Raw genomic sequence first — 69,135 nt, forward strand, 5'->3', positions numbered from 1 at the left:
ACACATTCCATGAGGATTTAGCACAATGCGAATCGAAAAACTTCAAGCAATTCAAGTGCATAAATCCTGTGAAACGTATTAAATTACCCTATCTTTAAATATGTCTCTACAACTTTCAGTCTTTTTTAGACCAAATACAATTCTAATAACCTTTTTTAAAATAATACTATTTTACGTTTTTTACTATTTTACGAGTTCTAGCGTGTAACTTGCAATATTTTGTTTTAAGCAAATCTCAAATCGATTAAACATATTATTCTTTTTTTTTTTTTAATTTGATTTATATTAACTCTTAATAAGATTAATGAGCTCTATCGTGTAACTTGCGTTATTAGGTTCGTTTTAAGCAAATCTATAATCTATTAAACATATTTTTCATAAATATTTTTTAGGAATTAAAATTACTATAAATTGATAAGAAGCGCACACCATAAATTAAAAAAAAGCACATGATTAATGTTAATTTAAGACTTTATATTTTATAACGAATTTTAAAAATTTATTTATTTTAATTTTTTATTAATTCAGTCGACAAATAGACATAATAGATAATGAAAATTTACAAATTTCAAAATGTTATGAAATATTTATTGATATATAAATTTTTTCAAAAAATTTTCTTCAACGAAAAAGAAAAATAATTTTTTTATAGCCTCCATAAATCTGATTAATAAGTTTTTCATTTATATTAAAATTCATCGTTGCCAGTTGGAATAATTTTTAAATTGTAATTGATAGTTTTTTCAAGTATTTTAAATCAATCTGTAATAACACAATATTGATAAAAATGTCTGTGTATTTATAAATTAAAAAGGTTACCAATTATTTTATCTAGAAAGTCAATGATGTAAATAATTACTTTTATGAAAACAAATACAAATTTTATTTTTATTTCGTATATTAATTTATTTGCATATAAAAAAATCTATGTACACTATATTCTACTACTTAACGTCAAGAAATTCTATTTTATGTCAGCCATATATGTTTGTTGAATTATACGTTTATCGAGACAACATACATACGTTTACTGGAAAGCCCTTATGGAAAATGTTATAAGGCCCGAAATTAATCGTTTTCCATACAAATAAATTGTTTAGTTTTTTTAATTCATCCAGTTCCTTGGACAGCTAAAACCGGTTTTATTGCTTCCTCTTTCAGCATTCCGCCTTTTGGGGTAAAGCTACGATGGGGAAAGCTGATCGAATCCTGATAGTTAAAGAGCTAGTTGGTAGGTTGATAGATGATTGGGTATTAAATATATGGTTGGTAGGTCGATGATAAGACAGGACGTAGCCACGTCCGACCATATACGGTCAATGCCCGTACTAGCTTCTTGTTAGTTCGTACAAGAAAAAACTTATGTTTTGTTTGCTTGTCTAAGAAAAAACTTATGTTATGAAAAATATCAGACAACGAGCTTACTCAAAATGTCTCGAGCGACATGATCGGTGTTGATGATATTGGTTGCGTTGGCATACTTGTATTTATCGATACTTTTCTGAGTTCGAGTTATTCTAGTATTTGATCGTAGTGTATGACAGTTATTCTAGCATATGGCTGATCTAGTATACTTGGTTTTTGAAATATATCACACAAATGCAGTGAGTATGAATATGGTTATCCGAAAATTTAATGAGCGATATTTTCTGTATCTTTTTTTAAAATATAATTTCCAAAAATACCTAACATATACATTTTTCACATATCATTCTTTAAATTATTTGTTGTTGGAAATTTATAATCCTGTCCCTCCTTTATTACTTTATGCCCGACCTAATAGTTAGATCTGGGTACGGGCCTGATGGTAGAAAATATTGCTGGGAAGTTCTTAAGAAAAAATTTTTTTCTTAACTTTTAACATCTTAGAAATCTCTACCATTTTAGGAATCATATTGCTAGTTGGCTGATTCGTGTAACCTAGATCAAAATGATCTTTCATCCTATTATAGCGAAGTTTTACTGTGCTTACAAATTGTTCTGTTCACGGACCACTTATAAATCTTAATTTGCCGTAATAATAATAACATATTTTTATTTTTCATATAATTGTTATTGTTTAAGATTAAATTGTGATATTTTATAAATATTTATTAAAATCAAATGAAATGTTTAATTAGTAGTATTTTTTTCTCTTCAAATATTCCCTTGATGGATATTTACAGTTTTTTGTTGACTTTTTTCTAATAATATTTTTTTTAACTTTTTGCTCTTATCTCCAAAAAAAAAAAAATTTTATATTAACATTTTTCAATGAAATTACATCAAACTATTGATCGGCCAACTATGCGCGGATATAGTAAAATCGTGGAATAAAATCAAGATAAAACTGGTTTTGGTTTTTTTGTTAAAAGAATTTGTAAAGGTACCTGTATAATACTATGAAATAATATATTAAGGTATAGGTACTCGGAAGATATGAGATACTGTTCGATTCTCATTTCTGACTAATATTTTTAGAGAATAAATTTTATTCGTTTGAAAATAAACTTCAAATCCGCCAATTTGGTACTGATGTACTTCTTGAAAATTAAGGAAGTCAATAATTTCATAACTTTTAATATTTTCACATGTTGAATTCTAATTTAATAAACAAGTCCCGATTTAAAATTTGGGTCGAAAAAAGGTCGAGAATTTGATATCCTGACGGCATCTACCAGTTTTGTTTAATTTCTGCATTTTTGTGAGAATCCTGGCCTATTTTTTCGAGGTATGGACTGGTATATTACTGACAATCAATCTGATGAAATAGATTTTCAAATTAAGAGACTGTATTGAAATTGGTCAATCCGCTTAGGGGCTACAGATAATATAATCGTCTCAAACTCATAACTTTTTTTGTTTTATTCTATGGCTCAAAAGACAGGTGCTTAAATTAGGAAATATTGAACAAATTTTTTGTATTTTATTGCCATAAAATATTTGAGATAAATAAACTCGGGCGACTAAAAGCAATTAATTTTCAGCAGTGGCGTAGCAACTGTTAATTTATATGTCGATTTATGTGTCTGATATATAAGCTGTGTTCCATTGAGGAAAACGGTCCTCTTCCCTCTATAGACCCCTCTTTACTTTTAATTTTGCAACAAAGAATAATGAACGACGAATATTTTTTGCTCTGAAATTTATTTATACACTGCATACATATTTTTATCGATTTTTGTACATTGAAAATGAGTTATAGATTGCTAGAATCCTTCTTGAGAAGTTTCATGGCATATACATTTAGGGTTGGCCCCTCCAAAGTCGGAAGAAAGTAAAATTAATCCAATTATAATAGTGTTCGATATTTTTTATGTTTTGTATACGCAGTTTTTCCATAATTAAATATTTAAATAAAACATATTTATTTTGTAATTTAAAATAAAAGTTGCTCAGAGAGTTGAGAGAGACTGCACGATTTCGAGAGTCTCACGATCAAATCTGGAGAAGTGTCAACCCGATATATATTGATAAGATTGGACATGAGTAAATTTCTTAATTCTTTGTTTTCAGTAGAAATAATAGCCAAAAAAAAAAAAAACTTTCCTTGTCCCATGATATTTCGCAAACAATTTTTGATCACTCTCAATTTCAAAAAAGATCCTCCTACGTTTGGTACTATGTCAAGAAATGAGAGAAATAAATAACAAGCAGTTATTATTTTCGTAAACATACTACAAGAAAAATTTAGGATCAGCATTCAAACATTTCGCTTCGGCTTGTTTTCGTATTTATTAAATCATCTTTGAGGCAAGTTCTGAGGGATATTAGTTTATTGTGTCGTAATTGATCTGAAACGTCTTTTGAATATTCGGCATAAAGATTTTCTCCGGCGCTGAATATTTCATCGTCAACCAATTAGGACAGATGATGATATGAAAGTATTTTGAAAGCTAAGTCTGAGTATTTTGTAAGCTAAGCATTTATGAAATTAGATCATATAAACACCCCCTCCCCCCTTCAGAAATGAGTTGATGATAATTTATAATATCATTTTATACATGATTAATGAAACCAGTCAACAATTTGGCAATCTACTTTTTTCAATAAAAAAAATTCAAAAGTATATTTTCGCATATTCAAAGGGCTTCTTTACAACAACGGGGTTCGTGTTCCGTGGAAGACATTGAACACTGGTAGTTACGGCACTGTTTTCCAGTCTCTTTTTTTTATACGCATATTAAACCTTTGAACTTGATTAGCTTTTTTTTGTGTTATTTGGTTTTTGGAACTCGATTAAATTTCATAAATGACCTCATTTCCGTTTGATAAATAATTTTTACTATATTTCATTCATGGTTCAAAGATGTTAGGAGGAAAACAAACCTTTAAATGAAAATTTTGCGCAACAATTTGACTAATGATAGACATTATTTTTTATATCAATGGTCTGTGAAAAGCCTATCCGAATTTCATTCCTCCACAAGGTAGTGTTTTGCCCAAGATCAACGTTATTGGAAATTTGTTAGTTACCCAATTTCAACAGTTAAAATTCACTTGCCTTGAATTTCGTTTTAAATGGCTTAAGCCATCATTCTTAGTTTACGAAGTATAAAAATTCTCATTATGTACTTACTCTAAGCAAACCACCAAATAAACCGGTACACACCAAAAGTGGTGAAACTCCTCTTAAAATATGACATTTTAGCTCGGATATCGAAATAATCACATTTTCTAATCGCAGCTCCCCGGAAGTGACAAAAACTACCTAGAAAAATCCCTGTATTTCTATGCATGGTAGAAGAATGTGGTGTTCATTTAGCTCATTTAAATTCCAAATTAATTGAAAATCGAAAAAAAGTATAAAGCTCTCAAAATGAAATGTGTCGAAGTTGGAAGGATTTCTGGGAGGAAATTTAAGTTTTTAGATATATTTTCAAAAATGTTGATCTAGAAATTTTAGATATCTTGGATCGAACACAAAAAATTTGCATCTTTCTAGCATACACACCAATAAAGAGTTTATTTTTAGGAATGGTTAAAGATTGGAAAAATATTGGTCTTGTTGATTTGATTAGCGAAGAACGACTGCGGAACTGAAGCATATCCATAATCTTATTAAAAACAAAAGAAACTGAAATAGACAAATTTTATAAATATAGAAATAATTTTTATTAATATCGAAGATGATTGACGTATTTTGATTGCTAATTATAGAAATTTCCCTTTTAATAACTTTGGAAATTATTTTTTCTATTTCGGTTGAATTATAAAGAAGATATGATTAGGAAATAATAATCAAAGTTGACTGAATTATCAAACGTGCTACGCCAATTAACTCCAATTAATAAATGCTCTTTTAATCTTTTGACAAACGCCATTTGTTTAAATAGTGATTATTAAAGTTTATCCGGTCACTACTGTCATTATTCACATTTTTTCTGAAAATATAGACTAATGCATTGTATTGAAGATCAAAGAAGACACCACACATGGAATAAATTTAAAATTCTATTTACCCCCTCCTAGAACATAATTTTTTGATTTGTGGAACAGCTAAAATATCTATATATTTGGATTCACATATCGGTAATTTGAAGGATATTCTCAGGGAGTAAACCGTTTTCTTTAACGTTTTTAAGGCCTTGCACACCTATGCAACCTCTCCAAATTGTGGTGCAGGGTTTAAATTCATATGTTTATTGAGTTAGAGTCAAAACGAATGCCTTTTGGGGGTGTACGTTTTTCAATGTCTTTCCTATTTTTAACACACATTTATTAGATTAGTATGCATTTATGTAAAGGAATCTTGCAACGTGATTTTTCATCTATTTCAAAACGTCGGATGGAATTGATACTTTGCGCACTTACCAAGGACCGATAACAATAATTTTGGTGGCGGGTTGGTGGAAGCGCAGATAACATTCCAAAATACTAATCATCACTACATACTATAAAAAAAAGTTGAATTTTTTCTTAATCACTCTATTTTTTTGTTGTTGTTGAACTTATAGAAATTATTTTCTACTATTTAATTCATATAGTTACAAAAGCTTGTAGCTTTTTAGTTTTTTTATTAATTATTTCTATCTAAATTCCATGTTTTTGGGGTTATGTTAAAGGGATAAAAATTTATATGTGAACTGAGTCAATGTTAAAAATGTATCTTTTATGATAGTGCCAAATTTCATCACCTCCTTTTCTGGCACTTTTATTGTAAATATTTAGTGTTTTAACAAATCATGAAAAGACAATAATCTCATCTATATAAAAAGCATTTATTGAAGGAAAAATGACCCTAGTGATAGAGCTCTACTGCTCACGATTTTTTTTCTTCATAAAAACGTTTGTCAGTCAAATTAAAAGATATCTAAATGATTCTTACACAATTTTTTTTAGTTTTATTAATATCCACTTAAAAAATTTTAGAATGAAGGTTCCAGGTTCTAGAATTCTAGAAAAACATATAATATTTATGCATATTATATGACCGATACCTTAAAAATTGCAATTTCGAAGGTTTCAGTTAACACACACCTCCTTTTTTTGAATGTTAGGCCAAATAATTTTTCCTAATTCCATGAGGGTCAAATTAATCCTTGATCTTCCAGTTACAAAAAACGAATATCAAACTATTTAAAGATTAAAAATTTTCCGGGATGTATGAAAGAGAGCAAGACTGCTTTATGTTATTAAACAAATTTATTTGGGAAAAGTTCGTCTTTTTAAAGAAATTTTTGAATATTTTGAAAATTGAAAAGTTTTTCAAATATTGATTGATATTCTTTTGTAATCGACACGCGAGATGTGAAATAATGTTACCGAGTGTGATAAAAAAGCAAGATAAAACTTATATTAATATTATATAAATTGTAATTAATATTCAGAGATTACGCACAAAATTTTAAAAGGTTCCCTAGTAGAGAAATTTCAAAAAATTTCAATAAATTATCTCATATGATCTACGGATTTTAATAAATATTTATGTTGTTAATTTTCATATATCAATGTTAATCATAAGACTAAAGATGTTATAGGCTGGGGACCCATCAGCAGTAATTGTCATTGATAAATATACCTTTAAAAAATGCTATGTGGTTTAATTATGCTTAGACTAACAAGTTTTTAATCTAATTTTCGTAGGTGGAACGTTCTGATCGTCCCTACAGACTTTAATTAGGTGAATGTATCACCAGGTGTCCCACGCCACTTCTTGCTGTTTTGTTAATCCATTTTTAAGGCAATTGAGAAATTAAAGAATCTGAAACACTGAATTAAATCACAGATATGTATCCAATAACTTGAAGATTGCGATTTTTTTTAATTTCCATGTAGTCGGGCAACGGACGTTCTATTTTATTCAGCGTCAGGCAAAACTACTTTTGGATTTTTTGTTCAAGTATCTTCCTAAAAAAATAACCCAAAATCAAATATCTGTCAAATTGAAGATTGTTGGGGTATAGGTACTTTTCAATACGCGTAAAAGAAAACCCTTACAAGAAAAATTAACCCACACACGAATTTCTAAAAGTGTATTAATCAACGATAATTTTATGCAGATGGGCACCGTAATTATTATTAATAAAAAAATCAATAAAAATTAACCTTCGTATTTAATTTAACAAATTATCGTTACCGGCTATTTTTATAATTTTCACTCTTTTATCGATTTTAATGAGATTTTAGTAGGTTTATAGACGTTGTTTCTTTAATTTATGAAAAAGTGAAATACTTTCCTGAAAGCATTTTTTTTTTCTTTGCTGACATGGAGATTTTCAGGGAAGTTCAAGAATTTTATTTATGGGTATTACACCAAAAAAATGAATTATTGGCAAACTAGCAAAATTGCAAATTTGCTATTAGTTGTCTTGGGATCGAATAGTCAGTACAGTTTCCAAACTGTGAGGATACTTTTTTAATGTCAAGATAAACACTATGTAAATTTTTGAGACAAAGAAAAAAGCATCGATATCCTAGTCTCTGCATAGATAAAGCTCAATATATTCATACTGCTTGAAGCCATGTATAAAGTTTAACATAACATATCCATAAATTTAACTTTTTTATATTCAATAATATGATGGATTAATGAAAATGAAAATCATTGAACCGACCAAATTGAAATTTATAGAAAATATTCCAACGCTTATTCAATTTTCCAACGCTTCCACCGATTTGTTTTTTTCGTGTCCATAACGGCAAAATATAATGATAGGTAACATATTAGGGCTTGTATTAAGGCTTTAAGCAGGAAGTGAAACATGATCCTCTAATACTTTAAGGGAATAGTATATTAAGCAAAAGTTGTCAAAGGTGGTTACATATAGGAATACTTGATGGTTAAATGAGATGTAAGGTTAAAAAAGTTTCCCTTAAGGTGAAATTTAAAAAAATAATTTACTCCCTTAAGGTGAACCCCACGCTTTTTCTTCCTTTTACTTTAATTAATTACACAGGTGTGTTTTTAGTTTGTTAAAGTATTATTTATTTATAAAAAATTCAGTATAAATATGGTGGGATGTATATATTTTCAGATATTGTAATCGGTAATTCTGAAAATCCTGATCAGGATAATCAAATAAACTTGTTAAATTGTTACATTGTCAACGGTCCTTGATAAGTATGCCCAATTTCGACGTTTTGAAGGGGGTCTAAATCATGTTCAAAGTTTCCGTTACACACTAACATACAAACATGCGTATGACGCTAATAAAAGTAATAAACGCTAATAAATCTTCTTGATTGAAGAGCATGGTATAATTTTAACTTAATATAAATGATTATTTATTGAAAATCTATTTTAAACGAAGGATAAAAAATACAAAAGGATACAAAATTATACACTAATTAATGAAAATAGTATTTAATAAAATAAAAATACATAATTATAATTATAATTATTGTGTTTGATATTCTGACATTTTGAGATAACTTTTTAAGCAAATTAATATGTTACAAAAGATAAAATAAATAAAATTTAAATCCTTATAATACCATATAGTATATGACGGGTCCGATCATAAATAGTTCTACTTAGTATTATTAATATTTCACTGTCGTGTTGACTAGACAACTTAGTACATCACGCTTAGTTCAAATTAGTAGCTAAGTGAAAATTTTTAATTTGTCAGTGTACGATTTTATTGTATCTAAGTGTTTTGTATTGTTTTAAAGTGGATAAAAATTAATTATTATGGCAAGTGGTAGCCGTAATTGGCAATATTTAGCATGTGTTTCAGGTGAGTGATTTATTTAAATAAGTTTAGATAATTGTTTTCATTAAAAATGCGATGTGATCTTATCTGTGTTATCGATTTCAAGTGACCTAAAATAGACGTCTTTTTTTTTTTTTTTTTATTTAAGGACGTACATTCATGAGAGACTTTTATTAAAATATATAACAGAATTGATTTAAAATATTTAACACCAACAATACTATTATCGATTTAATTTCGTTATTAATTTTAAGTTTAAAAAGTGACAAAAAGCCAGGTTTAACATGGAACTAAATGGAAAATATATTCGATATTTCTTAAAAATCATATCGATAACTATACTTAAAACTTTTGCCAGTTAAAAATTATTTAAACTTTTAACAGAATTTAAATTTTTTTTCAATTTGCTATTAATTCAAAATTTATATACTGTTTCCCCCAGAGAAGGTACATAGCAAAACAGATTGGTGAATGAACCTCCTTAATGATATCAAAAGTGGAAAGTGTTTGTGACTTTCATATTAAAAAGCGATAATTTGTACCGAATTGTAATTTTCTTTCGAAATTGAGGGGCAGATTTTCTTAAAGTTTTATTGGTCAGTTTGTTCGTGATATCTAATATAAAATTTCTTCATTGCATTAAAAATTTTACTTCACTTTTCATAACAAAAATTTACGAAAAGGGTATCGTAAATGTGAGCACTGGCCGTTTAAGTTTTGCAGTGAAAAATCAGCTTATTACTATTAATTAGCAAAATAAAACATAAAAATTAAAAAAAAAAATTTTAGCCACTTTCATACTTACCATAAACATAAATTTACCATTTCCCAAATATCTAACAACTCAAAGCCGTAGAAATTTTTTGTTTGTTTAATAAGATAGTTTTATTGGGTTTGTTCTATCAAATTGGAAATGGTTCTTTTGAATTACTTAAAGGTAGAAAATCGTAACTTTCAGAATTATTTTAAGCACTTTATTTATATTTTAAGATCCAAAACGCTTAGGTGTAAAATTAGTTAAATTAAGGTGTTCATGGAAATGAATTAATGAATTTTAAAACTATCAATTTATCAGAAAGTAATATAATTTTAAAATTTTGATTTTTCATAAAAAAAACACGTCTTTATACAATTATACTGATATTTTTATTTTTATACCATTTATATTTTATGAAAATAGATGTTGGAATTAAATTTAGTTTTCCCATGCAACGAACATTTTTTATCACTCTTTGCCATCATGTAATTATAACAGTGATTAAAATAAAAACAAATTTGTGAATAAAAAATAATGTATGAGATTAAAGCTGTATTTTCCTTAAACTCATAAGAAACGACGGAAAACCTAAAATCTTTTTCATACACAGTACAAAAAGTGTATGACTTAATACCACAACGTAAAAAAAGGACATATTTTCTCGAAACTTAAACACATTCGAGGGACATGCTCCTGAAATTCTAAAACTTCTGAAAATTTCTTAAAAAATAATATCGAATTTAAAACTGATTTTTATTGACCTTTTCATTTAAATTATTTTTTGTTTCGGACTGATAGTTATAAATTGAACTAAGATCAATTTTTGTTATTTATTTCATCATTAAGTCCGAAACTAAATATGGAAAATGTTTTTTTTTTATTTGCTTTTATTTATTATTTATTAGAAGCATATTTGATCCTATATTAATTGGAATTTTGTTGCCCAGAATTGATTATCTATATAGATTCAGGCGCGTCTACTAAAGAAAGAGACGCCATCCTTCTTAATACAAAAGCCTCTTATTTTACTTAAGTTACTGAAGACGTCAGAAGTATTTACTTATGAGGCGTCAGTGTCAAATAAATACATTATCAATATTAGATCATTTTGTGTCTCGCAGCTTTTAGATTAGAAATTTTTTTGGGGTATTCAGTATTATTTTAAAATCCGTTCTACAATTTAGCGTGTATACCGTTATCGTAAAAACAACAGAATGTATATACAGTTTACTTATAGACAGTAAAAATCAGAGGGTATACATTATAGTTCAAAACACAGGGTATACGTTGTATAGCGCCGTATATAATTCATGGGAAACTTTTTTTTGTTATTATTGGCCAAAATAGTACCATATGCACTGAGCTACGTTTGACAATGAGAGAAAAAACAGTAAAACAGTATATTTCACAGTTTCTGTTGTATTTAACGCAAAAACCCCAAAGTATTTACTTAAGTGGTACACTTTTCGTATTATTGGTACGTCTTTGGTAGTGAATCTATTATATGTCAGTTGCCCGATAATCTTGAAGATGAGAGCTAGATCGTAGAGTTTGATACAGGAATAAGGAAGATATCGCATGGACAGGAAAAAACAGGCTGGATAAATAATATATAATACTGTTACTCAATAGAGTCCCGATTTTCGAAACTCAACTGTAGTATTCTAAATAAATAAACTCTCGTGGAAGATTAGCCAAATCAGTTCTATTCCACTGCTGGAAGATTAAATTTAAATTCCTTTCTTGAAAGGAAGGAAACAGAAAAAGGTTATTTTTAACACTATTAAGAACTTACACACTAATGCAGCTTTTGATTTCAAACCGGTTTTTGCAACAACTTGATTTGTCAATAAAAAAAAACAACTAATTTCAATCGTGTGTGTACGGCCTTAGGAAATTTATCTCAAAAAACAGACTTACGTATTTTTTTTATTTTAGTGTCAAATTTATGGGATATTTTAGTATTAGTAGATTAAAATCATTAAAAAAATCACACATACGCACTCACAACATGTGGCAAATTAAAATTATAAGCGCAATCAGACCTTAATCATTCTAAAAAAACTGGCAAATTTTGATAACCTTACTTGCATGTGAAAATTTATTTCCGCGAACTAAAATTATAATCTTTAACAGTCAAAAGGTTTTCAAATTTTAATTCATGCAGAACAATTGACACTAATTTTAGTATGCCCAATAATTGATCCGGAAATGCGATAATCACAGCATTATTACAATATATTAATTATTTACACTGTTGTTCAATAAAATTGAACCAATCTGAGACATATATTATCAACAAAGAACTACTATTTTTAATTTGATAATTTTGATACATATACTTCCAATCAAATTGGACTATATGTAAACACGAGGAAAGCGACTTGCAAATATATGTAAACAAAATAAATATAGTGGAGTCCTTGGGAAATTAAATTAAATTTGTCTTAAATAATTATAGTCAAACTGTTGTTTGTTATATTTATAGTCAAATGATACCAAATTTGGCACATTACCCATAAAAATGTAAAAGTGGACTTGATATCATAACAAAATTTTGAAGTTAGATTAAAATGGATTAAAAACGAAGAGGTTATTAGCACTCAAGGATTGTTGCCCGTCTCTTTCTTGCAAAACAGAGTTTTATATGTAATCTCTATAGCGATATCGTGCAATGACGTCAGTAGTCTATATCTTCCACTTTGCTCAATTAAAAGTATTAAACGTTCATATTTTGTATACTTCTAAAGATTTTTAAAAACTTAAATTTTCTGTCCGAGCAGTAACAATTCTTCACCTGAATTGACAAAAAATTTTGCAATGATTTAGGATTGACAAAGACCCAGCGTACGAAATTGTAAACAAACAAAAAGATTTTGCATGCATATTGTGCAAATAAAATTTAGCTATTTATAAGTTTATCATTAATAAATTTTTATGAGTTTTTGATATGCATAATTATGTAATTAATTATAAATTTATAAATATTGATAAATATTATAAATTATTAATGTCGATTGATTTTGATGGTTTTTACGAGTCATTACGCGCCTGCTTCGCTAGACATTCCTACTTTCCAAAATTATCATGCATTTTGACCTCAATCTGATTTTATATATTCTAAGAAACGAGATAAAATCTTATGTAATAAAAGGGAAGGGCTTTCCAGAAACTTTATGCACCCTTACATGGGAGGCAAGATGGAAGGTCAGAAATTGTCAAAATTATCCTTACGTAATTAATGAATGGTTCCTTAGATAGACAAATACGGTTAATTTCGCTTTTATATTATTAGTAAGGATTATTTATATTTTTTAAATGATGTTCGAAGTTTATTGTAATATCCGTCTGATAACAGTCAAATCGGATAATAGTCTTACGTCAGTCTGATTGTTTTCATTGATGCACTTATTCATAAATAATTTTTTTTAATTAATTTTTTAAATACAGTGTGAGCCTCAAAATTGAGAAAAGATTATCTTTGTTTATTGACCAAAACCAACAAAAATTTTTATATTATTGATTGAAAGAGATGTAAAATTCAATTTGGCAAATTGTTTTCTGTCATTTTTTAGTAATTAATTTTTGATCGTTATAATCTCATTCTCATGTAAAGATCATTCAAACTAAAATGAGTTCGAATAAGTGAAATTACTTGTGCTAAATACACAGGGGTGACAAAGACAACCCGTGATGGGCAGCATAATGGCTTGTATTTAGGAACAGAATTAATAAGTAATCATGCAAGTACTATCTTCTCGAATTAATATTCCGCATGTAACCTTTCTGTATCGCATCCAAGGTTCCAATAGCACGCTACTTCAATACATCAAGGTAACTTCCTCAAACTGCTTCTGAGTCAAACATTTCCTAATCGAAAATACATTTCTTTTATCTACTCAAAAACAAATGAATTTTACAAGGGAAATCTTAATTTAAAATTTGTTTTCTGATTTTTTACAGGAAATCTAGCAACAACATGTATTGGACAAGTGTTTACATGGTCATCCTCAGCTTTACAAAAATTAAAAGGTGATAATTGGGAAGAAACAAGTCCTTTATCACATCCAGTCACAGTCGAACAAGAATCATGGATTGGTTCATTAGTACAAGTTGGTGCAATATTTGGTCCAATATTATCATTCATTTTAGTGGATAAAATTGGACGCAAGAAAACTTTAATTGCCACAGCTATTCCATATATTTTAAGTTGGATTCTTTTAGCAACAACCAAATCAGTTATTCAAATATATTGCGCACGGATCATTGCGGGTTTAAGTGTTGGTGCAGTTTTCGCTACGTTACCCGCATACATTGGGGAAATTTCGGATAAGGAAATTCGTGGGGCAATGGGATCTTTCTTACAATTATTTTTAACATTAGGTTTTATGGTTTCATTTACCGTCGGACCATATGTATCGTTTATAAATTTCGCAATAATTTCAACAGTTGTACCAGTATTATTCTTAATAATCTTTCCATTTATGCCAGAATCACCATACTATTTTCTAAAGCATAATGATGAGAAAAAAGCAGGAGAATCATTAATAAAATTACGGGGGAAACCCGATTCGGATATTCAGACAGAGCTTTTTGAAATGAAAGCGTATGTTGAAGCTTCGAAACAACGTAAAGGCCAGTTTACGGATTTGATTAAAGAAAAAGCGATACGAAAATCAATGATTATTGCAATTGGATTATTGGCTTTCCAACAATTATGTGGAATGAACGCTGTTTTGGCTTATACCGAAGATATTTTTAAGGCTGCAAATGGAGATTTACCATCGGAAATTAATACAATAATTATTGGTGCTGTGCAAGTTGTAAGCAGTTGTTTTGTTCCATTAATTGTAGATCGTCTAGGACGTAAATTATTGTTACAAATATCTGGTGTTGCAATGGCTATTGGTTTATTATTTTTGGGATTGTTTTTCTTATTTATGGATCGGTTAAATATGGATGTTTCGGCTGTACAATTTTTACCAATAACGTCTTTGGTTTTCTACGTAATTGCATTCTGTTTCGGTAAGTTTCCCAATTATTTCAAATTAACAATTACACAGGCATGCAACAAATTTTTTGGATGTTAGCGATATTTTTGATAAATTAAATGTTTATTAAGGTACTGAATGGAAGAGTGATATCCATTTGCTTCTATCACGTAAATTTTCTTTCAAAACTCATTTGAAAAGCTAAAAATCGAAAATTTTATTAATTGATTATAGTAAGAATGATACCTCTCACGCCTTAATGACTCACAAGAAGACTTCGAGGTCTGGCAAATTGTCAGGTTACCTTTTTTGTCTTTGAAACAAGTTTACTTTTTTTGGCGTAAAATTTTCTTCTTCTTTTTGATACACTTCTGAGCGAGTTTTCGCTTTTCATGTTCTATTTCCCGCATGGGTTATCACAAACTAATAAGGTATCGTTAATTTATTGGTATAGGATCAACTGAGAATTTTTAAGATTGTGAGATTCCCTTTTGGGTCAGCAGCTTCCCCATTATCCCCCTCAATTCCTCGAATTTTCTATTTTTAGCAAGACTTCAATGGAGAAAAATCTACAGGAATCTGCAGTTCTATCCAGTTTTTTAGTTGGAATCCTGCTTTATTAGTATACCTGTAGAATGTAGAATAGCTCTTATTAGTTATTATTGAAGACCTTTAAATTATTCAAACTGCCAAATATTATAGGCCTTTGAGTTATCGCGTACGCAAATAACAGGATAGCCAAATGGATTTCTGAAAACCAAAACATTAGATCATACTTGTGCGTATATTTTGAAACTACATTCCGTATATCCAGCCAATGCAAATTGGGCTAACTAAACGATAAAATATAGATGAAAACTGTTAGTGTACGAAATTTAAGCACCCTATGTACAATTAATTTACTTTTGTGCCATAGTTTGAGAAAAAATTACTATGAATAAAATCGAAACTCAAGTGTATTACCTAATCTTCACGAATTAGTAAGGATTACGGGCACGTATTATCGGAATAAATCGCTGATTTTAGTACAAATATAATTTTTTTTGCATTGACAAATAATAATGATTAAATTAATTAATTGATTATATTACTAGAAAATTGTTGTAAAAAATAAAGGGTTTTGAGTTAAGAGTGTCCGCAATTTAAACCTTACTTATACAAGTAGATTTTTTTTCTTATCGGATATGGTATGTCATGGTATTTTGGGGATAGTTCATGCCAATCAAATGACAACCGCAGCTTCGCAAGAGAGCACTCTAGGACATAGATTGGATTCGATATGCGATGTTTGTGCTTATTAAGAAAACTAGGTCGTATCTCACATTATTATTAAAATGTGAGATACGACCTCGTATTGTCTGTATAATCGAATTAAGGATAGGTATAAGTCAATTAAAATCACGTATTACATAATAAGCAGCTGAAACTGAACCCTCAGTTTTGTAAAAAAAAGTTTAAAGATAATTTGCGGCCATTGTTTAACATTACTTGAGACGTTGTACGATGATTTTCTCATTATGTATTATAATCATTTCGCACTGTCCAGCGAAACTGCGAAAATGCTGCTAATAACTCACAAAACGTCACGAAATAGCTTACCAATAAATATTATACAAATTATTTAATTTAAATCTCCAGTTTGGACACTCTTAATGGAAAATCCTTTATAAAAATTTCATTTAGCCGAAAACAAAAGAAAAAGTTTAATCTATAAATATGAATTGTAATATCCTATTATTAGACGTATTTAAAAAGAAATTAGTATGGATTATCAGATAAGCAAATTTATAGGAAGATAAAATTATTTTTTTTTAATTTTGGATTTTCAGTACAAATTCCGATTATCTTCCTGTGTTAATTTACTTATACTATTGCTAAATATGGCAAATGATTTATTATCCCATAATATAAAGTTACACAACGAATTTTTTGTTTTAAAATTATAGAAAAATAAAGGCTTAATAAAGATTACTATCCAAAAGCCGTTATTATTTTCAAGGCTTTTAGAGTAATAAACATAATTTGGCTACAAATTTATGAATATGTTTTTTAAATTAATGGCTGAGAAATAACAAATTTTTAAATTAAAATAAGTATTAAAAGAAAATTTTTCATTTTGCTAATCCTTTCTAACTGAACGGTTTAATGTTTGGTAGTCTAACCTGATCAACTCGAGATCGAATCTTGGTGACAAATGGCGATATCTTTTCCCGTGCACAGATTTTTCCCATGCATTTCTCCGATCAAAGTATTGATAAAATTTTTTAATTTGTCACAAAAAATTCAATGCCAGAAATTTTTTGTTAATTAAAGGTATTAGTTTATTACAGGTACTTAACTGTTTTAATTAGTTTTTGATATAATGCAAAAAAAAAAAAAATTCAATGCGTAATTATTCAATTTTCCACCAGTCTAAACATTCTTGTAGACATTTTAAAACCGATAACATTTTTGATTAATCACCGATGATAAACGAATGTTTAAAAAATTGTTGATTAATTAATAATGAAGGTACCTAATTAAACTAGTTTTAATTAATTTTATAGAATTATTACATGGATAAAGTAGTCATTTTTTTCCCCACTTCACATCGACTAATCTATATTTGTACACGTTTTTGAAACAATGTATTTAATTTATTGTAGAGAATTTAAGATAATATGTTTATTACATTCACATTCATTAAATCCGTACAAACTAGAATATTACAAAATCTAATTTTCATAATTTAATATTAAAAACCAATAAAAACTTGTAAAAGCAAAAAATTTTCTTGGTAATTTTGAAAAATGGAATTATTTTTGTAAACAAGTAAGATTATTACTACAGATTTGATTCTCAAAATGTTCTGTAAAATAATAAAAAATAGAATACAATACTTTTATTATTCTTCGATACTTAGCTTAGGTTCGGTTAAATTGGCTGTCTTGGAGTGGGACACCCTTAGACCATAAGGGCTGTTGTGATACCGTCCACAACTCCATGAACTATTGGGAGCTGTTTAATAACAGGAGGTAGGAGTGCTTTGGCGTCAACGGACTTCAGATCGGAAAGTTCTAAAAAGAAAGCCTGATTTAAGCGAGGCCATCTCCACATGGCAAGAGCTGGACAGTAACAGAGAAGATAAAAAAAACGTTATGTCCTTCTCCCTATTGCCTCAGCTCTTGAAATAATTGGCCTGACTCCTAGCCCTAGGTATCTTGTAATAGCCGTTACGATTTTACTTATAGAGAATTGAGGCGAGATAAGATTTTCGGAATGCCTACGATTGTACTCCGACCATATTCATCTTGCAGTACCCCAAGTATATTGCTCCCTCCATCTAAGATAGACCTTTCTTAATATTTTCTCATTCAGGCTTGCAGTTCCCAAAAGGAACTGCCGGATACCTATGAAGGTTTGTGTCCACACCACTTCTTCTTCGATAGTTGGTAGTTACATACAAGATGATCGAACATATAAAAACAGAACATCATCAAATGGTAGATAACGTCAAAATAATGACAATTTCTCAATACACTTATAGCCGGGAAAGCGTCTTTTTCTAGATAGAAAGTTTGATATTTTGGCAGAAAAAGGATATTTTTGTGAATATTGGCAAAATGTTTACTTAAAAAAGTTAGATATTTGACTGAATGAGCTTAGAATTCTTTATTATTTAAAACTTACCGCGATATGTTACGCATGATATATCATCACCTTGTTTCGAGTCGAATGCTCCATACTTGGGGCATTGTGTTCCAAACTTTCAATCTTCTAAGCAGTCGTTTTGGAAATATTCACAATAATATGCTTTCTTTTCTAAAATTTCAACACTCTGGGTCTAGAAAAGCACGCTTTTCCGGCTATAAGTGTATTGAGAAACTGTCATTATTTTAGCATTACCTATACTATACAATTTAATTATACTTAATTAAAAAATTCAATTGATAATAAAAATTGTAAAAAAATTATAAAAATTTACCTTTAATAATAATTGATAAAACATTTTGCTTATAATTTTAAGGGTTCCGTAGCCAAATGACAAAATAGGAACCCTTTTAACTCACCATGGCTATTTATGTTTCAAAAATTTGAAAACCTTATTACATTGCCATATAAGAATTTTAATAAATTAGTATCGTTTAATACTGGTAAAGCGATTTCAAAGAAGAATAACAATTTTTTTCAAATGGCTTTTTTCCCAGATAAACCCCTCTTAGTTCAATGTGATTAGATATCAGTGGCGGATTTAGAGATTTGCCGCCCGTAGGCTATTCAATTTTTGCCGCCTCTAAATTTTGATATCTTAGTTCACAATCATATCAATTATCTATCAATAAAAACTTTATGATTTGTGCTCCATTATCCTCATTACATCAACTTTTCCCGTATGGTTAGTATCATCGAGAACTATGGTACCGTGTTAGATCCTTGATTATTTTTACAGCAAAGAATTATCAAAAAACAATATTTTATGCAAAAAATATCTCAAACATGTACCAATTTTAAAGTAAGTTAAGGTATGTGTTAAAACTATACAATACTTATGTAATAGGAATAAAGCTTACACAAAAAATCTAGATTTGGCGAACGTTGATAAATATTTATTATTACACTTACAGTTACAAAACAACACAATAAATATATCCTTTCTTAATTATTTGTTAGTATTATAATTCAAGTCAAATTATAAAAGCATTACAATACTATTTTGCGACACTTTGAATTCGCAAAATCATTTATTATATCGTCGTACGAAATCTTGTTTATTAGCTCTGACTCTATGCACAAGAGAGCTAAAGCGTTTAGCTTTTCTTGACTTAAAGTCGATCGGAGGTAGTTCTTTACTCTCTTCAAGCAAGAGAAGCTTCTTTCACCTGAACAATTTGTCGCTGGTGTACAAAGAGCCATACGAAGTACTATATCCAAGTTTGGATAAATGCTTCCTGATCTCGCAGGAATAAAGACAGACTTTTTAATGATCCAGAAATTGGTTTTATTGAAATTCTTTCAGATGAAAGGTAGCTTTGAAAGTGTACGCATTCCTGAACTAAGTCTGTTTCTTTTTATCGCCACGCTATATCTGTCTTACTTACTCTCGAACTCAATACCACAACGCAACGTATTTATACATCAGGACACCGCTTCGGCTGACGTAGTAACCCGATCGCGCTACACTTGTGCTATCCATTCAGCCAGACAATCTTGCTGAGTGGTCATGTCGTTTGTTTTGGCGTTACAACACAAATACGACTACGCAACTGCATGCCTTAGGCGCGAAGCGCGTAGATATGCTCGACTCTTGCCTAAAAATCTAAATCCGATGTTTTCTCACATTAAACCGTGTCTAACAAATACGATGTACATGTATATTATTTAAAAAGCAACTTATCAAAAAGAAAAATAATCGCTGAGCTCATAAAAATTATTTGTATTTTCTAAAAAAGTTGGCTTTGTGAAAAAGTTAACAAATGTAAACATTCAATTTAAATAATTCGTGTACGACATAAGCGCTTAAGGCATGATCATTTGGATTTTCCAAACTTTTTCTTACTACAAATAAAATAATTAACTGATAAAATGTATCCATTTTCTAATCCGCAAATTGTCTAACTTCATATTTAGTAGAGGGAATTTTTTTATTGTCATGTTGCAATCGTTCAAATATCAGTTATTCGATTGATTTAAACAAAAAGACTATACTTATTCTGAATCTCTATAAGATATCGAACTAGTTTTTTATTTAATAAAAATTAGTCAGTATTTTTTACGCATAAAGAAATAACTTTCTGGAATAGAATTTGACAATTTGCAAACTTGCTGCAGCAATCATGATTAGACCATCGATATTGTATCAAGATTGAATTGTGTAAGGAGATCTCATAATTATTAGGTACACGGAGAAAAAATTATAGTAATTATCAGTGAAGAAAATATGTAAAAATAACTAAATTTCGACTATAATATGGAATCGCTATTGCGATATTCTAAAAATTCATGATCATTACATTATAATCAAAAGCGTTTAGCAATTGTTTATGCAGAGATTTTGAGATATTTATTATTTAGCACTGTATATAGGACTATATTTCGGTTTTTGTTGAATATTTTAATTCCTCTATAATTTTTGAAATTCGTATTTTGTGTGTGTATTATAATTTTTTCTAAATTTTGTCAATCGAAATAAAAAATTTATGAACTAAATTTGCCGCCCCTTAAAATTTGCCGCCCTAGGCTCCAGCCTACTCAGCCTGCTGGTAAATCCGCCACTGTTAGATATTCAGAAAACCATGCCATTAGATGATATTCAGAAAATTTTTTGACAATAATTGGTACTGAATGAAGGCTTTCGGCCAAAATGATTTCTTTCACGGTTCGTTAAGTAAGGGCGTAAGAGGATTCGCTGAAGCTTTTGGAGCACTAATTTTTAAGGACACCACTTCGAGCTTTGACTTTTTGTTGGCCACGAGTCGACGTTAAATTTACTGTCGTTGTAGAATGTCTCCTTGATGAAACAGCTTGCATCCATTAATTTTTCCCTGAACTGCTAGATTCGATGACATTTAAGGTGGTAATATTTGCTGGTCCACTCTGTATATAAATATTTTTAAGACGTATTAATTAATTAGTTAATTAATATAAAAAACAAATTATACCTTTGTTTGTATAATTATGTTTGTTTGACTTGTAAAATACGTCAAAACATTCTTACATTAGTACCTATATAAAAGCACATATGTAAAATAATATTTACGGTTTGATAATTGGTATATTGACCGAAACTTGTCACATATTGTTTAAATATATTAAAAGTAATTTAAATAAAAATAAGTTAAAGTTATTAAAATAAACAAATTTTTTTTCTAGGTTTTGGATCTGTACCTTGGGTTATAGTATCCGAAATATTTCCATCACATATTAAAAGTCTTGCATCAACTGTTCTGGCATCAATTTGTTGGATTATTGGATTTTTGGTTATCAAATTTTTCCCATTATTGTTAGATACAATGGGTAAAGATTATGGTTTTTGGCTATTTGGCGTATTATCATTTATGGGTGCAATTTTTACAACGATTTTATTACCAGAAACGAAAGGAAAATCCTTACAAGAAATTCAAGAACTCTTGGAAAATGGTTTAAGTTTACCAGAAAAACCTCAAATTGAGAAAGCCTAAAAGTATTGTAGTTTTTGTTTTTCAACTGTGATGAAAGTGTTTTTGAAAAATGATTTATGCCAAAAAGACTTGAAAAAATTTGTTACATCATTTTAATTAATTCAAAAAGACCATATTTTCAGGCTTTTTTAATACAAAATATCCAAAATTCGAATTCCTTGTATTTTTTTAATTGTTATGCAAAACTTTAAAGTTACAAAATTATGTTAGAGCTTTTTTAATTAAGTTTTTGGCCGTTTTAACGCCTAGGTTTTCAGGCTTTTTTAATGCCTGTATTATCGAGCTTTTTTAATGCTCATTTATTAAGGGCTTTTTGATGCCTTTATTTTAGGGCTTTTTTAATATCTCTATTTTAAGGCTTTTTTAATGCCTCTATTTTAATGTTTTTTTAATGCCTCTATTTTAAGGATTTTTTAATGCCTCTATTTTAAGGCTTTTTTAATGCCTATTCTAACTTGCAACAAAGTTCTGAACTTTACAATTTTGTTAAATCGAATCTATTTAAGAAGTATTATTTGTCTTTTTTCTAAAATATTTTCACGACAGCCAAAAATGTTGAAGGTCTGCTTTAATTACTTTGACGTACAAAGCTAAACACGTTTATAATTTCGTATATTACGAAATTTAAATTTTAATATTTAAGCTCACAAATATTATATATTATAGAAATTTAAGTAACTTGTTAAGTAGATTTTGCAAAAGTGGGTATTTTGAAGTTTTTTTGACAGTAATCTTTCAAAGATCAAATTCCTACATCAATTTTTATATATAAGTAACCTAGAATTTTTTTGAAATGCTATTTTTGGGTTAAAATTGTCATCTGTAGGTATTTTTTGTCGCTGATGTCAGATTACACGGATTCTGTTACGTATTCCGAAAATCGTCTCTTCTTATTTCGAAATAAGCTTTTCAAACAGAATTAAAGAGTAGAAAAATGCACACTAGTTGCCCAAATTAGAAAAATGGCGATTGAATTAATTCCATAATCCAATTGATACTGATATAATTATTGTGTTACTGATAAATCGTTTATAAATGTTTGATAAGGCAAACACATTTTGCAAAATCTACTTTATCTCCGTTTTTTTCACGTCGAAACGTTTTATAAAAGAACGTTCAACTATTGCTTTACAATTCTATTCCAGAGAAACAAAGAAATTTACCTCTGATCATCTGTTATGCTGATGAAAGAAAGTATCACTACGTTGTTACCTTGCATAACGGAACGTATTAGTTTTAAAGAATATTTCATAATCATGGTGTAAGAAAAAGGTAAAGGTTGCTCGCCTCGATAGTTTTTATGAGACTAGAAATACAATTGGTCATATTGAACAGTTAGCCAATGTACCAAGCAATTTAACCCGTCTACTCAGGTAAAATCGAGGCAGTAAACATTTGCTCGCGTACCGAGCATACCTTACGTTTTTCTTACACCACGAGCATTAATAAAATGAAGGAATGAAAATTTTTCCAATTTTTTTATTGGTCTGATATCAATGTTATTGTTTTATTATATTTAAAACAGATAAAATACAAACCGTGATAAATAAGAACCAATATTCCTGTTTTTAAAAATATCCAAATAGCCTTGAAAATGAAAATTTTACGATGAATTATGAAACAGTAGGTACGAGTGATAGAAAATCATTAGCAAAGCGTAAAGTAATATTTGAACGTAGGTAGCAAATTTTTTTACGTATATATAGATATTAATTCCGAATTAAGTTGATTTCGTGCCATATTTGTTTTGTCGGCCCGAACTAATGTTTTTATACACACCGATCAAATAAAATCATTGTTAAACAAATCGTTTTGGCTTTTTTTAATAAAGATTTTCTATATGTACAGATAAAAAAAAAAGCGTTTTTAAGTAATGAAAAATATTTTATATCAAAGCAATTTAAATCTCTATTTATTCAACAAAAGCAGAAGGCAATTTGTTCGATGCCATCACACACATCAAATATTTTGTTTTTAAACAAAACTGTTTGTTTTGTTTTAACTAATATTTATCATAGTGCGTGATAGTGTGCGTCATAGTGCTTGATAGTTCCTATTAAATACCCACAAGTAAAAAACAAAGCATCTGTACTCAAAACGTTGTTTTGTCCAACAACGTTTTTGCAGCATGAGTGTGGTTTGTAGCATTTTCGGGCCTTAATTTACAATTTTTAATTTTTATTTTATTTTAATAACTTTCAGAAACTATACTCTTAATGAAAACTAAAACGTATTTTAAGATGTCACTATTTTTGATAAAATTAAAACTCTAGTTTATTTATAAATTAAAATGTATTTTAACTGGTCACTATATTTTATAATAAAAATGTATTTTGAAATGTCACTATTTTTGTTTAAAATTTTAAATGTATTTTAAAGTGTTACATGTTACTAGTTTTGTTTAGAAATTTAAAATGTATTTTAAAATGTCACTATTTTTATTTAAAATTTAAAACGTATTCTAAATTGTCACTATTTTTTATATAAGTAAATTAATGTATTTTAAAATTATTTTCCATTTTTATTTAAAATTCAAATGTTATTTTTTTAAACTTTTTTAATTATAAAAATTTTTTTAAATAAATTATTTATTTTCTGAGGTAAAACTTTTATAAACCCCTTTGTAGTTTTTGGAGTAAGTACTTGAAATTCTGAAATAAAATTTTAAGGATTAACAAGAGTTTTCGCACCAACTCGATTGATTGACGGCTATTTTATAAGCACACGGCTTCGTAAATCCAAGAGGGAAAAATTTAAGCCTGTGTTAAATTTTTTGTTAAAAGTGAGTTAAAAGTACCTACTCACTTAATTGTTAAATAAAATTAGATCGAGAAGCGCAAAGATTCGATTTTTGTACTTTTTGGGTCAAAATTACCCTATGTAAGAAGTTTCATCAGATTTCGAAAAACAAATTTTTTCTTTCAAAACTTTAATGTCTGAAATGATACCTAAAACATGTTACCTTAAATCGCAGAAGGAACGAAATCACGAATAATTAAAGTGTATAATTTTAAATTACCAGAGAGCAAATCGACAGCTTTACTAGCACGCATCCGCCCTCAGTTGCGAGAAGTACTTAATCACTTCCGAAGTTCAATAAGAGAATAAATATCAGAAATTCAACCGTCTGTAAATAAACTCTCAGAAACGTTGCCAGTTTTCGTACTAACAAAACAAAGAATAAACATTTTCGAACGACACGAATATTTTATTGATGTTGCGGAAAGTTTCTTTAATTAATATAGACTAGTAGTGCCATTGTTCCCAGTGATGGATTTAGGCCTAGGCCCGTGAGGCCCGGGCCTATAGTTGTTATAAAAAATTTTCGATAGAAAATATTATAATCCAATTCAATAATCTACTTCTCAATCTGTGTGGGTAAGATGTTAATTTTTTAATCGGTCAATGATATTCTTTATCGAGTAATGTTCTTTACTTTCTGTTCCTTTGGTGAGATTAATCTCAAGTGTATGAAGCATTTTGAAATTATTTAATCCAAATGACTTCTCAATTTGTTTTTAGTGTGAAATAAAAATACCAAAGATTTGTATGTCCTTGATTAAAAAAAAGTATGGAGACAAAGAAATAAGTATTGAAAAGTATTGGTTTTCTAGTCAATCTAATACTTTTTAATACTTTTTTCTTTGTCTCAATATTTTCCTTTATTCAGGGTTATTGAATATCGTTATAATTTTCATTTAAAAGTGCCAGGAAAAAGAAATTTTCAAATTGATTAATATTAAAGGAAATATGAATTATTTATCTGTTTAAAGTTTACATATATATTTATCTGTCTTGTTTATCAGTAATATTTAAAAAATTATATTACAATAAATTAAGTTACTTTAAAATAAAAAACTAGATCAAAATTGATGAAATTTATTCTATCAAAAAGGGCGGCGCATCGAACCGGGCCTAGGGCGGCAGCAAGCCTAAATCCGTCACTGATTGTTCCTCTGAATAAATCCAGGCTAACTGGATCCTGTTTATAATATTGGTTTCTACGTAAATTATTTTAAAATAATCTAAACAAGTTACTATAAATTTTAAAATCTTTTCGTCAACGTCTTACTGTATTGGTGAAAATTATTGATATCGTGAAAAAGTTGGAAATTGGGGGGAAATGGGTAGTTTGAAATCGATCGCAAATTTACGTGGGTTACAAAGTATTAACCACATTTACTTAAAGCCGTACATTCAAGGTTTTTTTGAAACTGGTCAAGGTATCAAATTTGTTTTATATATTCTTTGTGTAAAAGCTTTCTGCAAATTTCGATTTTTGTGTTTCAATGACTTTTTTGCCTTCCATATATTTTAAAAGAAATGCATTAACATAAAAAAATCTATTAAAAAAGGTAAATCATTTTGATTTTTCCTTTTTTAACTATCAATAAACAGCTATTTATCTGAAAATTTCGGACAGTTTTTCTTGTAGAATTAAAAAACTTAACAGAACCTCTCCTGTGAACTCCGTGTTAATAATCCTAATTACTTTAAGTATATCTGGGAGTTAGAGATGGTGGGAATACGAAAACTGAAAAGTTAGGAATGTAATTGTCAAATTTCTATTAACCTTGTCGCAGTCGGTTTAAAATTTTACTTTGAGTACATTTTATAACACTTCGCAAAGTGAGTGCGCAAAGTTCTTACATAAATGTAAAGTAAGTTGTCTATCGCAAAAGACTAATCATGTGCAATATTATAAAACGTGAAATGAGCGATTATTCAAAAGAATTGCTGCATTGTTTAAAGACCGATCTATAAACGATAGATCGAATAGAACACTTGTTTTTTCGGATTGATTGTGGTTATACAAAGATAAAATATATTTGTTATTTATTTTATGGGTTTGGTTATTAATCATTTTGTCCGAAACAAAACTGAATCGTACCTTTAAAATGAAAAGGTCTTTGATTCGAGACTCTTAGTATGGCGGAACTCATTTCTCTGATTTTCACTTCAAGAAATGTTCAAACTTGAGGGAAATTTTAACTATATTTTAGAAATGTTTTTTGAAGGAACAATTGATGTAAATTACGTTAGGATCAGTCCCGTTCAAGTTTTCGGGTTGAGGACCGATTTTAAAACAAATTAAACAAAAAATTTATTTAAGGAAATGCTCAAAAAATAAGCTCAACAAGCTATAATCAATGCCAGAGTCCACCACCAGAACAAGCAGCAGCCTCATCATCCGCAAATGAATCAAATAACAGTACGAAAAAAGAAATTGTGGAAATAACAGATTATCTAACAAAAACAATCGTTCCGAATATGTATGAAAAGAAATCAGATTTTGATTATACATATAAAGGATTTTATCAAACACCAGAGTATTATTACCATCATAAATACAGTTTTTATGATGCGCTAGCATTTGTTGAAAAATATAAATCTGAGCGAATTAAAATTAATGAAAATATTGATGATCAAGTCTCTTCAACTGTTGCTTTGGATGCTGCCAAAGATATTAAGGTATTGAAAACATTTAAAATTAACTGAATTGATAATATGGGGTTAAAAGAATCGAACAATTTTTGATGATTTTAGAATTTCATATATAGGAAATTATCAATATAAAAAATCCGCTGGAAAATATACACAGTTGAAATATGGCAGATCAGTCGGGAATGGGAAGTATTGAACATTCATTTTTTTAAGAATTGGGAATAGAGAATCGGATTAAGTTATTTTATAACAGATGAAGAATTCTCACTTTACAAATAAAAAAGTGAAGTTGGTTTTTAAAAATCTTTACTAGTATGCAAGATATGAGCTTTTAAAATTCCTAATTAAACAAAGCGGAAACTTTTAGCAAAACTTTGTTTTGCTAAAAGGAGATGGGTAACCTTTGAATGCGGTCTTTGATTGCTTATAACTTATTTTTAATCAATTTTAATTTCACTTTCAAATTTTTTCATGGTATTAAGTCTAGTTTTACATTTGTATGGGTAATTTGGCCAATTCAACATCAGAATTATCCCCTATTGTACAATTTTGAAGATTTTATTTAAATTTACTTTGATTCGCAAGCATAATTTCAATATCTTGGATATGTCGGGAAACCCTCATTCTTCATGAAAAACTGATATTTTCGGGTGGCTTTCTCTCAACTTCGTAACACGCACTCAGAAAAGTCTATTGAAATATTTATAAAATATAATTTTCTCTTTTGAATTTTTTTAGGATGAAATTAAAAATGTTTTGCCATAAAACTAACATTGCGTTAAATACGTTATGATTTAATTTTTTAAGAATTAAGTAATGTTTAAAAAAATTGTGTTGTGTTAAATAAATATTAAAAGTGATAATATCAAACTAAACTTGTGTTTTTTTTTCCTTTGAAATTTCTAGATGCTTTCCCCAGTATTATTACTTGCCACAACAACCTTCGAGTGAAGAAGAAAACAGTCAAATATAAATGAATGATATGTGGAGTTAATTTTGAATATTTTTTTGGAAAAAATAATAAATTATGACAGTGTCTGTACAAAATATTTTTGAGATAGAGTAATTATTATTATTATTACCTAAAATATTGGTAAATTTTAATTTTCTCTTTTTCAGTAATAATTTTAATGATATGTCAATTATCAAAATGTACCCCGTGTATCATATTTATTTTAACAAATTTATAATAGATATAATGATTGTAAAATTTGTAAGTTTCCTTTTTTTGGACTGTACTTATATCAAAATGGGCAAACAAAAACAAAATACAAATTCAAATAATAACTTAACTTTTCGCAATAATTTTTGAATACTGGCGTGTTTTGCGGCAGTAACATAACGATGATAATCGATAACGATAATAATAATTATCAAAAATGGGTTTATTAAATTATTATTTTCGGTTTGTTTTATTTTAGTTTTTCACGTTCTAGAAAACTCAAAAACACAACATAAACTCTGCCCTTTAGTGGAAAATCGCCTCTAGAGTTTTTCTGAAACACAACAGCTAGCCCCGTGGTGAAAGAGACTTTGAAACTTGAAGTTATAATCTTGAAAAAAGTTAACAGAAAAAATTATCAAATTTTGACCTTCAAGCTTTCTAACGAAAATTCGATCTTTCGAGCGGAAATTATTCATCGAGCAATAAATGTTTGGCATAAATCGTTTCAAGTCTTTAAGTGGAGGGCAGTCAATTTGGCGAGTCTAGTTCTTGGCATTTTATCCCCAGTAATTATTATCCATATAAAAAGTACCTAAATAAATCTGAAACATCTTATACAATACAATATACATTATACATACACAGGGTATATAAAAATATAAATCATTTAATAATTTTAATCCTTACCAGGCGAGCTATTTTATTATTAATATTTTATTACTATACAGGCGCCTAAATATAATTGTCCTTTTTGACAATATTATTGGCCTTTTTAATTAGATATTTGCAAAATATTTTTGTGAAACTACCCCCTCAGGTAAATATTTAAGTGACTATAAAACTGGGTAACACAAGATTAACATACTTAGTTTTATCGTTATCACTTACTTCAAAGTGTTCGCCCAGTGCACAGTGCTAGTGTTAAATTTTAATTTTTTTGGATAGTTACTGGAACATCGAGCCTTGGCTGTACATTTATCTAAATCTAAAGCTAGTTGGTCCAGGAATTATACAAAAATTCGAAATTTCAACGAAAATTGATTTTCAAATTATACGAAATAGGTGAACTTGCTTCATGGATGTTTATTTTTAAAAAATCATCACTGGAGTAAGTTTGTCCATTTTTTATAATTCCTCAAAAATTTAAGGGGTTTGTCCTCCTGCAATATTATCAAAATGTTTTGGTTTATATGCACGGTAAGAATATATAATCTTCTAGTGAAATAATGTGTAACTTTTAACTATACCGTACCACTCAACTGTTTATCATACAATATTATAGTGTACAAAGATTTGTTTCAATTGCTTTTGATAAAATTATCTCTTCTCTTAAAATACTCTAACTAAGGTCGTTTCTGTTCAACAAAAAGTTGATTATCGCGTTAATATATCTCAGCAATTTCACGGTCAGCAATTCAGTATTACTTTTTTTTAACTCAGAATCAGAAAAAATATATCAACGAACCGCTAATTTAATAATCTGACACTTGGTCCTTTTTCTAGAATTAAAAAACTTGTTAAAACATAAAAAGTTTGTCTCAAGCTAGAAACGGTCAATCGATTTCAAATTTGTATGGTAGTTGTGTTACAATATCCTTAATAAGTATACAAAAATTTAGAATTTTCTGACACTATGCATGCCCATAGCGAGACAACAGCTTTAAGTGTTAAGTTTTAATTCTTCATTCAATTAAAATTATTATTCTTTAGAGTTTTCTGCCTTAAATGTGATTTTGAAGACGATTTAAAGCTGAAACTCTGGAGGTTAATGATTTTTGACAACTTCGTCGTATAATTTTATTTAGTGTCGTTTGGGACTTTAGGGCATTGTGATGCGACTTTTCATATTACGTATCACAGTCCCTAAATTTCTCAATTTGGCATGTTAATGACTACAATAGGGAAAAATATCGAACCCGGAATATTCTCATCTCTAATATTAAAAATATTTTGTATGCATACTATGGATTTCTTTGATGCAAACCGGTCCAAAATAATTGAATCTTGAAAGCATGGACTTTGGTGGTTTTTACGGTTTCATCAGGCATCTACGAGATTAATAACTATGCAGAGATTTTAGAGCAACTCTTAACGAAAGAATAAGCCCTTAATTTTCGCAAAATTTACATAACTCTATATAAAGATACTATTAAAAGAGCTTAAATTTGAGACCAGAATGATTTTCCTGCGAATCATATAATCCGAGAAAATAAAAGACGAAAAACGCAATACTTTCGCGATAAAACCGTTTTTTTCTCGTAAAGTTTCGTATATTAATTAATCTCATTTTTATTTCTTTTTAAGCTCCTCTATTTTCGTGTTTTTATCAAAATGCCTTTCCGTTTGTTTGTTTTTTTAAACAACTTCCTACATACTGATTTTTTCCAAAATATGTTTTCGTAAAAACTACCATTTTTCTCCTAATTATCTCGTTGAAAAATCAGACAGAATAATTATAAAAAATTTTAAACTCTTTTGCTTGTACTACAATAACAATCGAAACTACAGTGGGAAGGTCTTTTACTCTTTTATATTATCCTAGTGGGAAGGTTTCCGTTGTTATACGCTGTATTATGAAAGTAGTGACACCTAATGTTATGTCCGGCGACTGTTATCATTCAAAACACATTTTCATCTTCTCCACCAAATAGTTGTACCGAGAAATGAATATAGATAGTACTACTAGTGTTTATTGAATCTGAACTAAATTTCTTGATTGCGATTTGAATTTTAACTTATTAAAACTTGTAAAGTTTTTTTTTTATGGAAATAACAAAATTATTGGAAAGTACGCAAATTATGACCAAACACTTGTGACTGAAATCGATTTTCATAACTTAAAAATAATAAATATGCTTTGATTTTATTATACCGAAAAAATTACCAAACATGTTTGGATTTATTAATCACGGTTTGCAAATTCTTGATAAGATTCTGGTTTTGCAATACTTGTCAAAATAATTTTTAATTAAGAAATATGGTATCTGATTTACCAGATACAATTTAAATTTTTATTGTTTGAAACTTTTTAAAATTTTTACATTTTTATGCTGGAAGCCAGGACCCCAATTTCAAATTCATCATTTGCTTTCTTTCCAGCGCGCCTAGTGCATTAACGAATTCGATGCAACCACAGGAATAACGTTCCTATTTCCTTCGACCCTAACTCCCGATCGCTGAAATTTTGCAAATACTTCGATTCCATTATATCTACCCTTTTCAATAACCAAAAGATAATAAACAGCTATAAAGTCAGCTCAGTGCTGCTAATCCGACTATTTATACCATTTTTATTCAATCCACTATTTTCCGGACTGTATCTCAAAATTTTTAAGCCCTTCATGTAAACCGTTTTCATATAAAGGATGATCCAAATTGAGTTCTCTATTTTAAATTTAAAAAAATAAAATATATCGCACAAAAAATGTAATATTACCTTAGTTATACTTTTATTAATCGAATATTTAGTAACTGCGTTTAATATGAAAAATGATGACAGCCAAATGGTCGCCTCTGAATCTTCTACGGCAGTTTATTCGTTCCAGATAATTGTGAATATAAATTTTCAGGGGGTTTGGTTATTTTGACTATAATTTCGCAAATGTTACCTTTTAGGGGCTACAACGTTGTAGGTTTGTTAAAACAGACGCAACTCTTAAGAAAACCCCACAAAAAGAAATCCAATGGTGTATTTTTTACGGTCAAATTACGATAATACACACGCCTTACCCTATCTTCTATGCCAACAGTTTCCTCGAACTTTTCAATAATGATGCGAATTGTTCGCTCATTAGAACGATTAAATTGTCCATAATATTTCCGAAAAAGTTTAGTTTTTTACAGAATTGTTTTTTCTGAAGAACAAGTGAACAATTTGAGTGTTGAGCGTTAGTTTAACGATAATATATCGCGAAATAATTCACAGCATTCTAATTTACAGAGTTGCAAACATAGGAAAATGAAATTGGATCATCCCTTTATTATAGTACACAACTTTTTTCGTTTTTTCGTCGCTTTTCAGAAAATCATTCGTGCTTTGTTTGTTTATATATCGATATCGGTAATTTTTGTCGCGACTTGTCGCGATTCTTGCAGCAACACCTTTAACACCAAAGTTTATAAAATTCGGGTAGAATTTCAAAGATGATTTGAAGGAGTAAGAAATAAAAATTGTAAATATAAGATAAAAAACATAAATAGTTTACGCAAGGGTGGAGTCACGGGGTCAAGCAGCTGCTAGTAATTATCATGCGTCAAATATTCCATGGACAAAATTTCGTTTAAAATGGCAAATCAGTCAGTCACTGGTCGAGTGATCAGCAGCCACTAGCATGAGCTAATTTCTTATGAAGACTACATCATCATCATCAGCTTCAGCCAAAGACAACGTGTGGTAGATTTCCTTGATACATTAAAATTCTGATTCTCATTAATGACTTACAAATTTTTTTCTGCACACACCTAAACAGTGGTGGAGCTTGGTTGGCTTGCTGTGTTGAATTTTTGTAAACAAATAAATAAAAAATGTAAACAACAAGGCATGCAACAAAACAACTTTGAATTTCAATTAACGCCATGTTTATTTACATGTTAGCATTTAAAAAAATTACAGCATTGATAATTTATTTCATGCAAATAAGCTAAACACAAAGTTCATGTTTTGGAATTATTTGCGTCTTTTGACAAGTTAATAAAAAAGTGCTTGAAAAAGAGTGGCTTAAAGAATCAAAATCGATATATTTGCGTTTTGAGATCGCATTTATGGATGATTTAGCTCTTTAACGTCGAAAAAAGATAACTTATATTGTAACGCAATTTATTTGGCTTGAAGCGTACAGAATAATCATGATATTCTCAAGAACCCTAACACCTGTGTTACTAGATTGAAAATTGCCGCAAATAACTTCATCAATCTTAGGTCAGTGAAACAACATCATTGATCTACAAAACGTCTTCTGAATGAAATAAAAATTTCTTAATTGTTATACCTCAAGAACAGAAATATCTATTATACTGAGTTTAGGGATTTATAGGAATAGGGCACCTCCAGAACTAATAAACATTACGCTAACGTTTGAATAAACATCGCATGTATGGCACGATACCCATCTGTATGTATATGAGAATGATGTAAACCAATGATTATTTACAATCATCTTTTTCATCATTTTATTATTTTAATTAAAAAACATATTAAGAATCCCAATCGTTTTATCTTTTTTCTTCCTATACATTGATTGTAATATTTATCTTTATTTAAACCAATAAAATATAAAGAATACTCAATAAATTTGTGATGATGCAATGGTTTCATTAAATTGCAATCTTGTTTTTTATACAACAGTGATATGGTTTGAATAGAAGAAGGTGTGTCTCTTACCTGTGTGTTACCTTTAAGGCTGAATTAGAAAAGTTTTTTTTCATAATTAATTATTCTTTTGATTAATTACTTACTGTTTATAGTTATTCATATGTATTAATTAAGTATTTTGTTAAATAGTTTTCTATCATTTTCCAAGTATAATTTTCTTTCTTGAGTTGATTACATAAATGCCTGGAGATTAAGAAGATGCTTTTGCTTAGAAAATTATTTCACCCGATGTCTGTCGACTCTACCTTCAGAAGATTGAAAAATCAAGTTTCTGAAGTTATAAAATCTTAAATTTACTTTCCAATAAAAAATGTCATGTCAGTAAAAGAGGTTACATTTTTTCCTCCAATTTTGGGGTGTGTATAAATAGCCTTTTAGTTTTTCTGCTGCTGAAATTCTTGACATTGCTCGGATAAGAATGATCTCGATTATTCTAGAATGTTGTGCAACATTCTCCAACCTACTGGATCATTTTAGACCATTCTTAAACAGTCTAAATCATTCTTGAAAAATCAGGAACATTCTACAGGTCATTGTCGATTGTTCCAAACTATTCTTGAAAAATGCAGAATATCCTAGAATGCTGCAAAGCATTTTTTAATATTCTAGAACCTTCTAGTTCATTCTCGAACAATCTGGAACATTTGTGAATATTCTAAAACATTCTGGAACATTCATAAAAGTTCTAGAACTTTCTGGAAAATTCGAATACGTCTTATTATACATTTTATGATATTTACGTAGATCAAAGTACACGTGTTAAAAATATAAATCGAATAAGCTGTTATCTTTAAGCAAAACTCTACATTCCACTTTCGCAAAAAATGGAAAAAGCTGAAAAATTTGCAGGCAAAACCTCTGTTCCGAATTCGATTGGACATTGAGAATGATTTTTTTGAATAAGAGCAATTTCATCATATCCTTATCCTATATCTCTATTTTTTGATATAGATCAAAATAGTTCGTTCGTACAGATCAATGAATAATATTCTTGGAATTGGAGGAATTAAAAACGTAAATATTCGATGAGAACTCTTCAATAAGTTTTTCTAGTTGAAAACATTACTTCCTTATATTACTACATAATTTTAAATAGAAATTCATAGTTTTTGCCAACGATTTGGACTTTAGACGAAAATAAAAACAATTGTGGAAGACGTGGGAAGTATGAATAATATTTGAATTATTTATTATTAGTTTTTGACGTGGAATTTTTTTTTTTTATTAAAAAATTGTTTATGAAAATACAAGCTATTTAAATATGAACTTTGTCCTGGGGAAATTAAAAGGAGAATTATTCGTTTATAAATAATTATGTTTACTATTTCAACGCATAGTAACATTTTAATATATATCACTTTAAAATAAAGTTTATTCGTAGAAAAGAATATCTATTTCTATTAAATTTCGAAATTTAAATATAACATATGAAAAATATTTCAATGTGAAATTTTTGATTTAAGAAAAAATTAATTTTTTGTAGCAAATTTTTGACACACGGCCACTTTTTTGACCCACGTTCTATATGGGTTTTCCTAAATTTAGTTGCTGTCTACTATTTCTAAAATGGCTACCTACAGTGGCGTATCGAATGTATTATATATTTTCATATTCACAGATTATATAAAGTAAATGGTCATATTCAGAGATTAAATAAAGTAAAAGTTATAATTCTATTTAAAAAATCAAACTAATGAATTCATAATTTTCCCCAAGGAATAAAAGTATCGCTATTTTTGTTACCTCATCAATACCAATTACACTCCAATAAGTAACTAAACGTACGTAAATATGACATTTTGACAACTTTCATATTAAAAATTATATTTTTTCATTTTTTATACCATGTATATATGAAATACATCAAGGTATACTAAATTTGGTCCCAAGTTTGTAACGCTTAAAAATATTGATGTTACCAACAAAGTTTTGATATATGTGCTCATAAAATCACCTATTTAGACCATTTTCGGTTGTCCGCCTTCCCGTCTGTCCATCTGTCTGTGAACATGATAGCTTTAAAACGAAAAGAGATATCAAGCTGAAATTTTTATAGCGTTCTCAGGACATAAAAAGTGAGGCTAAGTTCGTAAATGAGCAACATAGGTCAAATTTTTGGGTCCGTAGAACTCATCTTGTAAACCTTTAGAGATAGAACAAAAGTTTAAATGTAAAAAATGTTCCTTATAAAAAAGTAAACAACTTTTGTTTGACTCATTTTTTCGTAAACATGTTTTTTTACCCGCCAGAGTGCAAAATAGGCGCAAATTATATAGATTATATGAGAATATCAGTTATTGTGACATGTGTGACATGTATGTATGTTTAATGTGGCAGTGTAATCAACACAGTCTATACATGGTATTTTAACAAATAACTCAGTCAATTGTTTGTTTTCACTTGTTATATTTATACTTAAAATGTGCAATTTTTAACTTAATGGTTTCCGCTGAATAATATAATATGATGCATATAAATCGATGATTAATTTCTCAGTCCATGCGTCAGCGTGAACAGAATCAACATTTTTATGAAGATAATACCCTCTCACTTTCTGTTCGCATTATTTCCTTGAGAAAAATATCAGCCTCAAATATTTAATGACAATTGTTTTAATTTTTTTTTTTTAATTTAATTGAAAATATTTTTTTTTCAAAGTTACGTGTGCAAATAAATATAAGATTATTCATTTAAAGAAATTATACATGTTTATAATATTTGTTTTAATTTTCCTTCCAGGACAAAGTCCAGTTTGCATTTTCATAAAAATAAATATATTTTTTCCATAAAAACATTCATCCATAAAATTAATAATAATAGTCTTGGTGTCTGTCAGCAAATGATGTCTCCGATGAGTACACCTATTGTGAAATCAATTTTGTCAATTTTAACATTCCATAATATACACAATAGTTATAAAATTATAAAATAAACTTTTATAACTAGTGTGTTATAGAATGTAAAAACTGGACAAATTGATAATTTAAAAGTTTTATGTACCTATTCAAATATTTCAATAAACTTTTTGAGTAAAGACCAAAATAATGAAAAAATTTAATATGAATTTTGTCATGAAAATCAGTATATGGGTATAAAAATATATTCTAAGCAGCTTTTTCTTATTCGCACCGTGCGCGAGTTTTATTGAAGGCGTTTCCATGGTAACGATACACTACTTTAATTATAGAATTGTATGGATGCATATATAATAGCAAAACTTCACATCGATATTCCTATAAGTAACGAAAATATTTGTGTATCTTTATCTTAAATTCGACACACTAAATAATATTTTTTACGATAATTTCTTATCGTCTATCAAGGAATTCAAATACTGACTAGCTCCATGTCTACATAAAGATAATTCAATTTCAATAATTACATAAAATAATGTTTAATAAAAAACTGTTGAATTAATTTATGTAAAATAAATACAACTGATTAAAAAAAAACAAAAACAAACATAAGAAACCACCGTTCGCGTGCTAGAATATCTATTAATTCATTAATTTGTATCAATAAAATTACATTCCAATCAATCAAGTTAAAGGCTACTTATTAAAACATTTGTATTAGGTAGGGTAATGGTATGTAATTGTAGACCTTTACAGGTCGGAATCGAATAAATCGTAGTATTTGAGGTCCCAAAACGATTCATAATTTTTCTGCAAAGCCCAAGTTGATACCAAATGGGCAAGATTGGAATCATTATCTTTTCCGGAAAAGTTTCACAGCCACTAGTTGAAGCTACCTAAAACTTTTCAGCTCTCTATCTTTTTATAGTTTTGGAGAACTATAGACACCAAAGTGCCCTCACGGGTAAACAGTGATGTTAACAAAAAAATATTTCAAACCAAAGATGTATACTTTTTTATTATAAACATTTTTATACGTAAACTTTTGTTCTATCTCTAACGGTTTACAAGATGGGTCCTGTGCACCCAAGATATTGGACTATGTTGCTCATTTACACGTCCTGAGCTCGCTATAAATCATCTTCAGCTTGATATCTCCTTTAGTTTTTGGGTTATCGTGATCACAGATGGACAGACAGGCAGACGACCAGAAATGTACACTTTAGTAGATTTTATGAACACTTATATCAAATTTTGTTCGTAGCATCAATATTTTTGAGCGTTACAAACTAGGGACTAAACTTAGTATATCTTGATATATATTACATATATACAGGGTATAAAAATTAGTTAATGTTGACTAACAAACAAAAATACAAAACTCGGTGAGTTGAAAAAAGAAACACTCCTTGTCTAGAGCTCGAATTGGTTAAGGTGTTTGGCATGAATCGAATTGGTGCGGGTTCCACTCCTGATGCGAGAGTATCTCATATTTAGATGCAAATATATTCTCACGAAGCCATGGAATGTGGTTTCGATTCTTGCTTATGTTCATATTTCTTCATATCAAAATTCATTTTAAGAATGCTATCTATTTGAATTACACCCAAAATGTACCTAGTTTTTGTGCTTGAATTATAAATATATATTTGATTAAGTAATAAAAATAACAAAATTTATTCCTTTGGGAATAATTATGAATTCGTTACTTTTACTTTATTTAATCTATGTACTTTATTTATTGATTTACATGTATTTATAAAATGCCACTGGAGCCATATTTGGTAAGCCCTTTTGTACGACAAAGCCAAAGGAAAGTAATTTAATAATAAGTTAGATTTCAAGCAAACTGTGTTGAAGGTAAACTTAGATATTTTGCTAATAACTCGCCGAATATTGTATTCCAAGTGTTCAACTGCCTCTGGTTTATCGGCTTATATAAGTGATTTTACATACCCCCCAAGAAAAATTTTTTATGAGGTTAGATCTTGGAGACCAATTAAACGGCCCATCACGTGAAATTAATAAAAAATGTCAACAATTTGCAAGAGTTGTTTTGGCGTGAGTTTATTTATTATGAAATTTGAGTGATACCCACCCGCTTCGCTGGGTTTAAAAGTAAAGATTGATAAAGATTGCTCTCGCTTATCGCCTTTCTATATCATTCGAAATAATGGTAAGGATTTTTTTACACAGGTGAAATATATGTATGTATATATGTATATTTCTATTTTTTTAAATGTATAATGGTAATTATTCATTGAGTATATCAGAGAAGATGGCCGTGAAATATTTTATATTGACTATTTTTACAGAAATCTGTAATTTATGGTAATGTCAAATTACTACTTTTACAGAAATTTGTAATTTATGGTAATGTTAAATTAAATTAATTTTTAAATTTTTTTAATTTTTTTATTAATATATCTTTATAAATTATATCTCATGTGTTATTCTGAAGTATGACCTATATTGCAGTACAGTTTCATTAAAAACCATTCGCTAGTTTTAGCGTGAAAGCGTAACAAACAAACAAACAAACAAACAAACAAACAAACAAACATGCTTACTTTCGCATTTATAATATATAGAGATGGCAAACTAAATTAAAAACAGAGCAACTCTTTGCTTTCATATTGGTTATCTAATAAAAGAGTTTAAAAAAAACAACAATTTATAACTTTCATGCATTTACAATATCATAAATATTAATTTCATTACATAATCATTTAATAATACTTCCCAACCCTATTATTAAAGAAAAAAAAAACCATTTTCAGCAAGGTCGAATTTTTTTTAAAGAGAAGAACTTTCTTTCATTGTAAAAAAAACCCACACAAACAAAACGGTAAAATATATTTTCCGTTAACGATAAACTCATCAGTAATTTCAATATAAACAGTTAATATTTAATTAGATTCGCCAAAATTTTTGACTCTTTTGGCGCCAATTTCATGGAAAACTATTATTCATTAGTAAATATTATTGCATGTTCCGTTATATAAATTAGTTTTTGCCCTGCGGTTATATAAACAATTTGCTCTCGTGAACTTTAATGTGTAGGCAATCATTTAGTTATTTCCTTTAGGAAAAATTCAACAAAAATGCACGACGTCGAAATTTTATTAAGTATTCTTAATTTTTTTTATTGATTTAATTTTACGCACCTTGACTTAATTTATAAGCATTTTATAATAACACTTACAAGGGACTCAGTAACTTCTAAAATAAACTATTTTGTCGACCTTCAAAACAAGAAATACTTTGGATTTACGGGAGGTTTAATATATGGGTTTTAATGCTTGTGATTCGTATAATTGAAGTAAATCGAGTATTTTTTTTCAAATGAAAATGTTTAAAACAAAAATTGCTCTGTTCGAAAAGGGAGAACAGAGTTCTAATGAGTTTCAATTTGATTTGATATTTGTTTGGAATATTTTTTCAAAAACTATTGTCACAAAAAATATTTGTGACAAAAATCCAAAAGTCTTTCCACTATTGATAAGAGATAATATTTCAGATACAGTAGTTGCCTGATTTTGTTGATCGAATTTGTCATATTACGCACAAAAATGTATAAAACTAGACTATGCACCATGCAAAAATTTGTGTGAAATTAAAATTGATTAAAAAACGAAGAAGTTATAAGCATTCAAAGATTATTGCCAATTTCCTTTTAGCTAAACAAGGTTTTTTATGTTTTTCTATGGTGATATCGGACAATGATGTCCATTATCTTCCTTTTTGTTTAGTTAGGAATTTTAAGCGTTAATATTTTGCGCACTGCTAAACATTTTCGAAAACCACTTGTCTCTCTCAATTTTCTGGCCGCGCAGTGAAAATTCACCTGAAGTAAATACAATAAAAAATTTTTATCAACATGCCTTTAGTCAATATAGCCTATCATATCCTACTCCGAGAATTCCCAATCACGCTTATCTAGAAAAATAACGATAATTTTTGTTTTTGTCACACAAATTTGATCTTGACGCCGTATATACTTGCGATAAAAGATGCAAAACTTTTATAAAATTGATTAATGCAGTTACAATTTTCAAAAGGCTATGATTATAAAATTCTCGACCCTTTTGTTAGGATATTATCAATTCACGCGAGTGGCGTCCAAATGAGGATCTCGATCCATTTTTCGGTACAAGGACTTATCTATAAAGGGTCGAAAGCTGTGAATTCTAATGAAATTTAACTTTTCATTATTAAAAATGCAAAAAAAACTCGTTTATGGAATTAAAATATAATGAGCAGATCAAGATTACAACGGAAGAGATGAACTTCCGTATAAATGACACATACAAATTGATAAAACGATTAATCGGTCATAAAAACTTTAATCTCATAAAAAGGTCAATCTTTCAGTGTAATCGGGTAAAAAAAAGATCTGCAGGCGTTAATACAAAATTAGGTCAAATAAAATTCATAAATTTAAATACATTTTAATTATAATTATAAATTCAAAAGTAAACCAAACAGCCTTCATTTACCTTCTTTAAATAAATGGACAGTAAATCATTTTACAGTAAAATATTAAAAATTTATTTCAACATTATATAGGACTAGTATCGTGCATAGTATTTTACAATCATTTTAGAACGGTTGGAAAAATTGTCAAGGTCGTGTCTGACAACACTTCTGAAACGAAAATTTTCATAGAGCGGATTTTTCTTTCTGATTTAATTGCGTAGAAAGTTTAGGTTAAGTTTTCCTGGAGGAAAGAAAAAGTTGTTTGACACAACCTTGGCAACAACACAAAATTTCCAGCTGATTTGAACTGACCTATTATGTATTATGCTCTATTATAGAATTGGTATAATAAATGTCAAATAAAAATTATTAAAAATAACAATTCATTAAACTTGTTGCATTAGAACTTGTTAAAATAAGAGACGAAATTGTACAAATAATATTTTTAAAAGCGGAAATTAACATAAGAACTTATTTAATGACGTATGAGCATGACAATAATTTTTGATTTAAAGGCTCCAAAGAGACTTTTAGACTTTTATTAAAAGAATATGAGATTAAAATTTCAGCTAAGATATCCATGCAAATTTTTGAGAAAAAAATCATTGAAAATCGTTATAAAATACATTGTTCTTATGGAGAAATATCAAAAAACGAAATATTTTGAAAGTTTTTGATAATTTTCACTTTGAACGAATGAAAACAAATTTTAAAAATAACTTTTTAATAGAAAGTAAACCAATTAGCAATGACATAGTAAAGAAAAAGAACCAAAAGTCTCCATTTATATAAGGGATATACGAGCAGAGTAGATTTAGGATTGAAATTATTTTTATCTTATTTTCAACTTTGATGATGAATGTAGACGAAAAATAAGAATACATTTTTTCGATATCTGCCTTGGTTTTCGAAATATTGAATGCTGAATAATTAAACAAAATTTTCAATTATCAATATTTTGAAAACTACACTATTTATCGAAAAATTTGATTTCACTTCTTTTACTTATTTATTCTTACTTTTCATCGTATATCGTCAAGTTTAAACATAGTTCACTATGGAAATTGAAAATATACATTTTTTTTAAATTTGTTTATATGAAATTACTTTATCATAAACCATATATACAATCCATAGACTTATAATGTCCATCCATAAAATTATATTAATAGTGTGTCATTACCATGGAAATATATAGGACGAATATCTGGCCGTAGACCTATAAGTTACTTTACAATATTAATATCTCAACGATTCAGCTCATCATTTTAATTAAAAAAATTATAATTAATATTATTGATAAATAAAATTCTTTTAACATTGATAACAGAAATATTTTTTTAAAAATATTATGGGGAATGAGATTTTTCTCACGTTCACCACAAAAAAATAATTATACATTATATACTTTTATTAATTTTATACAGGACATTGTTTTTTCATATGTTTTTTGTGATTGAAACAAATTCATATTTGTTATAAACTAGAGTGATACCCACTCGCTTCGCTGGGTTTTAAAAGTAAAAATTGCTCTCGCTTATCCCCTTTCTATAACACTCGAAATAATGGTCAGGATTGTTTTACACAGGTAATATATATATATATATGGTTTTCTATTTTTTTTAAATGTATAATAGTCGTAATTATTCATTGAGTATATCAGAAAAGATGGTCGTCAAATATTTCATATTGACTAGTTTCACCGATATCTGTAATTTATGGTAATGTCAAATTAAAGTAAAAAGTAAAACTTAATTTTTTATACCATGTTTATATGAAATATACATAGTATATTAAGTTTAGTCCCAAGTTTGTAACGCTTAAAAATAATGATGCTAGGAAAAAAATTTTGTCATAGGTGTTCATAAAATCACCTAATTAGTCCATTTCCGGTTGTCCGTCCGTCTGTGGACACGATAACTCAAAAACGAAAAAAGATATCGAGCTGAAATTTTTACAGCGTACTCAAGACGTAAAAAGTGAGGTCAAGTTCGTAAATGAGCATCATAGGTCAATTGGGTCTTGGGTCCGTAGGACTCACCTTGTAAACCGTTAGAGATAGAACAAAAGTTTAAATGTAAAAATGTTCCTTATCAAAAATAAAACAACTTTTGTTTGAAACATTTTTTCGTAAACATCACTGTTTACCCGTGAGGGCGCCAATTAGGTGGAAATTTTATAATATGTACTATACTTGATTATCAGTTATGTATGTGTCACATGTTTGTATGTGTAATGTGATAAAGAATTGAACACTGACTATGCATGGTATTTCAACAATTAACTCAGTCAAATGTTTGTTTTCACTTGTTTTTTTCTTAATATATCTTTCTAAATTATATCTCATGTGTTATTATGAAGTATGAGCTATATTGCTGTACAGTTTCATTGAAAACCATTCTCTAGTTTTAGCGTGAAAGCGTTACATACAAACAAACATGCTTACTTTCGCATTTATAATATATAGAGAGAGATACAGATATAAATAAATAAAATATATATAATGTGAATCTTGGAAATAAATGACAGTTTTTGAATAAACACTTGTGTTGCTCTGAAAATAGAGTTTATTTTTATAAATCAATTACATGAATAATCTTAATACTAATTACATAAAGGAATTAATTATTTAATTACCTGAAAATAGAGAAACGACAATAATGTCAATTCTCACAATGACATTTATTCCCTCTCGAGTTATCAAACTATATCTAGTTTTTATTATGATTTATACAAAAGCTATTTATACAAAATCTATAGTAACAACAATTAACATACGAACATACCAACCCGCGGTCAAGTGAGCGCTGGGGTAATTAATTAAAGAAATGCATTTCTTTACATCTCCCCCCTTTGGGTAAAATTTTATGTATTTAGTAAAATTTTAAGATATTTCAATATGTAATACTATCTTCTATTGATTCTTAATTTTTCTTTTCATCTTCTTCAGATTCTACATCTTTTGGTATTAGTTTAGTTATGTGAAAAAAATTAGATTCTAATTTTCCACGCCCTGTGTTTATTTTGTAAATAGAATCAGATATTTTTTCCAGTATTTGGAATGGTCCTATTTTCAGTTCATCTAATTTTTTTCTGTTTAGTTTGTTTCCATTTTCTATGTAGACCAAATCTCCTTTTTCAAATACATGTTGCTTTCTATGTTTATCAAATTGTTGTTTGTTATATTTATGTGACCGAATTGTATTTTTTAATGCTATCAATCTATCTGATATCCACTCTTGTTTTGATTTATTATGTTTAAGTTCATCTGGTAATATCGATACATCTGTGCCATTCAACAGGTATTTGGGGGCAAATCCTGTAACTGTATGCTCTGTTTCATTGTACCTTTTTACGCATTCATGTGCGATTGATGTCCATGCTAATTTTTTTCCTTTCTCATTTATTTTACATCTTATTTTGTTTACTAATGTTTGATTTAATCTTTCGTTTAATCCGTTTGAAAATGGTGAGTTTACTGCCGTAAATATTATAGTTGTATTGTTTTCTTTTAAGAATTTCTTAAATTCTTTTGAATTTATTCCTGGATATTGATCCGTAAGGAGTGTTTCTATTTTTTCGTTTTCATTAGTATTTTTAATTAGTTTTATAAAGTCATTTGACATTTGGGTTTTTGATGTCACTATAAATGCATACCTTGTAAAGTGATCCACTAAAAGATGCAAGTATTTCTTTGTTGATCTAGATCCACCAAAACCCCCTATTGTATCAATTGATACTATTTCAAAAGGTCTGGTTGCCGGTCCCAGATGTGACATTAAACCATACTTTTTTGCGCCTCTTGACTTATTTTTTATACAGATCTCGCAGTTGTTTATTATTTTTTTAATATTTGTTGTCAAATTCCTTGCTGTATATGTTGTACCAATTTTTCTTTGGGTTTGTTTAATGCCTATGTGACACATCTCTTCATGGATCTGTTTTATTAATTTCTTACTAAAGTCTTCCGATATTATTATTTTTTCTGATTTGCTATTTATCTTGTAATATACATTATTTCTTAATATTAATTTTTCTTTTTTTTGTTGTAGATCGCCATTTCGTTCTTGATCTATTATTATTTCATTTAATGTTATTAAATTTACAACTTTAAGTTGTTCATCTTCATTCGCATTAGCTTCTAATACTGGGTTTCTGCTAAGGCAATCAGCTTCTACGTTACTTTTTCCAGGTGCATATTTTATTTTGAAATCATACTGTGATAAATAGTACGTCATATCTCCCAGTTCTTCGTCTGGTCTTGATCTTATGTTTAGATCCTCTAGAGGTTTATGGTCTGTGATTACCAAAAACTGTTTTCCGATCAACCAGTATTGCCAGTAACGCAAAGCTTCTTTTATGGCTAAACATTCCAAATAGATAGCTTTTTTTTTCTTTTGAGCTTCATTTAATTTCTTTGAGAAGTAAGCTACAGGCTTTTCTTCACCATTCTGTTGTATCTGTTTAAGTGTTGCTCCAACACCAAGTAGACTTGCATCTGTGTAGATTTTTATTGGCAGTTCATTATCAAAGATTTCCACAATTGGTTGCGAGCATAACATTTCCTTTACCTTATCAAATGTTTCTTGACATTTATCTGACCAGATAAATTTTATGTTTTTCCTTAATAAATTATGCAATGGATCCAGAAGAATTGCGCTCTTCGGTATATATTTGTTGTAGAAATTTATTTTCCCCAAAAATTGTCTTACATTTTTTTGCGTTTTTGGTATTGGAAAATTCTTTATCGCTATTAGGTTATCTTTTAATGGTCTTACTGTATTATTTTCTATTATGTGACCAAGATATTTTGCCCAGCTTGCTGCAAAATGGCATTTTACGAATTTTAGTCTAAACCCTTCTATTTTAATTGCATTAAACAATTTCTCTAAATGTTGCTTATGGTCATTAAAGGATTTTGAAAACACCAAAATATCATCTATATAGTTAACTGCAAATTCTGTCAGCTTGTATTTCCTTAAAATATTACTTAGTATCCTTTGGAAGATAGCTGGAGAAGTCTTTAGACCGAATGGCATCACTGTCCATTGATAATGTCCTTCTTGAGTCACAAATCCCGTTTTTTTTTTATCCCCAACTCGTAATGGTATAGACCAAAAAGCAGAGTTTATGTCTAAACTTGAGAAATATTTGCAATTTCTTGTCTTTACCATAAGATCTTCTATTATCGGAAACGGTTGTGCTTGAGGAACAATTATTTTATTTAAATCCCTGAAATCTATGCACATTCTTGTTTTACCTTCACCTTTTTTTTCTGCTAGTGTTACCGGAGCCGCAAATGGACTGTACGATTCTTCTATTAGTCCTCTCTCTAGCAATCTTGATATCTGTGTTTCAATTTCTTTTCTATCTTCAATCGAACATCTGTAGGGTCTTTTGCTGCAATATTTTTCTACCGTTAGGTCAATTCTGGCTTCGTATTCTTTTACTGTGCCTATATCATATTTATCTTTTGCAAACAAACTTTTATTTTTATCGATTAGAAGTTTTATTTCTCTTTCTTCATCTTCTGATAAATTTTTGTCAATATTATATTCTGTATTTTCTATGTGCTCGTTAAAGTTCACTGAACTTTTTTTAAAACACTCTTTTTCTATTTTCTCAAAATTTGATGTAATATCTTTATTATCAATTTTCTTTACATCATCTTTTTCTCTTCCTTGTTTTATTTCAAGGTTTTCATCTTGAGTTAAATGAAACTCTTTTATTAAATCTAATCCGATTAAAAAATCGTATTTGAAATCTTCATTATCAATAATATGACAACAAACTAATTTTTCTATGTTAAATATTTTAATTTTTAATTTAGTCAAACCACAAGTTTTTTGATTACCATTAATTGTCTTTAAATTAATCTGATTATTATTATTTTTATTTTCTTTTATTTTTAATAATTTTGAATTAATTAATGAAATATTGGCACCTGAATCATATACTCCTAGCACCTCTGTTATATCATTAATTAGTAGTTTGACTGCAATTAATGGCATTATTCGTTTTTTTGTTCTTCTTCAATTAATTCTGCATCAATAGCATTGTTTACTGTTTGAACTCTTTTTGTATAATCATTTTCTTTGTAGTAACATTTATTCTCTGGGTGATAACGTACTCCTTTTTTTAATCTATTGCATATAGAGCACGGAGTTCTCTGACCTGGTTCTTTATAATCTGATTTTGTTGTTTTTTGTTTCTCTGTTTCTTTCTTCCTTGCTAAGAACTCATACTGGCTAATCTCTTTAAATAAATCTGTGGTTGTCTTTAGTGATTCTTTTTTTATTTTATTCATAATATTGTCCGGTAATCCCATTACTATTAAGTATATCATTGTAGAATCATCTATGTTTCTATTCACTTCAAGAATCAACCTCTCCTTCTTTGTTGCATATTCTAATATTGGGCCCGTCTGGTATCTAAAATTAAAGGCATATTTAACTTGTGACCAACCTTTAATTTCATAAGTTTCAAGAAATTTTGCAGTCCATGTGTTCCAATTGGACTCTACGGTATATTTTATTAGCATGCTGCTATACCAATCGTGACATTGTTTTTCTAATAAGAACTTCAAGATTTCTATTTTTTTTTCTTCTTGATTTATACCAAACCTTGTGCATTCTTGTTCAAACTCCTTCAACCACTGTGAGGCGTTTGATGTTCTGTTAGAAAATTTATTAATTGTGAATCTCTCAGCTACTTTAGCTAAATTTTTTAATTTGCTTTCATTATCACCACCATTATTGGTTGAAATGTTTTGCACTGAATTTTCTATGATTGTCTCTTCCAAGTAGGTATTTCCAAATTGAATATTTTCTTCATCATCTAAATAGGTACTCCTTAAATTTTCATCTAATGCAATCCATACCTTTCTGTATTGATTTCTTCTTTTTAAAGAGTTTTTGACTTTCTCAAAAGTATTTGTTGCAATAACATAAGTGTGATTTTTTGCTGGTTTTAAGTCATCAGGCACTTCGAAATTCCGCCCATCTGGAGTCGCAATTGAAGTTACACATATAATATTTGACTTATTATCTGAGCTCGGTAAAAGCTTGAAAGTGAATTGTAATTTTTCCATTGTTTTAATGTATATATATAAATATATTTCTTTCTTCTTGTTTATCTATTTTTTTCTTGACGAAATTGTCGTTTTATAATGTGAATCTTGGAAATAAATGACAGTTTTTGAATAAACACTTGTGTTGCTCTGAAAATAGAGTTTATTTTTATAAATCAATTACATGAATAATCTTAATACTAATTACATAAAGGAATTAATTATTTAATTACCTGAAAATAGAGAAACGACAATAATGTCAATTCTCACAATGACATTTATTCCCTCTCGAGTTATCAAACTATATCTAGTTTTTATTATGATTTATACAAAAGCTATTTATACAAAATCTATAGTAACAACAATTAACATACGAACATACCAACCCGCGGTCAAGTGAGCGCTGGGGTAATTAATTAAAGAAATGCATTTCTTTACATATATTTTGAAAATTTTTGACCTAAATTCTTGAATTTAAAAAAAAAAATGTTTATTTTAGAGAGATAGTTATTAATAATTATTTTATCCTAAAATAAAATGCAATCAATTTGTTTTATTGTACTCAAAAAAATTATTAAAATTATAAATAATTAAGAAATAAAACTATATTTTGATAATGTTTTTCGTGACCCAAAAATATGATTGCTTTCTTAAAAAATTTACTGCATAATTTTAAACATCGTTGTTTAATTTTATTGGAAAATGAATATTATATGACTGTATATAAAATGCTACAGTTTTAAATTTCAAAATTAAAACTTTAAAAGCATTTTCAAAAATGTATCTTTTTTGAACTTTGCTTACTTAAAGATGTACGAGAGCAATTTTTAATGATAATGGCAATGGGCAATGGGCAATGCATGGATTAAAGGCTTGATTATCTTTTGTATGAAGTTGGACTGATTCTAAATGAAACATGACAATTTTAGGGTGGGAGGAGGCTGCCCGATTAATTTAATAAATAAATGACTTCAAAAGTAGGCATAGTTAACATTGGTCTTATGGGAAAACGGTAGAGCAATGATATGTTCTCATAGATTTCTCCAAAACTAGTCGGTGGATATTAAAAAAAAAGCCTTAATACATTAATGAAAACAGAATAAAACCCGTTGAGTCCGACTAATTAAGGATGTATGAACACGGTAGTGGTGACACAAATTTAAAAAAATACATATTTTCAATTTTGATGGTGAATGTTATAGCTTGACAATATAAGATGAAAAGTAAGACTAAAATTTTTCGATATCTGGAGTAATTTTCAAAATATCGAAAATTGAAAATTTTTGTTTAATTATTTAGCTTTCAATATTTCGAAAACCAAGGCAGATATCGAAAAATCTTATTCTTATTCTTCAAAGTTATATTTATAAAAATGATTTACTTGGTCAGACATAAAAAATGTGTTTAAAAAAAAGCAACTCTTTTATCGGAAATGATAGTAGATATTTCTGACATTATGAAACTCTTCTTCAAAAACCTAATTATTATTAAGAAGAAAGTAAGAGTACCTAATTACTTGGCCATTCATTCTGTTAGCTGCATCTATTTCTCTTAATTAGTAACAATAAAGACGCACATTTTCTAACCTAATCTTTCTATAAGAATTTATAAATAAATTAAATTATAATAATTTTTAATTGAAAAAATATATAAATGTCGTCATTTTAATTAATATAAATCAAATCAAATCAATAAATGATTAATTAAATATTGTAATAATTAAACAGTTGAATAAACTTTATTTATAGTATTTTTTTAAATAATTATTTTTGTATTTTGATTAATAATAAAAGAACTTATAAACACATCGAGCGCATCACGTTTCCGCTTCATGAAAGGTACAATTTAACAATAATAAATATTATTTATATATTTATTACATTTGATTATTTTATTAAAATGACCTTTAAATAACCTTTAATTATATTATCATCATCTATGACTTTTTATATGAAATACATATATCTATTATGTACAATTATTAATTAATGTATATAATTATTTATAAATTTTTGAATTTATAATTACTATACTTTTATAACAATCAATCAATCATTTGATTTTTAATCGATAAATAAATCGGATGTCAGTTGGGGTTTTCTCTGATAACGTTGAAGTCAATTTTTATTTTATTATTACAGTTTTTATAACGCTATTTGTGACTATAAAATAGTGAGCTGACTATTGATTTATATGTGAAATGACGAGAAGGGCTTTAACATTATCTTAGAACATATAATTAAATGACAAAAAAAGGTAAGATCTAGACTAATTCTAAACAAACTCGTATAAACGTCATCTCGTATTTTATTTTGTGGTTTTGGTTTCTCTCTAATTCATGAGAATCTCCAGGAAAACGGTAAAATTGCATGACATCATCAGAATCCAAACAATTTAATTTTGCTCTATCACATCCAAATTTTATCCAATTTTGATAAACCAAGTATGTAATCCTACTAAATTTTGGTCATGCTTTTCAAATTTGTGATCAAAATTAACCTAGCTCTAATTGGTTTCAATAATGTGGAGTCCTGGTACCAGAATTATACACATAAGTGGTAGCTAGCAAAAAATTGACATCACAGATGAAAATATTGACCCAAAATTAGTGAGTTTCAAAAGAAATTCCAATAAGATCGGCGATCGATCAAATTGGCTTTTATTATCCAATAAATCTAAATTTTTTACATTATGACGTCATTAGAATCCAAAAAATTTCATTTTGCTTTATCACATTAAATTTTATCCAATTTTGATAAACCGAGTATGTAATCTTACTAAATTTGGGTCATTCTTTTCAAATTTGTTATCAAAATGAACCTAGCTCTAATACGTTTCAAGAATTGGGAGCCCTGGTCCCGGAATTAGGCACATAAGTGATAGCGAGGGAAAAACTGACATCACAGCTGAAAATAATCCCAAAAATTTTATTTTGCTCTATCACATTAAATTTTATCCAATTTTGATAAAAAAGTATGTAATTCTACTAAAGGGTCATACTTTTCAAATTTGTGTTCAAAATTGACCAAGCTCTAATAGGTTTCAAGATTGTGGAGTCCTGGATTCGGAAGTAAGCACAGAAGTGACAGCTACAAAAAATTGATATTACAGCTGAAAAGAATGACCCAAAATTAGTGGGTTTCAAAAAAAAATTCCAATAAAATCGGATCAAATTTGCCTGTGTTATCAAAAAAATCGAATTTTTTAACTTTAAGACTTCATGTAAATTAATGAGCGCCTTTTACATGATTGTTTACTAACTTTTTGTTTTATGTATAAAACAAACGTTTTATTTTGCGCCTGTATTTCCTATACACCGATGGCGGGTGCCTTCTTTGGAATGCCCTAGGTACGGATCTGGGTACATGATAGCAAAAAATATGTAACCACTTTAATTACACCGATAACTAAAGTCTAATCAGACTTTCAACGGTTGTCGAACCTGGCGAACATCTATTTCTCAACGTTTTGACACAATTTTAGAAAATTATTTCACTAGAGATAACCAATAAATGTGTCATAAACACTTAAACACGCGTTTATCAAATACAACGCAATATTGCAACATCTCAATTATCAACAAGCATTCTTGGTTATTGACTCGTCAATAATAAATCGAAAGGAATTAATAAAACTTCTAAATATCTTATCAATATTTATTCGATTGCCATAATAGAACATACCCACTTCAACAATTTATGTTTATAATATTTCTAGATAAGTATAAAGGCTATTCGATTCGAACACTCACAACCAATTAATGCAAAACAACAAAATGGCCTCGCTGTATTAATAAATATAAAGATGCTTGTATAAATAAATTTTAGTTCGTGCTGGTTAGCGATGGTATATCGGAAACTGATCAAAAATGAAATATTTAAATAAAAACATTACCCAAGAACTCCGTAAATTACAGGGTGGGTCATTTTAATCTATGATGGCAAATTGCTCGTTTTGTAGTTAACCAATAAAAAAAAAACTTTTAAAAAAGTTGCCGAGTTTGATGGGGAACATCATATTCTGACATCAGATTTGATCCACTCCTTCGGGTTTCTTTAATAGTCAATTTAGATCCTAAATGATAAGAGATAGAATAACACTTTTAATTAGATCCTCATAAAAAACTAACTATTTTTGTTTAAAACATTTTTTTGAAAACCGTGAGCTTTCAGAGGAAATGAGATTAAAAAATAGGTCATTATTGCAGTAAATCGATAGAAAATGCGCTTTAAGTTTATGGATAATTGTAAGTGAAAGTCATAGACACAGGCAAATGTCCTTTATTGCTCTAGACAACTTTGCTCTTGCGATTAAATGCAATAATGGTATATTTTTAAGTTCTCCGAAAGCATTTTCTCCGAAAAAATGATTTAGATGAAAAATGTAAATTTTCCCGGTTGATAAAAATGGATCCTTTGGTTTAACGTTGCTTCCAGATGATAAGGGTCTACTTTTTTCCCCAGATTTCTTTACCCCTCTCGATCTCAAAAATGGTCAATCTGCCATAAATATTGCCTATGAGAGAAAATGCTCCACATCGACTCAGGAGTTTATTTAGTACGTGGCAGAAAGTTGGGGTTCATGGATTTTTTGTGCTATATCCTAGAATATAAACTAGATTAAGGAAAAAATGCTATGAATTAAGAACTCTACCCCTTTCTTAAAGTTGAGATTCAAAATTGCAATGTAAGAAATTTCGATACATCACCACCGTGTTGTACTGGACTATTTTATTATAAATATTTTTACACCGTTTTTAATATAAACAAATGTTTTTTCAGCTAAATATGCGTAGAAGGTTTTTTACAGCAAGAGAAGAGAACATTATTGCAGTGATCGCGCAGTGTAAGTACGTCTACACACATGCTAAATAGTAAAATGTGTAAAACATGCTAAGTAGACTCTCATATTAATACACTAAAGTAAATAAATACAACTTCTTTTTTTTCTCAACAGATATTTGACCCCGAAAACAAGTACATTAAATTCAATATATGTGTTATTATTGACAATATATATTCTAAAAATAAATATAAAAAAAAGTGTTTTTTAAACAATATATGGGCGTATGCATTGCTGTCATGGCAGAGAAGTGGTAAATTATATATGCAATGTAATGATAGCTACTATCAATGTTACTAGTAATTATGGTACGAGAGCGGGCAACGTTTTCGAGAGTTTATCAAATCAAACTCTAGGTGAACTTGAAATCAGCACCTAGAGCGGTTGGATTAATTATCGGAGGATACACGCTAGTAAAACAAACTAATTTCTGGTTAAATAATATTGGATTCTTTAATTATAAAACTAAATTATATTAAACACTAAAATGATTTGAATACGTTTTTCTTTACCCCAACTACGGAGAAGGTTATGTGTTTGACCGGCATGTCTGTATGTTCATCTGTTCCCTCAATACTTCAAAACTTCTTATCATACATAATTGGACAAATGAGGTATCATTAAAAGCTTGATCGACCGCTGATTATAGGTTTAAAATCGTATTAACTAACTACGACAATGAACAAATTAAGAATAAAATACTTTTTAATTTCTACGTATTTTCTACATGGTACCTTGATTTACATACAGGCTTATATTGCTTGCAATTATTCACAATAACACTCTATGTAAGTCATAGTACAATGCAGAAAACATCCCAAAATAATTTAAATAAAATAAACTTCAAAAACTAAAACCTCAACTACTACACTATCTAAAAATATGAAACAAGAAAATATTCTCATCTGAAATTGTTATGATAAGAAAACTTGGCATTACAGTCGGGAGACCTCTACAATTAAAAATTTTGCCACAGAACGGTCATCTGACTGTAAAGACATTTTTACTTATCATAACAATTCCACATACAAATATTTTCTTGTTTCAAACTTAGAGCGTGATTTTGAAGTAGCCTGGGTTTTAGTTTTTGAACTTTTACTATCTGCAAAACTGTCTGGCAATTTTAATTTATATATTACTACAAGAACATGAACGAAAATTATTAAAAAATTGCCTTAAAATGATTTTAAAATCAGAAATTTTCGCAGCTTAACACAGTCACCCTCAGATGCCGGACGTACTTTATCCTAATTTAATTTCACTAACAAAAGAAATATCCCTAATCCAACTGTATTAAAATTAACTTTTTTATGACGTTGCCAGCACTTAAACCATTAGTTCAAATTGATAATTAAAACCCTCGAAATTCTGCTCTGTTTTGTTTGTTTAAAATAACATTTTCATTGAGAAATAGTTTAAAAATAAATTGTAAACAATTTGTTGACCTTTATGTGTTCTTGCCAGAAGAAAGTCTGAGGAAAATAAACTGTAATTTAGAAATTTTTTTAATTATTACAAAGTTGTCGTTGCCGTAAAAAATTAAAGTAAATTACGTTGTACCAAAACATTTCATCAAGTTGTGTACTTTTAACTTTTTAAAGTTAAAAAAATTGACTTTTAGATGAAGTGAAAGTTAACGTCACGTTTGAGGTATTTGATAGGTTTCTTTCATTTGACCATGCTTGTTTCGTAATCTGTACACCACTAATGACGTCAAACTGTCAATATGGCATAATAAAACAGCAGTAGTCTGTGGATTAACTAGACCAAGTGGGCTATCAATGACAACTGTTCATTCATCCAATTGAACAGAATCATTCATAGAATTGAATTGGCCAAAACATTGGCCAAAAACTACTTCAATCCGTACTAAATCGACCCAAACCAATAAAATAAAACGCAATGAGTTGATTGTCGTTAATAGGTGTTGATTTAGCGCTAGGTGGAGGTATTTTTGCAACCCGTTTCCAATCTGATGGAAGCTAGAATCTTTCGTTGGCATATAACAATTATGCGTATACGAAGACCAGCATACGAAATACTGCAAAGCTCCTCAATAAACCGTTAATGAACACAATGCCTCACGCTATTATTAATAACATTTTATAAACAAAATATCAAAGGATAGCAAGTATAATCCAAGCTGACAACACCTCTTTACCTTGTTCTTCAATTACCAATAAGTGGAACTCATATTAAAGTTTTTTCTTTTTTATTTAATAATATATTTATGGGCGTATGTTTCAGTTGACTTCCCTGTCATGGCGGAGCAGTAGTTAATTATGCAACTTAAAAGTAAGAAAGTGTGAATTAAAAGCCTTAAAATTCGAATTAAATTAAAAAATTTTTAATTCAATGAAACGATCAATGTTAAAATTCACTTAAAAAATTAGTAAATACGCAACTTGTATGACGTAAATGTATGGTGTTTGTCAAATAATTGAAAACTACTATACATGTATAACATATACGTAATTCAAGTTACCTATTTATTAATTTTTTAAGTCAACATTAACATTAACCGTTCCATTGAATTAAAAATTTATTGTTTATTAACAAACAGAAACATTTGTGCCACTAACTAATGGTTTAACTCATGCCTTACTAATGGTTTTTGACACCTAAGAAACACATTACATGAGGTTTTAAAAAAATGCGAACGGTTTCTTTCATTTTCCTTTATTTGTAAAATCTTTTAGTGTACTAAAATTTCTTACACGCGATTAAATAATGAAATCTCAGTGGAAAAAAAAACTTCACTATCATGAAACAAACATGCATAATTATTCCTCCAAATTCCAAAAAAAGATTTGTATGTTTTTCTAATAAAGTGTTTAAATAACAAAAACAAAACAAAAAGTTTTATTTAATTTTAGCTTAACGATAAAAACTTTATTTATTATAACAAGAATATCAAATTGTGATAATTATGCTAAAGATAGGTACACACATACAAAAATATTGTGATCACGTGTGGTACCATGATATTAGGGCGTGATTTCTCTACGTCATTATATACATGAAGATGATGCATGCAAAAATAATATACGATACGAATGAAATGTGTGGCATGAATCGGTTCACATTGTGCGGTACGCGGTTCAACGTTATATACTCATAGTTGTTGTATGTAAGATGATTCAATTAACAGCGATGTGATGGGACTTTGTCCGAGTCACACCCAGATTTCATATATCTTTCATCAAGATTTCAAAAATTTGTTTTTTTTTTTTCGTGGTGTGATTCTGAAAACAAAACAGTATTAAGATATCGTCCACCTGATATAATGAAGTAGAAGAAAATGTCTGTCTGCCTGTCAGCGAGCCGTATCTCATAAATCACAATAGTTGGAGTGCTGAAATTTTGACAGAGAGTGTATTACTATTGCCGCTATAATAAATTGGAAAATGTAATGCTAAAGTAATAAAAAAATACATAAAATTTTATCTTGTATGATGGTACGGAACCCTGCGAGTTCGATTCGCACTTCGCGAGTTAGAGCCAGTTTTATTTAAGTTTTAAGTCTGCTTATGACTGCCATATTTACTGCTTGCCGACATAAGTGAGTTTCCTCATATTAAAATCGAAACGGTAGACTGTAATGTCACGAAAATTTTATAATTCTTCTTACCCTCCTTTGGAGAATCGATTAAAGCGTTTAGTAATTAAGCAAATATATGTTTTAACACCGGAAACTGTACAGTTAAGGCAGTCAAAGAACTTAGGGTAGATGAAGGTTTGTATATGAGTTGATTTCTAAGGGTTGTAGTACATAAGTATAGTAAATGGTTCTATATGTTGTGTATGCCTGAAGAACGTTCGAAAATATTGAAAATGTACATATCCTTCCATACATACTAGGCATCAGTTTTCCCATCATGGTAATAACACCCACTCTAAAAAGAAAGGAACAGATGCACCATTTTAGATTTTCCCAGCTAAAACGCGAGAGGTCCATTAGAAACTCACTTTTATGGGTTTTTGTGTTTTTCGACAATTTTTGCCTGTCACAATTGGATTCAAATTTGGCGTTCACTGTAAAAAAACGTAGTATAAATAATGTTCTTAACATGGTATTTTTAATAAAATTTTAATAAAATTTTTAATAAAGTAAATTTTTAAGCAGTCTAATAATTATTTCTTGAATTAAGTATTAAGAACGTTTGCTCAAGAAATATTTACTTGTTATTATTTCCTGTTTGAACGTCGAAAGTTAAGAAACCCGTTTTCTTCAATCCAGTCATTTTTTTATAGTGGACTTGTACTTTTCATATCCGACGTTTAAGTGCGGTTAAAACCTAAATCTGTAACGATATTCTTAATCACTAAAATTAGCATTTTAAATCCTGTAAAAGATGGGTAAAGAGAACTTCGAAGGGATTGCCTCAATAGCCTACGGAGCCTAAATTGCTGTCTACAATACTTTTAAGAGAAAATTTGATCCACCTTGAAGATAATTACATAGAATATTATTCATTATTATTAGAGATACCCTATCGTCTTGAATCGTTAGATTTATCGTAAAACAGAGTATTTTGTGCATTTTAAACGGTCAATGACTCTGGAATATTTTATTATAAACTTATAGTTTTCTGATCTCACAAGTTTTCGGAAATATGCAGACAAGATAGCCACTTTATTATTATTATGGTAGAGTCTCCTTTGTTATATTTTAAAAATAGAAAATTCTTTTGTTACTTCATCAAATCATCTTAATATATATGTCATAATAATATGCATAGCGTAAAATTCACGTCTGAAAAGCTTACAGAATCCAAGTGGACTGTTGCTAAAAAAGCGTTGAAATCTAAAGGGAAAATGTTTTAACGGTGTAAACTGGAAAAACATACAGGAAAATTATTTATATTATTAATTATTAGCCTGGTCATAATTTGTTGAAGTTGTTAGAAAGGAAATAATTTGTTGCTCCCAAAGCAAGTCAAAATCATATATAGATATGAAAATAAACCAAAGTTTTTTAAAAGATTAACCAAGCATTCGTTGTTTGCAAAACCATTTTTAGAGGTCACCCATGAATTACGTCACACGAATTTTATCATTTTTGTCACATGAGGATTCATTTGTGAAACCCCTTCCCCTTGGTGTGACGACGATATTTTTCGTAAGGAAGGTATAAATTTCACAAAATTTGTTATTTGAAATTTTGACATATGGTGTTACAATTTTGACCCCGTGCCTCTTATCACACAATGTCACATTTCTCTCAAGCCCTTCTCTTCCCTAAAACGTGTTATGTAATTTATGGATGGTCCCTTAGCGCAGCTTCCAGTTCTACTTATAACTTTTTTAAAGTTTCATTAAATTAGTAATTTTAGTTTTGATTTTTCAAACAATGATTTCATCTTTTTTGTAATAATATTGCCTATATTTTTCAATAAATAATGTCATTTTTTTAAAAATACAGCCAATATTATTACATTAATGACAAAAACATTGTGTGAAAACTTAAAGTAGTTATAAAAGGAAACGATATAAAAGTTATTTGGGAGTCAAATAATTTAGATTCCCAAAATTTTGTAAGACTTGTGATACTACAGGTTGGAGTCGTTTCAAGCGCCTGCTAAAGTTTTAAAAAAATACTTGACTTGATTAAATTGACGATAATCACCATTTTTAAAAACGTTTGCTGTCTCTATAACTTTAGGTCCCCTATACATTGATAGCATATCTTTTTCTTACAGAAATAAATAACGAGAGATAAATGTAGTTACAGACATAGCGTTTGCTAGGAGAACTGAATAGCCATGACAAATTGTGGAATAAGAAGATTTCTTTCATATTTCCTGATTGATTTCATTACTATTATGGACGATATTTGTAAAAGGCGCTAAAATTTTACTCCAGTGAATCTTAAAATAAGATTTCCTTGACAAATATTCCATTAACTAATAAAGCGTTACTAACTTAAAAGACGATTAATATATTCCTCAGTCAATCACTACATGAATTCGTGTTCGTAATGTGATTGTATTATTTATCTTCATCCTTTTTCAATACACTTCAGTTTATAGCAAATAAATATTCTCGTTCTCATTTTATATAAACAAAAATCTATTTATAAAATCGAATTTTAATTATATTTTCCTTCACAGTGATGCTAATTCAATTGGCCTCGTCATGATGTAATACGCGCCAGCAGATTTATTACTTTTTTTACTAACTAAAGCAGCACGTGAAGTGAAAAACTTTCACTTAACATTTATCACATATTTTATGCGTTACTCCCTTTTAAAGCTAATGAAATATTGAAGTAGTTTCTTCGTGTACTTCTTGCTGGAAATTTATTGTTTTCACAAGTAAAATAAAAACTGCATAATATCTTCATTTTTAAGGTATCCATAATGAGAAAAAAGGCTTGTTGGCTAAATTTTATTTATCACTTCAGGTGAAGAATTTTCACTGTATAGGCAGAAAAGTGAAAATGGTTTTTGCAAATTTTTTGAAGTACCTATGCAAAATATGAATGTTCAAAATTCCTTTTTAAACAAAGAGGAAGATATAGGTTAGTGACGTTTTTGTCCGATATCACCATAGAGATACATATAAAATACATATAAACCTTTCTTTTGCTAAAAAGAGATGGACAACAATCTTTGAATGCTTATAACTTCTTCGTTTTTTAATTTCATTTTCTAATTTTGTGATGGTATCAAGTCTAGTTTTACATTTTTATGCGTAATATGGTAAATTCGACATCAGGCAACTACCCTATTGCATTTACCTTTTTGACTAGTGATATCCCATACATGGGTCAGACAATGTACGGTCCGCCGATCGCTACTATTTTTCTCGATAAAGAATCAGTTTTAACAATTTTAGCTAAACAATTTTTTTCCTTAGCAATTTTGTTTTTAAATCCTCTTTCACAGAATTTGGTTATAACTGGCTTTATTCAGTTGAACATTACATAATGAAACACATACGATTGAGATAGTTCAAAGAATGTCAAACTAGATTTTGATTCAAATTAGTAAAGAAAATGTTAGTCCCTTATATGGTATTTAAATAGTAACTATACACATCTATTGGTGTAGCAAAGCATATTAGGGAGGAAGATAACACACAATTTCAAATTTTTCAGATCATTTGATTGGTTTGTTATATTCTTTCCACGTGGAACACTTAAAACGTTAAGCATATTGTGATACTAGTTTGTCACTAACTATATCAGAACTCATGTTTTGAGATGCTATGCTGTGTCGGTTAATTTTAGTACCTAAAATGAAAGTTTTGATTATAAATATAGTAGTAGAAAATGAATTTTTCTAATTTATGATAATACCATTAATTTTTGTTTAATATTTGCCAACAAGTTTCTTTGGATTTAAGAGAAAAACACAAAATTTGCATTTTGTTACCACAGTTGGGTATTAAACTTAAGTATAACTTCTCGATTTGGGACACAAAATTTCGAATTTCTTGATTATTACTTAAGTTTTGTTACCAATTTATCATTTATCAATACTCCTCTTCTTTACTTCAAAATTGCAAAAGTTCTAGACATTCTTATTGAATTGGCTTCCTTGCCAGCAAATATACTATATATTCTTCAAACTTCTTTTTGACCTTTTTGCAAGAAAATCGCAAAAATGTACAAGTTGCATGACTACGTTTTATATGACCTCAAGATGGCAATGATATTAGTTCAAAAAACCAATATCTAGCTTTGAAATCAAAATTTTTATTTGATTAAAGGTCGTTTCTAGAATATAGGTACTTTCAGAAGTGTGAGCACGTAATATACGAATATTAATAGAAAAATGGAATAATTAATTATTCGTTTTTTTGTAAAAAAAAAACGCGTGATTTAAAATTTATTCAGATTGCATCAGAAAAAAATTAACAATTTTTTTCCATACAAAAAAAACCTGATCTTAGAGCTGTGGCGTTTACATATTTGTAAGGCAAAATGAATTTAAAAATTGTATCTTGTATGTATTGATGTGATGTTTTTTTTATGGGAAATATTATCCATGAAAGTCCATAAAAACTTTGATTGGTGATTACCTGTTGGAAATTCCTTTTTGTTTTGATCTGATCAAATAATTAGACCACAGTACGTATTGGTGATAGCTTTCATTGATTACTTCATATTTGAAACTTCTTATGTGACAGTCTTATAATGGCGAGCTAAAAATATTTTTTCTTTATACCCCAGCTGAAAGTACTATCTTACTGGACGTATTTAACTCCGAAAAGAGTGACTTTTATGGATTGCTATTGTAGCAATACTTCAATTTAAAAAAAAAATCCAATTTCAACTTTTTAACTGCAGAATGTTCGGATTACTTTTTACAGTACCTTTGTGTTGGCATGATCTCTGAGTATAACCCCTTACCTCATACAAACATTATTTACAGATTTTCGGGCGATATTAATTATGTATATAAATAACAAAATATGGGAAGACGACCGAAACTTGAGGGTATAAGGAAAGTTTCATTAAGTAAATACTTTATTACATTTCAAAATTTCACACAGTTTGTCATTCCTTATTCTACCGTGTTAGTTACGTTATAAATTTCGCAAAATTGCCATTCAGTTTTTGGATTCAAGTTTTTTTGAAAATAAAATGGTTTAAAATATTTAATTTTTAAGAAATTAGTTTCACATTGTTTAACCGTATACCTCCTTTTAAATAAAGTAGTCACAACATACCGAATGTGAGAAAATTTTTGAATTAAAAAAAAAATAATAATAAGTTTTTGGAAATGTACGTATCACTATTAAGTACTGTGGACTGTGGCTAAAACTGTGCACTACAGTAAAAAATTCAAAATACCCACCATTAATTATTATTGATTTCTTACTGCTTACAGGAAAATAATAACTGGACGTATATTTGAAATAATTTTTACTTTATTAATTGAATCGTTAGTCATTTTCCTGGATACACCGTAATCTTCATATTTTCTTTTAATCAAAACATAATATATTTTATTTTAATGATACATAAGGCATATTTATAAATATTCCTTGATTGAGACAGAAAATTTCGAATAGTAGATTCAGATGATCAAATTAGTTTTTCTTTTAAGCCTTTCGAATTGTCGTTATTATGAATACGGTAATGTTTCGAAGAAAAATTATCCGTTAAATTATAAATAATAAAGATCTATACCAAACATCCATCATCGGAAATAAAAATAAGTACCAATTATCAGCTGTGAAAACCAGTGCTACAGCAATATTGAAATTAAAAATAATAATAAGCCTAACCATTTAAAGAATGTTTACGGAAATTATAATGGAAATCTTCCTGGAAAATTCCATAAAAATTATCTTTTGAGGAAGTTTGAAATCCAAATATAGATTTTTTTTAATAGTTTGCTATTTAAAAAATATTTATTTTTATAATTAACAAATAAAATTATTTGGCCTTTAAACAAATTTTCAAGGAGTTCTAAAATTAAATTGAACGATATTAACCTTGTTACTAAAATATTTTTTTATAAACTTCCATATAAAAAGATATTCCAGAAATATTAAAAATAATCAACCATAGAAAAGATTTACGGTAGGTGTCATAGGACTTTTCTTTCGAAATTCATTTTAATGGGAAATTAATTTGCTAACAAGTTAAAACAAATCAACTGCTAGCTGTAAAATATCATAAAGAAAAATAAAAACTAACATAGCTACGTCTTTAAGTATCCTGTATACGCTGAAATTTATTGAGACTACGTAAATTAAAATCAAGCAAATGTTATAATAATAGTCTTTTTTTTCTCGACGCTCGACCAGTTTTTGAAATTTAATCAAATTTATTATTTTTCATCTAACATTATTTACTCGCGTGATAGAAACTTATAGGGTGAAACAAATTATGCTATCATGTGAATATACATTGTGTTTATCATATTAGACAGGAAAATAATTATAAAATAATAATTTTCATTCTAAATTTAACGATCGAAATTAATAAGAAGTTATTTAAAATTAAATGTTTTGTTTACAAAATTAAATTCAACAAAAAATAAATTAATTAGAATGACGATTATTTTAAATTACAAAAAAATTGTGTTTATGTAAAAATATGGAATTGTATTGAATCTTCCATGTTCGACATCTAATTCTTAGTAAGTCCAATAATTTTGCTACGTCATCGAATCGTTTCGAATTCGATTTCTTAGCACCGTTTTTCTCCTATATTCACTATTTCCGAGATATTAACAATTAAATGTTGGAAAAAATTCAAAAAGATCATTTCGAAAGATGAAAATTAATGCTATAAAAATCTTAAAATAGACTACCCAGAAGATTGAATTCATATCCTCCCCATCTGTGTAGTTTATCAGAGGTAAACGCAGTTACCTAATCGAATCGATCGATTTCATTTTTTTTATCATGGTTGAAGAGAGAATGCCCTTTCAAATGAGGTATAACAAAGTAGGAAGTGCCTTTGAAATTTCAAAGTTGGGGCGAAGGAATGAAGGATTGAGACCTAGAAGTCTCTAGGTATCGTTTTTGAACTTCTTCCACGATATCTAAATCGAATTTTTTTCAAATCATTCAAATCAATAATCGCATCAGGTCAAGAGTTATCAAAGGTGGATATTTTTGAAAGAATCGCACTGCATATCTAGTTTTGTTTGCAAAGTTACTTTCTGTGTAGTCGCCCTATTAGCTCAGTTGGTTAAGGCGTAACCAATTCCGTCTGCGGTATGCTTAGGGCAACGGGTTCGATTTTCGCCTTCGCAACAAAATTAATTTAATTAATAGTTGTCATGGGCTGGTGTAGTGCATGGTATATGCATGAAGGAGGTGCACTCAGCCTCTGAAATTGAGGAGCTGATAAATGAAATTATCAGCGGAAAGGTGGTAAAACACATATATGGTATCACAATGTGGACAGCCAATATAACCTAACCTATCTAACCCATACTAAGAAGGTCTTAACAGATTAGGAGTTAATCTGAAAAACCAACAATTAAAGGCATGGACCAGCTACGAGGGAAGGCGAATCGCCAAAAGCCTGTTGGGTGAAGGAAACTCGCTCGGTAATAGAGCCGAGAAGATCTTGAAACTAAACAGAGCTGATATTAGTCACCATAGAGTTACTCACAGGGCATAATAACCTGAACAAGTTCCAACATCAGATTGGAAAAAGACAATCTCCCGCGTGTGACAGATGCAGAGAAAATTCAGAAGAAACATCGATCCACTTTCTCTGGTACTGCCCGGCGCTCATACAGCAGCGAAGGAAATGGTTTGGTCCGGCCATAGTCGAACCAGAAAAAATTAGGAAACTCAGCGCTAGGCAAATCCTGGGTTTCAGTTGGTTATAATAGCCACTTAAAAGCGTAGCGGGGATAGAGTAAAATGGTCTATCTGGCTAGGTGCTCTGAACCATTGCTTCGAGGCGCGATGCTCGAGCATGGCCCGCTAACCTCCATACCATACCATACCATACCATAGTACAAACAAATTATTAAATAAAATGTATCACGGCATCTAAATGTAAAAAACATAAGACCGACCCCCCTTAAATCTTCAACAAGTTTTCCATTTCATATTTTATTATCATAATCACGATGTGAAATAGACAGTCTCATGCATTGTGGGTGTGAAAACCACTGTCCACTTCAACATCTACACTCACAATATGTATGCTTACATGCATGTTTGTATGTACGTATGTATGTGGGAATGTATATGAATTGTAATATCGCGCATTTTATTATCATACAAAAACAAACCAAGTTCGTTGATATGAAACTTTTTTTTTTACATCATCAACTATTGACTAACACTATTTAAACTGAAGTGTACTTATTTTAAATATATTCACTTGAGTTTGTCTATGTCTGTCTGTCATTCAAACAGAGAGACAGACTGACTGACAGACTTGACAAGTTATTAGTATTGTTTATTATGTCGTAGCCCAATTGTAAATTTTGTTTTAATGAAGCTCAATTGTTTATTTTTTTTTAATTGGCTATTTCAATTAATTTTTGAATATCATATCCGAATAAACGTTGCGAAGGATGTACATTTTTGACCATTTTGAAGTTGTCATGGCCATTTTAATTGTATAGGGCAAAATAAATAAAGTGCTTAGCCGCAAAAGACTCTGTATCACACTATAATACTGAAATAGAAATATAAAATAGAAAAAAAAACTTTTCAGAGATTTGGCCTCTTCATCGGAACACGGTAGTCCAACCAAGTATTAAAGGATGATCCAATGCCAGTTTTCTATGTACAACTCTGTAGATTAGAATATTGGGAATGCTCCCACTTTTTTCAAACGCAAATGTGGTTTTGAATAATTCCATTTGCGATACGAATCGGTTAATCTACGCTTAACAACGATCAACCCCTAAATCGTTCACTTATTCTACAGAAATGAAAATTCTGTTAGACCTGTGTTTAGACTTTTACAGGAAGATTATGATAAATTTAATCGTTTTAGTGAGCGAACAATTGGCACCATTGCTCAAAAGTTCAAGAAAACTGTGAGTTTTCAGCCAAGACTTAAGTCATTGAATTTATTTTTTTGGAATTTTCCTAAAAGTCGCGTCTATGTTAACGAACCTGCAACGTTGGAGCACCATATAAAAACTAACATGCATAAAGTTATAGTTGAAAACTCCCCGAAACTTGCGAAAAGTCATAGAAAATTACCTTGAGGGAATAAACAGCAACAACAACAGTTTTTGCATTAATTTAAAATAATCCAGTAAAAAAACTGGGAAAGAAATTAGAACCAAAAACTTCCCTATAAAACACGAATATTTTGTAAATTATTTTAAAATTATTTTTTCAACCAATAAAACAAAACCCTGCGGGCTTTTTATACAAAATTGGATCTATTTGCATACAATATTTAAAAAAATTTCTTTTGAAATGCATTTAGTAACGTCACTATCCAACTTGGTTTCTAAGAATAAAGAAATTTATCTAATTAGAATTTAATATTGCATATTACCTATTCTAGGAAGAATGATAAAATCTAAATTATGCTAAATACGATTAATCTATACACCTGAGGCATTTTTTTTAAAGTTTATATAAGCTATAATAATTTTATAGCTTATATAAACCTTCCTTCAGATAAAGAAAAATGCATTATCCAAATTAAGGATACTTTTCAGGACATTCAAATAAAGTCATCACCAAATGTCACAAATTGTTTCCAACTCGCACATTAGAAAAATTTCTATGTTTAGAGTCATAGGCGTATCAGGCTCATCAACTCATAATTAGTTATATTAACACATAAATATTAAACAAAAAAGTGTCTGGCAAATGTTGAGAAAAAAGTTTCAAGGCTTCTACAATAAACACTTTTTTATACCATGTATATATGAAATATACATAGTATATTAAGTTTAGTCCCAAGTTTGTAACGCTTAGAAATATTGAAAACTTTGGTATAGGTGTTCATAGAATCATCAAATTAGTCCATTTTCGGTTGTCCGTTCGTCCGTCTGTCAACTCGATAACTCAAAAACGAAAAAAGATATCAACCTGAAACTTTTACAGCACACTCCTACCTAAAGAGTAAGGTCGAGTTCGTAAATGAAAAACATAGGCCGGTAGAACCCATCTTGTAAACCGTTAGAGATAGAACAAAAGTTTAAATGTAAAAAATGTTCCTTATCAATAAATTAACAACTTTTGTTTGAAATATTTTTTTGTAAACACCACTGTTTACTCACGAGGGCATACATTAGATACAAATTTTATAGTATGTATTACCAGTTATGTATGTGTGACATGTGTAAGTATAGGTATGTGTGTAATGTGATAGAGTAATCAATACTGTCTATACATGGTATTTCAACACTTAACTCAGTCAATTGTTTGTTTTCACTTGTTTCTTCAAATAATACGCAAATTGAAAATATTACTCATAATATTGATGTACAGGTATTAAAATTTAGATGGCCCATTTTTATTTGTGAAAAAAAATTATCAATTCTTCGATTTAGTATAATATTACAATATATTATTGTATCTTAGGAACCTGATTAAATGGACCCTGAATATGTGAGAAACCTCAACTACTTAAAATTATAACGACATAATTTGATTTCAATTACGGTTTTCAATATAATTGCCAAATATGTAGCCGAATTAGTCAATTATTTAGTCAATTCGATTTTTTTAAATCGATCATTTTCACCGTAAATTTAAAAAAAGGAAAAAATTTTAACATTTGATTTAAATTACGGTTTTCAAAATAGTAGCCGCTTGTTTGATTTTTTTGGCCAGGCTGAAATGACAGAACGTTAATTCTTCGATTTTCAAGAAATATTAACCAAAAGAGTCTTTTAAGCTACTGATATCCGCGGAGAGAAAGGACCAGTAAAGTAATTAAATAGATATAGATTCCTATATAATCTTTCTAGCTTGATTCTAATAGGGATGAATTTGCATTTTGACTGTAACATATTAATGATAGCTTATTAAACATTAGATAACTCCATAGATGACTAAAAAAGTTGCATTGGAAAATATATACAATTTTCATTTGATTGATTGACTGACCATAAAAATTATTTACAAGGTTGCGTACAAATTTGTTTCCATGCCTCATAAATAGAAATAAATATCTAATTCAAAAAACATTATTTATAAATTTCGAAAACTACACAATGAAATTTCCTTCATTCAAGACTTGGGAGAGGTAATTTAAGTGTTTTATCAAATTGATTTCAATTCATGATGAGGTTTCAGGTTTTTCCGAAAGAAGAAATAAATATTTCCCTGACGAGCTTTGTACAATTTATGAACAGGCTGTTCAATTAATTAAGTTATCACCATATGGAAAATTTTTTATAATTTGTTTCATAAAAAACAGTTTTTCTCGGTAAAAAGCCTGCATGGTCTACATATATCAATATGAAATATTCAAGTATCAATTTTTTGCATTCCAATACGAGGTTTGTCAAAAAGTTTTGTCCAAGAGTATAAAGTACCTTAATTTTTTTAGAATATCGACAATATTTATCAAGAAAAGCCGAAGTTTATTGAAAAGTGCTGTCAGATATCCATCTGCAATGACAAAACCGATTTTGTTTTTCTTACTAATTTTTTTCTGTATTAGCATTCACAATTTATGTCTATAAATTGACATTGCATCTAGGTTGCACTGACAAATTCCGTCTAGTATCAATTTGTTTACACGTCGATCTGTAGACATAGCTTATCAATGATAATACAGAGATACATAAAATAACAAAATCTGTTTTCAATTATAATATTTTTCTCAAGAAATATTATCGATATTGTAAAAAATACAGAAACTTTTCTCTTTGACAAAATTTACGTTTTTCGACAGACCTCGTATACGAATGAAAGAAATCGTATTGCTTCTTCTCATTTTCATTCGTCATACCGAACTTTTTATCCAGAATTTTGATAAAAAAAAAGAAAAAAACAAAAGTTTTCTATATAATGCCGACTTAATTGGACACACTGTAAATAAAATTACTTTGACCTTGAAAATAAAAATTATTTGTGGGTGTGGTGTATTAATTTCAAATTGATGTAGATATTTGATGGAGGCTTGGCCACTGCTGACTTGCTTAATACCAAATATCCAAATTTTCTTTACGTATAGTCTAGAGTTATTACTAAAGAGAATTATTGAGGAAAATCTTGAAAATTGTTAAGGAAATATTGACTTCCCTCTTACACTTATTAAACAGTCTCCAGTAGTCCTCAAATGACTCTTTAATAATCCTCCAATAACCCTTTTATTACTATATATTCCATTTTTAACCGAAAACAAAAATCAAGAGTGCTTTATGTTTGTCTGAAACTCAATATCGAAAAAACGAATTCGGAAAATAGAAAAAACGAGCAAAATTTTCTTTATAAAATCTATAAACGCTT

The 69,135-nt window shown here is 28.8% G+C and overlaps 2 protein-coding genes across 2 annotated transcripts; both read left to right on the forward strand.

The window, feature by feature from the left end:
• Positions 1 to 8,965: 8,965 nt before the first annotated feature.
• LOC123305112 (facilitated trehalose transporter Tret1-like) lies at positions 8,966 to 22,095 on the forward strand. Its single transcript, XM_044886733.1, has 3 exons — positions 8,966 to 9,161; positions 13,858 to 14,919; positions 21,735 to 22,095. Exons 1-3 carry the CDS (start codon positions 9,116 to 9,118, stop codon positions 22,040 to 22,042), a joined length of 1,416 nt encoding a protein of 471 aa, XP_044742668.1. The 5' UTR covers positions 8,966 to 9,115; the 3' UTR covers positions 22,043 to 22,095.
• A 4,000-nt stretch (positions 22,096 to 26,095) lies between these two features.
• Positions 26,096 to 28,252, forward strand: LOC123293649. Its single transcript, XM_044874532.1, has 3 exons — positions 26,096 to 26,265; positions 27,156 to 27,514; positions 28,226 to 28,252. The coding sequence occupies exons 1-3, from the start codon at positions 26,166 to 26,168 to the stop codon at positions 28,250 to 28,252; spliced, it is 486 nt and encodes a 161-aa protein (XP_044730467.1). The 5' UTR covers positions 26,096 to 26,165.
• Positions 28,253 to 69,135: the final 40,883 nt, after the last annotated feature.

Source organism: Chrysoperla carnea, chromosome 1 (genome assembly GCF_905475395.1).
Source record: "Chrysoperla carnea chromosome 1, inChrCarn1.1, whole genome shotgun sequence".
NCBI classification, from domain to species: domain Eukaryota; kingdom Metazoa; phylum Arthropoda; class Insecta; order Neuroptera; family Chrysopidae; genus Chrysoperla; species Chrysoperla carnea.

Coding starts and splice junctions, on each gene's coding strand:
- LOC123305112 (XM_044886733.1), top strand. CDS start 9,116: ATGGCAAGTGGTAGCCGTAATTGGCAATATTTAGCATGTGTTTCAG. Junction 9,162..13,857: donor ATATTTAGCATGTGTTTCAG/GTGAGTGATTTA, acceptor GATTTTTTACAG/GAAATCTAGCAACAACATGT. Junction 14,920..21,734: donor CGTAATTGCATTCTGTTTCG/GTAAGTTTCCCA, acceptor TTTTTTTTCTAG/GTTTTGGATCTGTACCTTGG.
- LOC123293649 (XM_044874532.1), top strand. CDS start 26,166: ATGGGTAGTTTGAAATCGATCGCAAATTTACGTGGGTTACAAAGTATT. Junction 26,266..27,155: donor TTTTTTTGAAACTGGTCAAG/GTATCAAATTTG, acceptor AATTTATTTAAG/GAAATGCTCAAAAAATAAGC. Junction 27,515..28,225: donor ATGCTGCCAAAGATATTAAG/GTATTGAAAACA, acceptor GAATTTTTTTAG/GATGAAATTAAAAATGTTTT.